This window comes from Mytilus trossulus, chromosome 13 (assembly GCF_036588685.1).
Source record: "Mytilus trossulus isolate FHL-02 chromosome 13, PNRI_Mtr1.1.1.hap1, whole genome shotgun sequence".
NCBI classification, from domain to species: domain Eukaryota; kingdom Metazoa; phylum Mollusca; class Bivalvia; order Mytilida; family Mytilidae; genus Mytilus; species Mytilus trossulus.
In genome coordinates, this window is record NC_086385.1 from 17774619 (window position 1) to 17846707 (window position 72089).

The 72089-nt window shown below is 31.8% G+C and overlaps 2 protein-coding genes across 3 annotated transcripts; both read right to left on the minus strand.

The window, feature by feature from the left end:
* Positions 1-18565: 18565 nt before the first annotated feature.
* Positions 18566-54214, minus strand: LOC134695040 (lymphocyte-specific helicase-like). Of its 2 annotated transcripts, none has more exons than XM_063556212.1 (21): positions 53985-54214; positions 50864-50889; positions 47099-47215; positions 44047-44169; positions 43003-43185; positions 41235-41433; positions 40500-40570; positions 39680-39856; positions 39237-39326; positions 36899-37081; positions 36125-36348; positions 34454-34579; positions 33886-33988; positions 32595-32756; positions 30836-31041; positions 28359-28572; positions 27374-27493; positions 26097-26213; positions 24275-24434; positions 22134-22349; positions 18566-19174 (listed from the first exon to the last, which is right to left on the minus strand). In XM_063556212.1, the coding sequence occupies exons 2-21, from the start codon at positions 50867-50869 to the stop codon at positions 19023-19025; spliced, it is 2949 nt and encodes a 982-aa protein (XP_063412282.1). In that variant the 5' UTR covers positions 50870-50889; positions 53985-54214; the 3' UTR covers positions 18566-19022. The 2 variants fall into 2 exon arrangements, with proteins under 2 accessions (XP_063412282.1, XP_063412280.1); XM_063556210.1 differs by lacking the exon at positions 53985-54214 and adding an exon at positions 53931-53955.
* Positions 54215-59964: 5750 nt separating this feature from the next.
* Positions 59965-65101, minus strand: LOC134695136 (orexin receptor type 2-like). Its single transcript, XM_063556324.1, has 2 exons — positions 64563-65101; positions 59965-60838 (listed from the first exon to the last, which is right to left on the minus strand). Exons 1-2 carry the CDS (start codon positions 64864-64866, stop codon positions 60054-60056), a joined length of 1089 nt encoding a protein of 362 aa, XP_063412394.1. The 5' UTR covers positions 64867-65101; the 3' UTR covers positions 59965-60053.
* Between the last annotated feature and the right edge of the window lie 6988 nt (positions 65102-72089).

Sequence of the window (72089 nt, forward strand, 5' to 3'; positions counted from 1 at the left end):
GATTGGACCTCAACTTTATCAAAAACTATCTTTACCAAAACCTTAAACCTGACGCGGGACAGACGAACGGACGGGCGCACAGACCAAAAAACATAATGCCCATAAATAGGAAATAAAAATAAAGAAAAGAACGCAAACCCCACCAAAAGTAGGGGTTATCTAAGGTATTCCGGAAAGTTACTTAGATACTGGTCCAAACGTTGTGTTGCTCATGTTGCCTTGAAGTCAGTGATTTAACATTGACGAATAGATTGACATTGCTACAGCATGAATCAGGAGCGAATTGAACAAGCCATTTATTGTAAGAGAGCGAATCAAACAAAAGAAACAAAAGATACCATATATCACGAATAAAAAAAAAAAAAAAAAAAAAAAAATAACGTATACATTGATTGATTAGTGTTAGACGTTACGCACGGTATTGGTGCCACTTATCGTTACACGACGTTCCTGATAAAACGACGATTTTGACGTTGTTCCACGGAAAGTTTCAAACGTTGACCTTTTATTCTACTCATGTGAAAATGCCGATTAAAGCACAGAGATTTTCGAAGTTGCTTCTTAATACTAGTATATGGTTTAAATTTTTTAAGCGGGTGCAAATGCAAAATCCCATCTATCTTTGCTAGTAAAATTGTAAATATTTCGTTTCTTGTATCTGTCTCTTTTCCCCAATTACACGTTTATATGTTTTATATGTTTGTTGTAATTTGGAACCCTCAATTTACATTTATGTTCAAATGCTTCTTGATTTGTCTTTGAGGTCATTTTGTGGACTTTAGCGGAAAATTGTTGTAGACTTTAGCGGTGTTGTGGACTTTAGAGGAATTGTGGACTTTAACGGTGCCTCAGAGCTAGCATTTCATCTGATATTTTTTTCCCTAACTGAAGCTTCAAAAAAGGGTCAATACTTTTTTTATAACGTTTAAAATTATAGAATTTGCAAAGTCCGGAAAATTCTTACACAGACCAACACCTTCCTCACAGATAACCAGCAGGTCGAAATGCGATTTTAAATAATACCATTTTGTTTTTATTTGACTAGATGTGTATATTCAAGTAACTGATATATGTGCATGACGATGGTGTTAACATGGATCAGTGTTTTCACAAGCGAACAACTATGGACCAGGAATGCATTTCGTGCACTTTTTAAATTATACATTATTTTTGGTTCAGCGCTTCCATTTTCAACATACAACTGAGTATCGGTTTACACTAAATCTTCTTTGACAATTTTTTTAAAACCGTTTCCAAACTAATTATTTTAATGTTTTCGGTTTTAATCTTTTTGGTTTCGTTTTTACATTGTTTTACAAGAATAACCACAGAAGTGAAGTACTAAACATCGGATGACCGCAAGTTCTTGTGGATGGTCACAAGCACTTTTCTCAGAAAAAAAATCACAATTCTATACCCGAGACTGAGGTTTATGTACAGAGATATATTTTTTTCTGAGACAAGTTCGTGTGTGCATGATGAATTATAAATGACAGGGAATTCAACCTCACTGCTTTACTATCTGTTATACCTGGTTTGTTGTTATATATTATATTAATATTTGTATATAGCAGTTATATGTATGTATAATCGTCATGCAATTGTATATCATTCTATTCTACGATTCTAATAGAAGTAGAGTAAAAGTCAATGGTGGACACTCTTCTATAACATATCGATTTTTTTCAATGGATTGGATTAGAGTAGACATTCATATATTCCCACAAAACGTTTTTGTGATATTCTTCCGCATGCGTTTACACCATTTTTCTGTACGTGTGCATAGATTTTAATGTATATAAATATTTCTAACAACAAAAGTATTAATTGAAGAAATGAATTTATAACAAGTGATAAGAAATGTAATTTTGCACTCGATGATATCCGCGTATTTATACGATCGGTTACCAGTCAAAACCGAAAGTATATTCAAGCTATGTTTTGTGGGGTTCTGCGACGATAAAAAGGTCTACTTTCCACAAACAAAAATAATCTGCATACAGCGGATTGATTGGTTTATTTTTTTTTCTCGGAGAGTTGGGAGTGTCTGTAAAATACTTTGGATCCAGTTGCTACATGTTTGTATGCCATCCATCATATAGTCGGACAACTAGTCTCTATCTCTCTTGCTCTCTTTCGTTCTTCTTAAATTATGGTAAGAGAAAAGTTTCAATTTCAATATACTAGTTTCATCAAATGCCTATGTACCAGGCAATTCTGTTAGAGATTCGAGAAAATAAACTTTCTTTCTGCAACACTACTTCTAAATTAAATAACCTTATTTTTCATACACATATTGCTAAATAGATGACTAGGGATTGTTCTACTCACAGTATTTAAAACAAATGATCGTTAGCTATACTGAAATGTTTATGACATACTTTTATTGTTTTACATTGTCTTATCGGGGCCTTTTATAGCTGACTATGCGGTATGAGCTTTGCTCATTGTTGAAGGCCGTACGGTGACCTATAGTTGTTAATGTGTGTCATTTTGGTCTTTTGTGGATAGTTGTCTCATTGGTAATCATACCACAACTTCTTTTTTATATTTTAGTCTAGTATTTCTCTGATAAAACTTTCTGTTAAATGAGTCGATGCGACAAAAAAAAATGATTGCACGTCTAAGGAGTACTTTTTCTCATAAGATTTTTGTTAGAATTTTCATTCATGTGTATAGCTTCGAATCTTTCAATAGCAACGCTAGGAATTACAGATACTATCTGGCTGAGGAGGATAATTTAGATCTCATTTTGATCGCATTTTCTTTTTTAATGTATCTTGCTTTTATAAAGTGGGAATGTGTTCATTAGTACTAAAAATGTAAGTTATCTCTTTGATATAGCTTCGGGGCCTTGTCTTTATGAAGTATCCGAGTTAAATATTCGACATCTTATATCCTTGAAACAATGCAGATCTATATTTTAATGCATATCAAACGGGAAATTTTTGAAATATAGATCAGACCATTTCATGAAATTATGATATGCCAAATATGCAAGAAAAGTCGATATACAGTTTAACGTTATTATAACGCTAACGTCAAATTACGGCTACGGGGACATGTCATTGGACATCTTAGATCGTTTCGGATTTTTCTACCTGCAATTCAAACAAATGTACATAGTATATCATTTTAAAGGAAATTAAATGTTTTTTTCATTCATATCATTTAACTGTGGTTTAAATTTGAGATAAAGTAGAATTTCGTTTGATAAAAAGCCTCTGAATTATTCTTTGTGTTATTTTGTCCATCGGGACATTTTATTGGACATGGGGAAAATGACGATGTTTTTAAAATAAGACCACAGTTACATAATGATAACTTCAGATAGCTTCTTCTGTACATGTATAATTTATCTGATATTATTAAAATCCATTTTCGTCCGTTATATCTTATGAAAGTGAAGACAGAAAGTTTGTTTACGGGTTGAGCAGCTAATTGGGACATTTTTTCGCTTTTTTATTTAAACTCTTCTGGCGATCTTCCTTCTCTTACAGTTAAAAACGTCTATTACCTCATTTAACGTTAAATGTATACAATACATTTGTAAAATTTTAAACCATTCTACTTACAAATGAATCCGCATTCAGATTTCAAAGACGCACATAAAACAAAATTGTAACAGCGGAACACCCTTGAAATGACGTTATAGGCATCGAAATGAACAAAGTTTGTCATTAAAAAATAAACAAAGCACAAAATCATCTATGTTATTGATTTCTATGGTTAATTTCCTTTCGAATGATATGCATAACATGGATATTAATTGTATAGAATAAGAGCTTGAATTTGAATAACCCGCCATCTAACCCATATTTCCAAAGTGACACCAAGATCGTGCGCAACGTCTGTGTTTGGAAAACAAGGTTTTGATAACACACCTTTAAACGATTCGGGCAAGAATGTTTCTTAAAAGAGGAACTTTAAGAAGACACTGTAACTTTTGTATCGTATCGTAACATGGTATGAGGCGTCGTGTTATCCGATAAAATGTCAATAAATAATTAATTTAGCCGAAAGGAAAAAGCTAGTAATTAATTAAGGCACACCCGGTAATGAGCAGAAGGTATTCCTACTTGTTTCTAATCTCGGACTTTGACTGACTATAAGATAACATTAAACAGTGTAGACTAGCAGGTCTGCAGAAATCATTTGAATAGCACAATTAGCTGCAAAATTGCAGCATTAAAATATGAAACTGACTGTTTTGCCTTATTAAATACTAAACATTACCCTGCATTCATCCTTTTGTAACCCAAAATAAACAAAAGTTGCTAAATATGCACTCACTAATATATCTGTTGTTTATTTGGTCGTGGTCGATTCTAAACAAATAACGCAAACTCGTATTATTAATGATTATCCATGTAAACTACATTTAAGGACAGAAAAATTCTGTATCCTTACGTCAATTATATCATCAACCAAATATAATTAAGCTATTGCTTATAGTATATCAGTAACAGACTTTATAAGGAAAACCTAACATTGACCATTAGCTTATGAACATGAGGTCATGGTCAGATTAAAACTACCAGACAATATGTACATACACAAATGAAATTGACCGACTACTTTATCTGAGAAACCGACAAAACACAAAGAATAAACATTGACCAATGAACCATCAAAATCAATTCAAGTTAAGATGGAAACTGCTAGTCGTACATGTAAGCCTTACAATCGTTCCATACACAAAATATGGTTAACATAGTAATAATAGTACAAAAAAGGGCCCTTATCACGCAACTGTACAAGCGATCGTTGTCCATGAAATGACTTCGATATGGTTTCAGCCATGTCTGACCGACTAAGCAAGAATAATAATACCAAATATGATAACCATTTTACTCATAACAACTGAGAATTTCTCACGACAAGAAAACTATACATTGTTGGACCGTTAAATCGAGGTCGAGGACAAAAATAAAATTGAGAAAGGAAATGGTGAATATGTCAAAGCGACAACCACCCGACCATAGAGCAAACAACAGCCGAAGGCAACCAATGGGTCTTCAATGTAGCGAGAATTCCCGCACCCGTAGGTGTCCTTCAGCTGGCCCCTAAAATATGCATAATAGTACAGTGATAATGGACGTCATACTAAACTCCGAATTATACACAAGAAACTAAAATTTATAATCATACAAGACTAACAAAGGCCAGAGACTCCTGACTTGGGACAGGCGCAAAATTGCGGCGGGGTTAAACATGTTTATAAGATCTCAACCCTCCCCCTATACCTCTAGCCATAAATAAAGATATTTTAAAAAGAGGAAAATTTCTCAACATAAGAAATCAGTATACAAGGTATTCTAACATCTGAAAAATAAAGCTGTCTGCTGAACAGCATTCCTATTTCTCGCATTATAACAAATTGAGAGGACCTCAAATAACATTATCATTATTAGAAAAACAGCAGGATAAACCGAGGGAATATAGTGCCAAATGACACATGTAATATATTAATCTTGACTTGATATGGTATTTTTTTTCAAATTGTACTATTTCAATGCAACAAATTTGTACTTGAATAATACATAAAACTGAACTATTTCATTTTCCACTCTGCTTTACACTCTCAACTATCAAGGTGAGGAAAAAACCCAGATTAACGTTCCTCGTATAATGAAAACTGTAAGATTTTAAACAGCAAACAAGAAGTGGTTACACGCCAGTTGTAAAAAACTACTTACAATCTACAACAATAAGCTGCAGACACATCGACAAAAAAAATGAACGTCACTCTGACGGATGGTCGAGCAAATACTAGTATTGACCTGCTTCCTCCTTATGCAACGTAGGTGAAAATATTTTTGAAACTAAAATTAAACGGATTCCTCGGGGAAACTAATTAGCATATTCCAAATTCTTAGACTATCTTTTTTTCTGTTCACACTACGCCTGACATTCAGATTTGTGTTTTTTATCATCATTAAACAGAGATTTAAGGTGATATATTGCAATTGCCTCCCGTTTAATGAAAGATATGTATCAAACTGTTGACACAGAGAAAAATCTTGCCTGTAAGAAATCAAAGGCATGGCCTCGAAGTGTTAGACTAATGTATTGAAGGTTATGCAACTTTATAGTAAATATTATTGTTCATCATAAACAGTTCATTTAGGTGGAAAGCTTAATTCTGCAAAATTGGTTATTAATCAAATAAATGTCACTAGACCATGCCCTACAGACTTCAGAGTGTAATGTACTAATAGTCATGCGACTTTATATCATTGCTCTATAGTTCCTATTAAATCGACTTGAACACAGAACGTAGCATTGAAAATTGCTAATCTATTCAATGATCTAGGGAACATGGACACAATTTGGTCGAAAATTGAGATTTACTGATAAAAAATCAACTTAGTAAAATACAGCATTAATATATCGCAAGTAGTTTTCTATTAAACTGACATTATTAAAAGTTTCTATCAGAAGTGCCATATGTTTTGTTCTTTTATTCTTTACAGAAATTAAATCAAATTGGTCGAAAAAAAGGGGGGCAAGGACTTTAAGCTCAAAATTTTACTTTTAAACAGGTATATAAAAGGGACCATTTTTCAATGAAATGATAGGGAAAATAGAGGTGTTGACATAATTCTATCGGAGTATCAAAAAACGTTCTTTGACACTTGGTCCAAAACTGTAATATAAAAAGCTGAAAGATAGCTTCAAAGAATGAGCAAATAAAAATAAAAAAAGTCACCGATAAGGAAAAAAATATATTTTGCCTTAAAACCCAAATTTTGGCGGGAAAATGGGTGAAATGTCATTTTGACCCTTTAACAAATACGGATTATAACGAAAATATTCTATTATTCACATAACTACAATGATTTAACATTTCTAATCAATCAAAATGTTTAAAAGAAAATATATCGAATTTATTACAAATACTTTTGTAATTCATGCGTGAAATTATGCGCAGTCGAATAGTCCCGATCCACCTAAAACTGGCTTAAACACAAACAACTAAACATGCAATTATTTAGCATCACCAACGGTGATGACGAAGCATAGGGAATGCAGCACATATGACGCGCATTCAGCCGCAGAATAATAGTCCCAGGTAAAATAAAGAGTATCTAAACAGAATATCACCAATTGAAATTGCTGGTATATTTATACATTATCAGTGTATATAATACTGCCTTTTGTTACGTTGTATCTAGGAAAGTTAAATTGATTGACAATGTAAGAAATCTTGATTTTGAAAACTGTAAGTAGCAGGTGATACTGTGAAATTTATGACTATTTCAAAAATCCTGATTGAAAAATTAACAATGGTTTCAAAAGTAATTATTTCCTTTATCGTTAAAAAATATGAAAAAAAATATAACAACACCTGTAATGAATACGTCATGCATATACTATAAATATTATGGTTATAAGACGTTGTATAGTACTTGGTTTATACAGAACAAAAATAGTAAAAAGTAAGTATATTATATATATTTATGCAGGCGTAATTTTGATTTTTAATTATATTTCAATTTATTTTTATTTTAATGATAAGTTTAGCGTAAGGCCTATCTTTCAACGGGTCTCCGATATGTTTTTGAAATTTGAAAACTTTAAAGGGACACTAGCTGTCAAATTCATGTTCATCGTTTTTACTTAAATTTTCATACACGATTTATACCAATGTAAAACATTTATCAAATTATAAAAAGTATTAAACAAAAATTAAAAAAAAGTATACAGGGCATGGCCTCGAAATTGTGTAGCTTTGTTCCGTGTGTATTTTGTCTAGAATCAATTCAATTAAATATTCTGATCTACGATGACCTTTTTTTGATCAGTGATATAAACATAAATATAGATATAAATAGAGTAATCGTGCATTGGATTTTCCTAGGTCTGTCTTATTTCATATTATAGATTGAATTACATGATGATCATTGTTTTTATCTCGTAAATGAATTATGTTTTGTGAATCGATTCAGTTAATCAAATGATTTACCTTTGTTTCACTTTCAAAATTGACCTTATTTCCTTTAAACAACTTAACACACACGATTTACGCGTTTTTCATTTCTAGCCAAGGGATTCAGTCATAGTTCACATGAATACGGATTCGTTGAGGACGAATTTTTCACTTGCAAATGAACAATTCATCATCAATCTTTCTTATCGTATTTTGACAACATTGAATCATACTGGCCGCTAAAAGCGAATTATTATTTCATCTTTTTATTTTCATTAATGATTGAACAAGCAATCATATTTTAGATTTTTTTATTTATCCCGTAGCTAATGACTATTTAAGACCAAACTGTATAATGTACTAATTTGTTGGAAAGCAATCACGTAAGCCAAAAAATCTCAACCTGAAAAATACTCATCCAATATTTTAAAACTGGACGTTCTGGTCCTCTTTTATCTTTAAATATAATAGAGTTATGTCCTAATGCATAACTCATAGAATCGGATAGTTTTTACCTGACAGGGGTTACCTTTTGCGTATGTATTCAAAACGTACCTCATGGGTAATTTTTTTTTTCAAATGTAAGAAAACCAATAATTTTCCAATTTTTTGCTAATTCTATTGATGAATGATAACAGTAGTCTTGTCTTTTTTTTTTAAATTCCAAAATGTCATTTGTAATGTTAAAGTGACGAAATACACATGTCAATGTTTTTCCCCTGTAAATGCGTGAATTGAATGCCATTAGAAATAATGCTTATACAAGGACAGACAACATTTATTAAAAGCTTTGAATTATAAATTGTTCAGAATGGAATTCATACGTAACAAAAATGTAGATGTAGACATCAAAAGTTTACCCAAATAATGTACAAAATATAACTTATTTTAGCAGTTCGTCTATAAAATGTTCATAATTCAAAAATAAGATGTGTTTAACATTTGGTTTAATGGGCACTAGCTGTCAAATTCAAATTCACATATTTGATTTATAACATACCAAATTACAAAAAGTCTGAAATGGACTGTTAACAGGATAATATAAATCAGAATTCGAGTGTATTTTAGTCTATACATCATCTAACTATCATGATGACCTCCGAATACTACCGACGATCACATATTCAATGTAAACATAAACATAAATAGCCTTCAAATTCATATTTCTTAGCTAGCATCCATTTAATTGCTGACGCATGTTTCAACGAAAGCTTATTTATAAATATTTTGGGAATAAAAAACTAAAAGGCGAGTGTGGTGTTCTTGAATTGTTTCTTGCCGAGTGTGTATGGTTATTTTTTTCGGTGTTGTTTCATTTTATTTTTTATTTAAAATAGACTGTGCATGTTTTAGAAATTGACATGCTGTGTAGTCATTTGTCGATTTTCAAGATATCTTGACAAAAAAAATGGCATTGCATATAAATAAGAAAAAAAATAAAGAAAATATATTTTGAATGGGTAAATGAGACAGGCATAGCAAAGGCTACCATCATCAAATTAAACATAACATGCTGTACAAATGTATTGTGTAGCCAGTAACATCTTACTTTCATACCTCAGTTTTGAATAAGTTTTTGTTCGGTTTTTATTTTTCTATGTTGTGTTTTTCCGACTTGTCTTTTGAATGTCAATTGTTCTTTTTAACATTCGTAATTTACAAGTTGCATCCAAATTTAAACCCTCAATCACAGCTTTCCCCTTAATCCATGTGCAGTGCCTACTTATCAGGTGTACTGTTACCTCATGAATATATTCAAAACAATTGTGACAGAAAACATTAATATTGCTTTTGTAACTTCTGTTTGTTTTCGCAGTGCACTTTAATAAGCAATATTCAGAATCTGATATTCAGTAGTTGTCATTTGTTGATTAGGCTCATAAATATTTCTCGTTTTCCGTTTTTTTTTATATAGATTAGACCGTTGTTTTTCCTGTCTGAATGATTTTACACTAGCAAATTTTTGGGTCCGTTTAAAGCTTGTTGTTCAGCTTCAATAGGAAACAAAACAGACAACCGAAAAATTGAATTGCTATAAAAACAAACGTCAGTATACATAGAAACGGACTATGTGATATCAACTGCAATATTCCTGACTTGGTTCATGACAATTTAATAATCAAAGAGCAGAATGCTCTGAGGGATACGATTGCCATAGTTTTCATTGACACATGTATAGCAGTTCTGCCAAATTTTCATTAAACAAATGCATGAGATTTTGCCCAAATTGAAAAGATCAAAGAGGAAAAAAAATAGATCCATGAATACTGCCGCAAAAAAGCATGAACATGCGTGAGTCTCAAGCATTTTTGGCCAGTAACCCTGGTATAGCTGGATAGTATTATTCTCTAAACTAATTCAACTGCACATGCAAAATGTAACAATCTAAATAGTCACTCAACTTAAAGAATAGCCAATCCCCGTTACAAGTGTATGAGCCATGTACTTATTGTGTTTTATCGAATTATAGTTATCCTGTACCATCGTAAACTCGTACCACTAAAAAAAACTTGTACCAATGCAAACTCGTACCACTGCTAACTCGTACCACTAAAAAAAACTTGTACCAATGCAAACTCGTACCATTGCTAACTCGTACCAACTTATTTAAATGCATTCAATTGCTTTCAAATGATGAATATACATGATATACGTTACTTTCACCCAATACCTCTTAAGTCTCTTAAATGTATATAATTTGAAAGTACAATGACCAATTTGTAGCTAATGTTCCTTGTATATTGGATAGAAAATACTGTGGCAGATGTAGATAATTAAAGTATAAACAGTTTCACCCGAAGAAAATTTTTCATGAATAATTAAATCTTAGCAGTTAGTCAAAATGATTGCCAAAATTATTTTTACTGTCTATAAATAAAAATGAAATGTAACTGATTCCTGTTTAGGGGGTCCGCATTTTCCCCGCAAAAAAAGCACATGGCTTTCAACAATTGTAAACATAGCATTCAATTTGTGATCATGGGTTACAGCTTTGATTAACTTAAATTGGATATATATATTTTCAACATGTTCAATTTTAATAAGGTACAGTTAAAGCAATGATTTAACTTTCCTCTGATTAAGTTCTACAGTGGCGGATCCAGAACTTTTCCTAAGGGGGAGCCCGCTGACTGACCTAAGAGGGGGCCCGCTCCAGTCATGCTTCAATGATTCCCTTAATAATCAACCAAATTTTTTCCACGAAAAAGGGGGGGGGGGCTGATTCCGCCTATGTTCTAGTTAAAACATTAATGCTTTAAAACCTTCTTTATTTTTGTCTAAGTTTTCATTTCACTCCTGTGTAAAATTCAAGTAATTCAACTTTATTTCTATTAAGTTTACAAACAGAAACCCATAAAACATCATATTTTTTAATATATTTTTCTGAATGGTACGACTTCCCAGTAGTACAAGTTAACTTTTTTTGGTTCCAATGCCGTGGTACGAGTTAACTTGCTTCCGTATCTTATCACCGTAATTCTAGGAGGAACCCTAAACTGGACCCCTGTTGTGTTCACTTATCGCTACACGGACCTTCGGTGCGAAGCTATATATAGAACGGCGGACCAGTTTAGGAGGAACCCCATTTCTTACTCTTTAATTATTGAAGTTCCTTTGGGTCAGAGGGCATGACTCCTTTCCGTACACACTCCTCTGTTTACATTGAGATCGTTCTTAATATAATACGACGTTTATCGGCATTAACGAGTTAATTCTTCTTGACGAATACTTCGAAAAGGGAGACAACTCGAAACGATAATATGGAAGATTCCATTTCTGCTGAAGGGGTGTTATAGGTAATTTTTACGATGAAACATTTATTTTAATTTAAATTATGCATATGATTTAAAATTATGCAACAAAAATAGCCCTCCATATGCAGACAGACATAGAAAGAATCCCATGAGGTTCAAATTAATCAATGAAGCGGGGAATCACTCAATCTGATACCCCTTGAAATCAGGTAAACTACACGCATGTGGGGTCTCACTAATTAGCGACAAAAAGCGTCAAGAAGCGACAAGAAGAAAAAAAATTAGTGACAAAAAGCAACAAGAAGCTATTTAGCGACAAGAATACATTTTGTTATCACATACATCAAAATAATTTTTTAGGATTATATTGAAAGATGAAGAAATAAAAAAAATCAATTTGTACAAGCTAGGTTTATATGGGATTAGAGGTAACACCCTAAAATGGATTTCATCATTTTTGTCATCTCGAACTCAAAGAGTGATAGTAGAAGGCTCTACCTCAGAGAAGCTAGATGTTCTGTCTGAAGTTCCTCAAGGCACTTTCCTAGGTCCCCTCTTTTTTCTGGTATACATTAACGACCTGCCTGACACAGTATCATCTTCTGCAGTTCGCCTTTTTGCCGATGACAGCTTGTTATATAAGCACATCAGGAATCAAGCAGATGCAATTAATCTTCAACAAGACCTGACTGCCCTAGAGCAATGGGAACATGTATGGCAGATGAGCTTTCACCCTGCTAAATGCACAGTCATCAGAATAGGCACCAACCGAAAAAACATCTTGGAGACACAGTACCACCTACATGGACACCAACTCGAAGTTGTGGACAGCAGCAAATATCTTGGTGTTACTCTTAGCGAAGACTTAACTTGGAAAAAGCACGCAGAGATAACAGCAGCCAAAGCATCAAGAACTCTAGGATTCTTGCGCCGCAACTTCAGGGACTGTAACAAAACAGTCCGAGAAACAACCTACAGATCCATGGTCCGACCATCATTGGAGTATGCGTCCGCTGTGTGGGACCCATACAAAGTGGAAGACATAAACCGACTAGACAAAGTGCAAAGAAGGGGAGCCCGCTATGTCTGTATTAACTACAGAGACAAAACTCCTGGATGTGTCACCAACATGATTCAGCTTCTGAAATGGGAATCATTACAAGATCGACGTAAGGACCATCGCCTATTGATCATGAACAAGGCCATCAATGGTATGATTTCCATACCAGAAGCCAACAGCATCATCAACAAAAGTGACACCAGAACCAGAGGGGCAAACAGATTGAGGCAGATCTACACCAAAACAGAAGTGTACCGACAATCCTTCATTCCTCTCACTATCCAGAATTGGAACCAGCTACCAACAACGGTGACCAACTCATCCACTCTGGACGAAGTCAAGGCCAGCCTCCATGCAGCGGCGGCCCTGAGGACAACCACATAAACCACCATTTGATGTAGATAGTTTTAACTGTAAATACAAGCTTTTTATTTGTACATATAAAACCTGTGTGGAGAGTGGCTCCCTCAGACCTACGCCTGGTCAATATTTACAGTCGTCTACGACTCCTGACCATTATTGGAAGATGATGATGAGATGAAGAGATTGTGTACTTTTTATTATCATATTGATAGATGAAGAAATTAAACATGTGTAAGAGCAAAGGAAATGTAAACGCTATAAAATGAAAATAAAAACAAAGATTTGTCACCTTCCTTTTGAAGGATTTAATAAAACAAAAACATGAAATATAATTTCCTTCCTAACTATACAATTAATTTTTCCTGATAGGACCAACATTAGCTGTGGCTTCACTCTAAGGTAATACACAATTAAGAGCATCAAATGAGATTAACCAGGTGTGTGTCCTTTGTTTAATTGCTACAATAACATCCATTAACACCTTCATCAATTACACACACCAGAATATACAATTATTGTACCGAATAGTGAACACCTGTTGAAAACTCAAGATTGTCATCAGTTTCCTCTAATCTTCAATCTATATGCATAAACATGATAAATATCGTTAAATGAGACAATGCACTAAATAAAATGATGAACAATATTCACATTTTAATTATGTTTTCCTCTTGTTTGATTTCAGTTCTTAATTTGTATTTCACAATTTGTGTATGTATTTTCTTGACAATTATGCACAAATAGTGCATTTTGCAAGTTAATTATATATTGTACAAAAATAGTTTTAAAAACAAATAAAAAGACAAAATATATTATTGTTCTAAAGCACAAGTAAAAGTAATACCATACCATAAAACGAAAGGGTAAAGGTAATACTTCCTGTGATACCTTATAAAATATCATGTAAATAAATGTAGCAACTGAATTAGATTTACAAGTTTCATTTTTTTCCCTATCAAAATTAACTTTCCTGTCGTTGAAATTGTTTTCTTTTGCATATTTTTTAATATTTATTTCGAATAAGTAATATAAATAAAAAAATGTTTTCTTGTTGCTAATATTATTCTTCTTGTCGCTTCTTGACGCTTTTTGTCTCTACAATTCTTTTTGTCTCTAATTAGTGAGACCACGCATGGGCATTAATACATAAACAAACCGCGACTTGCGATTTGGAACAAGAACGTTTATTAAATGATATGATGAATGGTTCTCCATTTCTTTATGAGAGTACAGTATCAAATATCAGTTTTATAACGGTAAAATATAGAAATACTCCACTTCAGTTCTTGTGACAGAAATATAATTATCGATCGTCTTTCAGAGAACTCTCGCAAGTTATCAAAATTTGGGAATTCCCTCTGACGTGTTTCTAAATTTATAAAAACACTAAATATAAATACTGTTTAATTCTGATTTTCCGTATTGTTAAAAACACGCATATAAGTCAAGGAAAATATCACACATGAAGATTATGAGTAAAACATTACAGGAAAGTTGTTTATGTTCAATTGTTTTGCTTGTTTTTACCTTTTAAAGCAAGACAATCATAAGAATCTGAGATGATGCTGAATGTTTAGAATAAAACGAATGACGTGAGGGAGTGTATCATAGGGTCAACAGTAAAAGTCTACAGATTGCTTGACAGCAATTGTATCCCAAAAATGGTGGGTCGAACCAGAGGATTTTGACATTATTCCGTTTAACTTTTTAATGTTTATTAATCAAAATATGTACACTATTTTCAAGTATACTGATTTTAGTTAGCAAGGAGAGGATTCATGGCAATTCATATATTTAATGCAGTAAAATTTGGTCAATCACGTAGCATTCAAATATTGAGAATATCCAAAGGGCTCCATAATCTTAACTTATAAGGCATTTCTACGATCATTTTGTTTTCTTGAAAAAATAGTGACAATATTTGTTTATTGGAACAAAATATATAATATAAATGTGAATATAATTATAAAAAAAGCAAAATAAAAAAACTACTGAACTCCAAGGAAAATTCAAAAAGGAAAGTCCCTAATAAAATGGCAAAATAAAAAAACTCGTACAACAATGAATTTCGATGTATTTACAGATAATATACTACAAGTAATTCATAAAAGGAGTAGGTCCAGTAAGATCCATTGGTTTGCCCCAAAATATAGCAGTTTTAAAAAATTGTTAAAATGTGAACTTTTAGTTCTTAATTGAACAGTAGAATGCTTCCGCTACATAAATATGGACTGTTTTTGAAAATACAATTCACATATATTGGGTACTAGCACCATTAATTCATGCTAAATTACTGACTCCTTCACAATTCTAGCATTTTAGTTAAATTTTAAAGTGGCCGCATTCGTGTTCATCCTTAAAATTGAAATGTAAGTTGTATTCTATGATAAAACATAACAAAGAAAAAGGTTGGGGATGAACACGGATGCGGCTACTTTCATTTTTGACAAAACCATCTTTGAAGTGACATTTTTTTGGCATATTAGGTAGATTTTCCATATTTGAGCTTAAATCGGATCGTTTTAAATGACTAAATCAGTTAAAACCTTTCACATAAACTAATTGATTCAAATGAAATAGACACTTAAATAAACTCATCATAGATACCAGGACTAAATTTAGTATATACGCCAGACGCGTTTCGTCTACATAAGACTCATCAGTGACGCTCGAATTCAAAAAGGTTAAAAGCCAAATAAAGTACGAAGTTGAAGAGCATTGAGAACCAAAATTCCTAAAAGTGTTGCCAAATAAAGCTAAGGTAATCTATGCCTGAGGTAGAAAAGCCTTAAGTGTTTAAAAAGTGGTAAAAATCTTTCGTCAGATGAACCTGAAATTTTAAGCAAAAATCGGTCCTTACCGAACCTACTCCTTTGTCTTAAAACCAATTAACTGAATCCACGGAAATGACTTTTAATCGTTTTGTTTCATTACATTTGTAGATAATAAAATGAGTATTAACTTCATTGTGGCCATTCTGTTACTGGGAGTATCGCTAGGTAACGTTATACAGAAAGATGATAATCGAAAACTGAGTGAAAACAAAGCGGGCATGGAATGGAACAGAGAGAAAAGACGTTTTTCTGACCAGGATTACAGTATTGGAGGGGGAAGGTTTGGGAAGAGAGACAACACTGGTAAACAGCTGAGACCCATGGTTAACATATCATGGAAGAAAAGTGAGGATACCGTCGATCCAAGTGAAATGGAATTCTATTAGACTACGGAACATGTATTATTCAGCGGACAAAAAAAAAACAAGCATGAAATAAAAATGCGTATTTATTCCAAATATATATTCATGTAAAAAAAACCTTGAAGATGAGTAATAAGTTGGGAATTGCAATAAAATTCTAATAATGCTTATTGTGTTACTAAGTAATAGATTACATTTATAAAAATAAGTATTGGCTACGATAACATTGAAAACGTAACATTTAAGAAAAACATTGTTACATTTCAGACTAATTATTAGAGTGCTATGTCAGACCAATGAAAATATTTACTGGCTATGGTTACTTTGAAAACATTGCAATAACCTTAAACAATAATGTATACTAGTTCAGGGAAATGGACTATACACTAAACTGGTCCGTAACAATTAGGTGGTTAAGTTCGGTTAATCCCTGCCAGACAGACAGGTACAACTTACAATCATTCCATACATGTAATATAGTAGACCTATTGCTTCGAGTTTCTACACTTTACCAGTCAAAATAACATAAACCAATGAACCATGAAATAAGGTCATGGTCAGATGATACAAAAGATACAAACAAGTACACCTTATAATCATTGTGTGCAACAAATATATACATGAAATATTGCTCATAGTATCTAAGATACGGACTTAACCATGAAAACTAAATTTTCACTAATGTACCATGAAAATGAGGTTGTCAGTTGATACATGCAAGACAGAAATGTTGATTTCCTCCTTGTTAACATTCATGTACGTTTCGACAACTAAGTTTATCGACAGGTTGTAGATATTCCTATGGTCACTAATTTCGCCCCTTTAATAGCAGATATGTTTTGTATACAGACTTTTTGTATACCTGTATCGTGGTATTCCACAAATTCATGTTTGTTTTGATTGATATTTTAGTCAATTAACGTTTTATTCGTTCGTCTTTGAACTAGACTTTCCACAAGTTCATGTTTTTCTATGACTTAATGACGTCTGCACACTAAATCCATTGGATTTGTTATGACTAATATTTTAGACAATTAACGTTTTATTAGTTCTAGTCTTTGAACTAGACATAAGCAACTGCAACTACTCTCAAATCTGTACTTAGTATATGTTTGTTGTTGGGATGTACAAGTAAAAAAATATACCCAGCCATGTCCACTCAGTGATTTTGTGCTTGTGTTGTACTTTTACACCACTGTCCTAGCTAGGTTAGGGGGAGGGATGTGATCACACTTACTTGTTTAACCATGCCACATTCTGCATGTATGTGTCTGTCCCAAATTAGGAGCCTCTAATTCATTGGTTGTCCTTTGTTGCTGTGTTACATATTTGTTAATCATTCATTATATAGACCATTAACTTTTCTGTTTAAATTGTTTGACATTTGTCATTTTAATGCCTTTCATAGCTAACTATGTGGTATGAGCTTTGCTCATTGTTGAAGTCTGTACAGTGACATATTGTTAATTTCTGTGTCATTTGGTCTCTTGTCAAGTGTTGTCTCATTGGCAATCATACCACAACTTCTATTTTGAAGTACACCTTATAATTCGATGCACCTTATGCAGATGACCTATTGCTTATAGCATCTTTACCAGCTAAAAACATTAACCAATGAACCATAACAATGAGGTCACAGCCAGATGATATGTATGTGGCCATCATTGGGCCACACAGTCATGCATACATTAAAATCCATCAATAAACCAAATATATAGATATAGTAAGATGTGGACTGAGTGCCTATGAGACAACTCTCCATCAAAATAACAATTTGTAAAAGTAAATCATTATAGATAAATGTGTAATAGAACACTTAAAAAGACTTTCTAAAGTATGTTAGAAGATCAAACCATAGAAGTTTAACATTGATCAATGAACCTAGAAATGAATTCAAGGACAGATGATACCCATCAGAGAGACATTTTCACCTGTTTAATATTCCTTTCACCACATATAGTAGACACAGTAATTTAAAAAAAAATGACCACGACACAAAAAAATTAATATAAATGATAAAAACATAATGAACCACAACAATGAGGTCATTAAACCTGATAAACTGACATGTACACCTTACAATTGTTCCATACATTATTGATTATAGTATTTGAAAAATAGACCTAATCAAATAACTTAAACATTCACTATTGTTCCAAGCAATGAGGTAGAGTCAGATAAATCCTTATGCAGCTACCATATTGTAATCCCTATGTCTCACATTCTGTAACTTGTTAAAGGCGAGAGAAAAAAAGCTATACCAACCAACTGTTCTTTATTGCAGAAAACAGACATATTTCTTTAATTCTTTATTGCAATAGCTCTTGGGCACTAAAATATTCATTTAGATAGACGATGTATACTAAAAATATTATAAACATCATAAAATCAATTGCATCAAAGTTTTTCATTGTTTAAAACTATAACTTGTTATCACAAAAGCTTCAAAAGAATCAACAGGTAGGATGACAAAGATGCATTATTATGGTTTAATGAGCTTTTTACGATTTTTAAGCTGTGTATAATGTATCTCCTGACCACTATAAACATGGGAGACACTATATTATTTTCTCCAAAACAAGTTCTTATTTCATATCAATGAAGTGTTCTTCCCTTTTCTTTTGTGGACTTTTTTCTCCTGAATCTGAATGTTCTTCTGCCTTCATTATTCTCCAGCATCCAAGCATCCAATGATCTTCAGCCATCTTTTAAAGATTATAAGCCAGCCATATCTGATAGTTCTTTAATTTCTTCTTCATTTACAGATTCTTGGTCAAGGTCAATGTCATTGTCTATCACTTTAAATAGTCCTTGAACTCCTTTTTGTGAAGATCCTGTTGTCTTGACCTTCTTTGAGTTCAACTTACCTTAAATTCAGAAAAATAAAACAAAATTAAATAAATTACCTTCATGCTTAAAAAAGATGACAGAATGTTACCGACTAAAGGCTCTTTCTATGGATTCATTTATTTTCATGGGTACTAAAATTTGTGGTTTGAGGAAATACTTGCATATTTGTGGATATTTAATTCAGGGTTTTGGCAAAGTCTGCAAATATACCTTTAGAAAATTTGTTGTTTGTGGTTCCACTGTATCAACAAAATCCAGGAAAATTGGAATCAAATGATTATAAATGAATCCACAGTAATGACATCTGGATTTATGAACATCTCTAACATTAGCCTCTCTCCAACATGACATTCTGGTTGGTCCTGTTCTGTTGATGATTTTAATTGTCAGAGAACAGTTTCATTTTGTCTTATATGAGAAAATATCTTTTTTTGTACAAAAACAAAAAAATATTTTCTGTATCATTATAGAGGACAATTACTGATAAAAGAATATATCAATATATCAAACAAGAACTATCTTTAATCAAAGCCTGAAAGGCTGTAAAAGCAATTGCTGCCATGTTTATGTTTTGGGGACTTTTTTTTCATCCACATATATTTAAGAATTAAACATGACAGGAGTGTTGTCTAGTGAGAATTAAGAAGGTTTTAACTTTATATCAATTAAAGACTTTAGCAGAAAGTCATTTTTAATATGTTTTATATTTCACAAGGAGACAACACGTTTACCAGGCTAAAGTTGGGGTCAAATATACATGTGCTGAAACATATAAACTCCAAGAGAAATTATTATGGATTATCCCCTAGTAGTGTTTGTAACTGGGCAATAATTTCCTTTATTGATGAAATTTTCATAATTAATTTAAATTTAACACTTCAGTTAAAACATTTCAACTTTCCAGACGCAAATGTTGAAAAACGGGAAAGAAACAAAATATTTTACAAGAGATAAAAATGTAAAAAATAAATACATATTTCAGCTGACTAAAAATATTTTCATAATGTTACTTTGTCATCATTTCTTAAAAACTAAGTCCCAAACATTATTGCTCAGTTGATATGTGTCATCCTCATGCGGTACGAGATAACTATAATTCTCATGCAATCCCGAAAAGAGGGGCCATCACAGACAAACATGACATTAAATCGTCATTATACGAACAAGAACAAACAGCTCTAAGTTGCTTTGATATTTATCCAATTTTCAGGAAACATTGTGAAAATGATCTTCAATATTTCGAAAACATGTGAAATAAAATTGCAAACACGGTGGACCGTCGAGGGTCAACAAACGTAGTAGACTCGTCCGTTGGAAAGACGAGGATAATGGTTTCATCATTTGTCATGCATACCCAGTTTTGAATATGATATCCAAAAAGGATGTACTTTTTTTAATCTATGAAACTAGAAAATTCCAAATTGTAAATATCTCTTCATCTGGACTTGGCATCTATCACTTTTGGACGGGTCCATTTCATTAGTAAGGTGATCGATAAATCTTACGGAGTTATGACAAAAAAGGAAAACAAACTTATTGTTATGTGTTTCAACAAGGGTTTCGTTCCTCCAAATTATTTGCGCAAACAAATCAACAAAATAGGTCAGTTAACTTTGTCTATTTTTAGATTACAGGTAATCATTTGACACTACGTATAACCTGATAACCTGTGTAGTGATTTTGATTTTACGATAAATTTATGAATGAACGACAATTTTATGAATGAACAAGAGCACCTGACCTCTTTCTTAAAAAAACACCAATTAAACATATAAAACCGTATATTATGAAAGATAATTCAGTCAAATTTTCAATACTAAATCAACAACTGAAATGATTCCATATTTTGTAGAAACATCGTACGAACGGAAAACGGAATCGCAGGTATAAAAATGCATTTTTTCACTCAGACGTCTATGTTTTTTTGATAGTCAAACGGTTGTCCCCCTAAATACAAAAATACATCTACAAGAACGTATGCTGAACTTTCTTAAATCCACTAACGTTTTTCAAAAGTTTCAAGCTATGTTTTGCATTAGAAAACATACATAGGTGTTTAAGAATGACAGACCAGGAGCCTGTTTAACAAAATACTATGTCTTGATCTGGGCGGAGTCTCTGATCTGGGTCACAAAGATGGCCATACGCGACGGCATGAAAGCAATTGCTTTAAAAAAAGATATCTGAGGTATTTAAATTTGAGTATATGTTTAAAACTATCATTTTGATTTAGCATTTACGTTTTCTCTTTTTGTGTTCAATATTCTTGGTCCTGGTATCTTTCTGTTTACATTCACCAAAACCCCACGGAAATCTTTTGTTGGCTCATGGATTTAAGGAATGCAATAATTTCAAGTAACAAGGACCCGTACATGTGTATGTGCCTTCTAAAAGTTATGAACGTTCGTACAACAAAGTTTACATTGAAAATTATATAATTGTCCTGGATAAACAACTGTCATGAATGCATTGGAGAAGCATTATTTCAATAAAAATATAAATCTTTGTAAGATGTAGTTCAAATATTTATAGTTTTTCACTTGCTTTCCATCACGATAAAATTAACGAGACGTTTTTTCAAACACAACCAAATCACCCACCATGACAGCATTTTGTCCAATCACAGAAAGAATTTTCGAGCATGCGTATTCTGTTGCCATAGTTAAGCGTCCTTAAGTTCAAAGGACACAAACCGAAACTATACTGACTACGTCGGAAAAAGAATTGACTATCAATCACAGCAATACTGATGTACTTCTATCTATATCTACATGACATTTTTAAGATAAGAGGTTAATTAGGCTAACATAAAATTGAACTTGTTGGGTATCATATCAGCTTTGAAGAGTCCTGGTATATTTAGTCAGGTCAGAAGATGTCTACTCTTGCAGACCTTCAGACCCAAGCTAATGAATCCTAAAATCAACAATCTTCTTTAAATTGGTGATCAATTATTTTCACATGTATTGAACTCACCTTTATCACTAGTATCAGCATTCTGAAGATTCCACTTTTCAATCAAGTCTGATCTGTCCAACATAATCCTCAAATCATTATCACTTATACCAGATTTCTCATCTTTCCCTTTCATTTCCATCTGATGATCTCTACTTTTAAGCAAGTCCTGTAATTCATGTGGAGTAAGAGGTTGAAACTTGGTACTAAAGTCTTTTATACCAGTCTTGAACTTTCCTGTAATTGAATAAACAAAAATCATTTGGTGCTTTGTATTAACATCTTGCTCAATATTTTCTTTGCAACAATTTCAATGATGATATACCAAATACAGTTGTCCTGTTACTCATAACTGTAAAAATAATGTGTATACAAAAAAAAATTGTAAGGGTTCTGCGGAACCCAGTGTCTCACCTACTTTTGCTGTTAATCACACACTCAACAAAAATGATCAACGAAATCAATAAAAATGTCTTGATACTATCTTATGATTGTCAGAAGCTTCTGTCCAAGTTTGGTAAAAATCCAGGATAGTTTCAGGATCTTAAAAATGTTTTTAAAACTTTAACTGCAGACTTTAAGTAATGTTAACTTGAAGAAAAACTAAGTCCATTTATAAGTAAAATACAGGAAAAATCGGGTTTTTTGGTTTTTTTTAACAAAATTTACTTCTTGATACTGACTTCTGATTAGAATCATGCTTCTGTCCAAGTTTGGTACAAATCCAGGATAGTTTAAGAAATTTTAAAAACTTTAATCACAAAGTGAATGTTATGTTTCCTGGCAGAAAAACTAAGACCATTTCTAAGTAAACTACAGAAAAATTGGAATTTTATTTTTAAAAAGGAGTAAGTCCAGTAAGGGTCAATTTTGGCCTTAAATTTCAAGTTCATCTAATGAAAGATTTTCAACACTTTTTAAACACTTAAATGTCTATTTCAATTGAATTAATTAGTTATAAAAAAAAATAATAAAAAAAATCGTCATTTTACAGATGGTTTTTGTCAAAAATGAAAGTGGCCACATCCGTGTTCATCCTCAACCTTTATATATGTTATGTATTATCATCAAAAGCGATTAACATTTTAATATTATGAATGAACACAAATGCAGCCACTTTCATTAAAGACGGAAACCGTCTAAAATTTAACTAAAATGCTAAAATTGAGAAGATTTCAGAAATTTAGCATGACTTAATGATATGTGCATTGTATTGTCAAAAACAGCCCGTATTTGTGTAGCAGAAGCATTCTGCGTTCCAATAAGTAGCTAAAGGTTATATTCACACAATTTTGCAAAACTACTATATTTTTGGGCCAAAATGGGGTCTCACTGAACCTACTCCTTTACTTCTGGATACTATCTGATGATCATAAACAAGCTCCTGTCCAGGTTTGGTATAAATCCAGATTAGTTTAAGAAATTTATAACAGATTTAAAAACTTTAACCATAAAGTGAATGTTATGTTTCCTTGCAGAAAAACTAAGTCCGATTATGAGTAAAATATGGAAAAAAACGGAATTTTATTTTTACAAAATTTACTTCTGGATACTATGAACTTAAACAAGCTTCTGTCCAAGTTTGGCAGAAATCCAAGATAGTTCAAGAGAGTTATTAAAATTTCAAAAACTTTAACCACAAAGTGAATATTTGAGGACGCTGCAGACGATGACGAAGCCGACAGAATGTAGGATCCCTATGTCTCGCTTTTTTAAGTCGATGGTTCGACAAAAGCATAATTTTTCTTTCTAACCACTTACAAAACAACGAAAATATGTTAGAGACAACAGACAAATGCCAGATTGAAAATTGACAACATAGGTCATCTAGATCAGTATTCACGATATGAACTATCATGCTCTTCTAGTTTCTTGCCTATGAAGTTTTTGTAAATAGTTACACAGTTTCTACCAGATTAGCATCTAAATGTCTCTTATTCAGTGAAATCTGGTTCTTTTCAATCAAATTGTCCCATTCCTGAAATCCTGTCTTAAAAAACATTGCCTTCCATACAAAACATCGGGCACATAACTTATATATCTTAAAACACACTGATGAAATTTAAGCTTTAAAGAAACAGATCTTCTGCAAGTATAAAACTATGATTGTATCAATCTTCATAGCTGTTCATGTGGTATCCAAACTGATATTTTTAACAAACCTTTGTGAATAACCATCTTTTCTAACTTCCTTTTAGCTGCAGCTCTTTCCACAATTCTCTGATCAATAGTATTAGCTGTAACAAATCTGTACACAACAACGGGTGAAGTTTGTCCTATTCTATGACATCTGTCCTGGGCCTGAAGATCACACTGAGGATTCTAGAAATACAAATATTGTGTTAAATCTAAGACATGTGCAGGGCTCATTTTTGTCTACTAAATGGTGGCCAATGTGGACTAAATTTTTCAATTGGCTACCAAAATTTAAGTTTTGTCGGCCAGGTGGGTCATCTTTTTTTTTTTTAAACAACTGCATATTTAATTCAACTGTTTGACCACTACTATATGGAATTGGCAATGAATTTTTAACACTGGTAGGTAAATTATCCACGTGCACTTGTTTCAAACTGCTATTTTGAGCTCTGAGCTTCAGCATGATCTTAATCATAAAGACTGGACTGTTATTGAAAATTTATCAAACAACAAATGTGATGATTTTTTTATTTTGAAAAATTTAAAAATACATCAAAAAATGTTAAAATATGATTTATTATTATGATTGATAGCTAAAAATGTGTAACAATTTTCATAATTATTTCCACTTGATTGATATTAAGGTGGTATGGGAGTCTAAAATAAAAATGATAGATTTTGTTCTTACTTTGTCAAAATGTAGTATCTATTGATACATGTTCAAAAACATTATAAAAATGATAGGTCACCGTGCATTTTCTCAAGCTACAGGTTGTGACAATAGGACAAATTTTGTATGGATTCTTCAGGAAAAAACAACATTTTGTGAATAGAAACTAAACAAAATGATAGAATTGTAAAATAAATTAGGAAAAGATTGCTTTCAGACAATGCTTTGAGAATATCAAAAGAAAAGATAGGGTCACCGTACGTTTTTTCCGGCTAAAAGACAAACTAGGAAAATTTCATGTAGAGTCCTTCAGAAAATGCACTGTTTTAGAGTTACCTCCCCTTAAATTGCCAATTTCAAAATATTAAAAAAACAACCCAAAATAATCTACACTTGTAAAAATATTAATATTTATAAGTTATTTTCTTATAAATTGGTTCTTTTAAATGAAAATTCACATTAAAAATCTGCATTCCTGCATCAAATTTTGCTAACTTGATAGAAAATATGGACCTTAGAGTCTCTGTTTTTTACAATCCAAGATGGTGAAAGACACCCATACCACCTTAAATACAGCAAAACAAATCTTTCAAAGTTACTATGTGTATTGAAGTATTTTCAGACTATAGTTGATGTAAATATATAAATGATCCAAGAGCAATAACTCAATAATATTAATGTGTTTTGTTCTTATAAACTATTGTACAGGTTTGAATTCAAAACAATTTTCAAAAAAATATTTAATAAACCTGACCTTAAGCTTAAAAATTTCATACAAATATTGCAATAAATGAAACCAATGAGTGAGATTCCAATGCAATTTTCCATAGAATTTATATTTTGAAGGAACATAATGCTGGCAATTTATCACATGAAATGCATTATCAAAACCCCTCATATTTCAGTTTGGTCTTCCTGTTTAGCTGCCAGGTACTAGTAAAAGGAACCTGAAATTCTGCTTTATGGTGACCCCTGCATAAGCTGTTCCTCAAACAATGCTTACTATATAATTAGTGTTCATTATCTGTATCAGAATGAGACATTGGCCCACAATTGACATTAATAATAAAAAAAAAATAATAATCAATAAATCCAGCATATGTCATTCGATTATCATATTTTTTTTACTATAATTCATCACAAATTCCTTTTTAAATTGTAATGTAATAATATCTTACCCAATCACTATCATAGAGGATAACTGTATCAGCTGCAGTTAGATTAATTCCAAGTCCTCCAGCTCTAGTACTCAAAAGGAATATAAACATATCTTTGTCTGCATTAAATGCATCCATCTGAAACATTAAGACAATAAAGGTAATTCAGGGTAATTCTAACTCTAAAATGTCAAAGTATTTTCAATTTAAAACTGAAATAGCACTGTTAAGTAGAATGTTTCCTTAATAAAGAAAAATAGGGACATGTCTATTATGGAAGGTGCTGCACATCAATAGGTTAGTAATCTTTCTATGAAGTTTTGAAGATCAGAGTTATAAATCAAAATATAGTAATTTAACCGGAATTCAACTGTAGGTGGAGATGATAACTCGAAATGGATACCATCTACCCCTTTGGTAAATTTTGCTGAAAATTCACATGTCTGCAAAAATAAGATAAAAATTCCTCAAATAATTTCATATTTAAACAAGATCTGGGTTCAAACTTAATCAGTTGATTACACAAAACTGGTACCATTTGACAGGAATTGTACCAGACAGATGAACAACCAGTATTACTATGTCCCTATTACAATTGCAAACTAAATTATTAACAAGAATGTGTCTATAGTACATGGATGCCCCACTTGCACTATCATTTTAAGTGTTTAGTTGAACGTGAAATTGGGGTAAAGACTCATTTTGGGATTTAAATTAGAAAGATCATATCACAGGGAACATGTGAACTTAGTTTCAAGTTGATTGAACTTCAACTTCATCAAAAACTACCCTGACCAACAACTTTAACCTTAAGCGTGACAAAAAGACAGAAGGACAAACGGACAAATAAAAGAACGGACGCACAGACCAGAAAAAATAATGCCCCTCTACTATTGTAAGTGGGGAATAAAAACAACAATGTGTCACAAGTACACGGTTGCCCAACTTGCACTATCATTTTCCTTGTTCAATGGACAGTGAAATTGGGTAAAAAAGTTAATTTGGCATTAAAATTAGAAAGATCATATCATAAGGAACATGTGCACTAAGTTTTAAGTTGATTGGACTTCAACTTCATCAGGAACTACCTTGACCAAAAACTTTAACCTGAAACGAGACTGATGGATGAATGTACAGACAGACGAACTAACGAACAAATGAACGAAAGGACACACAGACCAGAAAACATAAATGGGGCATCATATATGAAAGATTGTTTATTTCAGTTATTGCCCTTGGGCAGCTGCAGATAATGGAAAGATTGACTGAAAAATGATATCAATATTAGAATAAAATACCTGTTCTTTTCTTTCATCCAGAGAGTATCCACCATCCAGACGACAATAAGAGTAACTCCTCAGATAACAATAATCAGTGAGGATATCTAACATCTTAGTCATCTGGGAAAATATCAGTACCTGAAAAATGAAAAAAAAAGAATTATACATGAAACAACTACTCACTCATAAGTCAAAGCTCTCTTAATTGTAACCTAAAGTCAGGCAGTGATGGTTAAATGATGTTGACATAAAACAATGAGAAACTGCTGTCACTTTTGAATAATTTCACATTTAATTTTTAAAGGACATCAATCTTCCCATAACAGTATCATTTCAAGGTCTTTTATAGCCGACTTTGCTCATTGTTGAAAGCTGTTTGGTGTTTTTAAGTTGTTATTTTTGTGTCTTTTGTCTCTTGTGGAGAATTGTCTCATTGGCAATCATACCACATCTTATAAACTTCTGCTCTTGGTTGAAAGCAGTAAAGTAACCATTTATTTAGTAGACCATGAGCAAGTTTTAGGACAGGAACTTTATACTGAACATAAAGAAAACCCATCAGTCCATGGATCTCTTGAATAGTAAGTGCTTAATTAATTAATTAATAATTAACAATTCTGTTCAATCTGAGTGTACCAGTGTTCAAAATACACTCTTTCTAATTTCACTTGTCATCATAAAGTAGTTGCATGATGCTGCCATTCATTATCAAAATCCCCAATGTCAGGCTATGTCTCATCTTTATTCAAGACAGCAAATCAAAGCTTTAAAGCATTTAAAGATATTTATTTTTTTTAACCCAAGACAGACCAACCCTGTGGACTTAGTTTAGTTTTACAAACATATTTGCTGAAAATAAAGCTAAAAGAAGCTCACAGTTGCCAACAATATCAAACTGAGACACAAATTTTATTCCACATCTGCCTGTGAGGTAAAAGAATCTTACTTTATGTCCTACTTTTTTTTAAGTGATTAATAAAATTGAGAATGCATTCTATCTTACCTTATGTCCTGCTTTTTTTAAGTGATTAAGCATTCTATCTAATAACACCATTTTGCCACAGGATTTTACAAGGTCTTCGTCAATTTTGAATTGTTCATCTGGTGTTAAAGGATACTCCAGGAGGTATGGATGATTACAACACTTCCTCAGCTGCATCATAATGTTCTGTAATCGTACTGTCACCTGAGAGGTTTTAGGGGTGGCAACTGTGTTTCTGTGAAAAATGAAATTCCAATTTACTGTGGATTCATTTATTTTTGTTGGTATCAATTTTTGTAGATTGAGGAAAACTTGCAGTTTCTTGGATATATGATTTCATAGTTTGGCCAATATCTGAATACAAAGCCTATAGAAAAATTGTAATTCGCTGAACTTATGAATTCATGGTTCCACTGTACCCACGAAACCCAGGAAAATTGGTATCTAGAGAACAATAATGAATCCTCAGTACTTTTAAAACCACAATAAAAATCTCAAACTAATGCATCATCATATATATAAACTTGTATCCGCATTATCAAGTCCATTTAAAGATTTACAGGTATGCAACTCAAGGCTTTGTTTGTTACTACATGCATAAGGTGTTAATTGTGCAAATATGTACCTATATACAAGACCAAGGAGTGGAGCAGGATCAGCTTTACTTTACAATAAAGGACCTGAGATCATCCATATTTTTTGTTGGGTTAGGGTTGTTAAATCTTTGCTTTTATGTTGTTTTTGTGAACTTTTTATGCTTATATTGTCTATTGTTTTTTGGCATGGTGTCTGTCAGATCTCTTACGAGTCTTAATTTTTCATTTAACATCTTCCACTTCTTTTAAAAATTAGTTGCACTAAACTAAAAATTATCAGACTTAACAAAGAAATTATGTTTATCAATTTAGGTTATTCATGTCATGAAGTGTAACACAGGCTATAGCTAACACACATTTACCATGCTTTAATTGACTGATTTGTTTTAATTTGAACTGCCAAAGACACTGATTTAGTTTATATGCATCTAAACAGAAATCAATTACAATGTCCAATTCTTGTTCAGTGACTGTCTTAATATAGTTCAGTTTATTTGAAGCACAAAGGTCACTATGAAACAAACATCAACACAGTGAACTTTTAGCAAACGTGACTAATCTTTCTGTGTGATCAACAAAATCCTTGGAATGTGATTTTTTCCAATTGACTAACTTGTGCTGTGAATATAGAATAAACAAGAATGTGTCCATAGTACACAAATGCCCCTCTCGCATAATCATTTTCTATGTTCAGTGGACCGTGAAATTGGGGTCAAAAGTCTAATTTGGCAATTAAATTAGAAAGATCATATCATAGGGAACATGTGTACTAAGTTTAAAGTTGATTGGACTTCAACTTCATCAAAAACTACCTTGACCAAAAACTTTAACCTGAAACTTGCAATATCCTTTTCTATGTTCAGTGGACCGTGAAATTGGGGTCAAAAGTCTAATTTGGCAATTAAATTAGAAAGATCAACCATAGGGAACATGTGTACTAAGTTTGAAGTTGATTGGACTTCAACTTCATCAAAAACTACCTTGACCAAAAACTTTAACCTGAAACTTGCACTATCATTTTCTATGTTCAGTGGACCGTAAAATTGGGGTCAAAAGTCTAATTTGGCAATTAAATTAGAAAGATCATATCATAGGGAACATGTTTACTAAGTTTGAAGTTGATTGGACTTCAACTTAATCAAAAACTACCTCGACCAAAAACTTTAACCTGACATTGGACAGACGGACGGACGAACAGACGGACGGACGAACGGACGCACAGACCAGAAAACATAATGCCCCTACTACTATCGTAGAAGGGGCATAAAAAGAGAATGGCAATAGAAGCCTTGTTTAGTGGTTATTTCTGGGTTTTTTTGTTAAGAGTTTTTATTCTAAAGGATTGTAGCAAGTATGTGTGATTGAAACATGTAATATCAATCATAATTCTGAAAGGGCATTGCAAATGTATCAAAGCTTAAGCTTAGAAACAATTAGCCCATCACAACATATTTCAGATTTTATTAATCAAATTGCTTTATTATTTTTGGATCATATATTAATGGATTTTCACATAGCCTAAATTTGATGTATTCCTGGTTTTATTCATCTTGTGATCTCTATAAATTTTACCTCGAAAACTAAAAAAAAAGTATGAACAAATTAATTTTGTAAAGCTGAAATGCATGGAAAACAGAAAAGTAAATTTCTATTTGTTTAGCCCATAGGTTGTAATTGTTCTTATCCAGTTAACAGTCTGCCCTGTTGGCCATTAGTCTGATGCCCAAGACTACTGAAATGTCGTTCAGAATAGCAAGATTTTATTGTTTTGACACATAAAAAAAATATCGGAAATTTGGTTTTTGGACTAGTTGTTGAAAACAGATTTTGGTTCAGACTGCACATATTAACCTATCAGCCAATCATACTGAACCTTTTATTGTTTCAGAAAATAATTCTTACTTTGCTGCAGCAGACTCCTGACTATCAATGATTGCCTGAACCCAACTTTCCAACTCTTCTTCGTCTTTTTCAATATTTTTTTTCTTTTTCTTTGGTGTTTCATCTAAATCTTTCTCAGAAGCTATCATTAAATCATACTGAACTTTCTTCTTAGATTTCCTCACTAATCGTCCATTTTCATTTACTTCTTGTTTTACTACAGGTGTCTGAAATAAGGCAAATAAAAGTAATATTATTTGTTAGCTATTTTCTTCACACTTTTTTCTGTGTTATATAGAGGAATATATGGAGCCCAGAAAAAATAATTATGCCCTAGCTATGAAGATTTCAATATCTTCATTTTTGGCAACAAACATGTTAAGTAAGGGACAACATCAAAAGTTCTATGTAGGATAAAAAAACTTAATTCACATAGTTTTTTCACTGACCACTACCCACCTTCTTAACTTAATTTCAGAAAAATTGATTGACCAATAGGGATATATATGTAAAAATCGATTTTAGATATATACAAAAATTTGCAGAATCTTAACCCCCACCCCCAAACTATTTGATTTAAGTTTTTTTATCCTACATCAATCTTTTGATGTCATCCCTAAAAGATATCACAAAAGACTTTAATGATTTGGATTTTGTAGATGAATTAGACATCATTCTAGTTGAATGAACATCAATATTATATAACCAGGGCTATAAATGAAGAGTATCGGAGAAACAGGTGTGACATACTAACATCCAAGACATTATAACTGAGATTTTGTGCTAGAAAATATGTATTTTACAACAGTAGAATGTTGTTTGGCATATTGACAATCAATATAAAATGAACCTTGACAAGCCAATGACCAATTTTTTGTATCAATAAATAAAATCGTCCTTCAAACGCTTTGAGTACACACCCGTGGTAAAATATGAATATATTGTTTGGGCTGTTCTGATCCTACACCCACGTCATATGCTTTTTTATGAATGAGCTACCCGACATCAGAGTATAGGCATTTTACGGGAAAATACACGCTTGTGAAACCGAAAATCATCACAAGGAAATTTAAGCAAACGATACGGAAATGTGTTATATAAACCATTTTTGTATACAAATTAGGCATTAAAGTACAATTATCATTAGATTCATCCAAACCTATCTAAATATGTTTTTGTAAATAGTTTAAGCATGTCATTTATTCAGTTTACTCTGTTCTTTTATGTCAATTTAATAGTGCATTTATTTATGGGAATGGCAAATAATGCCTTCACCTAGAGCTCTTCGATCCAAATCAATTGCCATATTTGTCCTATAAGAATCAAAATGATTCATAAGGGCTTGAATATATCAAGATTTTACCAGGAGTTGTCCCTTTATGACGATATTTTAATCCTCGTTATCGCTCAGGGTAAAATATCAGCATAAAGGAACAACAAGTGGTAAAATCATCACTCAGGGTAAAATATTCGCATAACAGGACAACCCATGGTAAAATCATCGATCAGGGTAAAATATCAGAATAAAGGGACAACCTGTGGTAAAATCACAATATAATCAAGCCCCCATTAATTATTTCTTAATTAAGCTATGCCCAAAAAGTCTTTTTCTTCGTTTTTCTTACTTGTTAAAATAAATCTTAGTTTTTGAAAGAGAATTAATCATAAAAATAACATAGTTAAGACAAATGTAAGAGAGAGATGAATACTAAAGTAGCAAAATTATCATTAGTCTACTAAGAAACAAAATCATGACTATAGTCTTTACTTAAATACTTACATTTTTTTCTTCAATCATTTTCAGGACAGTTCTATTAACAGTCGCCTCATAAAACTCAGACTGTACTGCTGACAAAGGAGCATACACTAAGATCTCTTTCTTTGGTGGAATTTTTAAATCAACATCCTGCTTCAGTCTTCTTAACATAAATGGTGTTAAAATCTAGGAAAATAGAATGTGAAATTTGAATCTCTTAAGTGCAAGTACTGTGTGTCAGCTGGTACCTTTAAATGGTATCATCTATAAATGGCACAGTAAACATTTTAAAATCATGATAAGTCCTTTTCCTTGAAGTTCAGTATTTTTGCTATTAAATTTTTCCAACATCATTTAATCCTATCTTTGCTATTCAAGGCTAGGGTTACAATTCATTCCCTTCCTTTCCACCCTTAACAGAATTAGCCATCATTTGTGATAACAATGCTGTGTTATCTACTGGAAGATTGAAGTCATGCCCATTTTGACTACAGCATTTTTTACCAAAGGCAGTTCTTGAACTCTCTTCAGTGAGAAGGTATATAAATTGTCGAGTGTTGTTTTAACAATTTTTAAGCATAAACTGAAAATATAGGTGACATTTCAACATTTGCTCGAGAAACATACCAAGGAACTTTAAAATTTTCACTACATATTGTCCTATATATTTGTGTTTTTGGGGTAAAGACTATGTTACATAATCTGCATGTGGAAATTGTTTATATACATTTTCCACATTTACAGGTGATCGTCTTAAAAGTCTTTATTTGATTGGATGCAACAACTGCAAACAATGGTTATTATTACCTCTTGGATCCTAATTTCTATCTTAACCCGCGAAGGGTGGTTAGGAGTGAACTAGAAATAACCCTTGATTAAGGCAGATTATTTACATGTTAAGCATATATTTATTGCTTTTCTTTTCAAATTTTGTAGTTACATTTAAACTATCCTGGTTATCCCATTTTTAAAACATAATAACTGTACGGTGACCTATAGTAGTTTATTTCTGTGTCATTTGGTCTCTTGTGAAGAAAGGTCTCATTTGGCAATCATATCACATCTTCTTTTTAATAATCAAGCTAATAGCGGTTCAAGATTTTTTTCATTGTAATCAGAATGTAATCATAAAGTAATCAGGATTACAGGGCATTTTGAAAAGTAATTGATTAAATTAAATTACATGTAATCAGATTTTTGGCTGATTAATGATTACAATGATTACTTTGAAAATTGTAATCAATTACAGCTGATTACTTATTACAATTACAATTACCCCAAGTCTGCAAGCTATATGTGATTAGTAGCCCCTTACTTGATGTAACATTGATAGAATATTTTTCTGTTGTTCCTCTTTAACTATCTGTTTGTCAGCATCTTCTCCACCTAGTCTTCCTACATCAAACCAATCTGTAAAACTTAAAAACAAATGTTATCATGGTTATAGTAGAGTACCTCTTTAAACACTCTCCTTAATATCCTGTTTTTATCAATATCTTAACTAGAAGAATTACTGTTCTCTGGTAAATGTTATCTAATTAACTGTGTATTTATTATTATTCTTTGAATACCAATGGATACCAATTTTTCGTGGATTACATGGGTATAGGTGAACCATGAAATTAATTATTCAAGGAGTAACAAATTGTATATATGTTAAATGCAGACTTCGGCAAAACCACAAAATTAAATATCCACAAAGATGGAAGTTTTACTTATTCCACAAAAATTGGTACCCAGGGAAATTAATTCATCCACAGTTCTTCAAAAATTACTAGTCATAAATTCTGGTATGAGATCAGGGTCGAAATACAATGACACAGGTGAACTGAAAAATTCAACTAATTTGTAAGTTGAAAAACACTGAAATATCCTAATCATACCTTCCAAGATCATCAAATATTTCCGGTAACAGGAAGTTAAGCAGGGACCATAACTCTGATAAATTATTCTGAAGTGGAGTTCCAGTTAACAGAAGTCTGTGTGTGTTCTTGTACAAACGAAGTTCTCTGTAATAAATGAATAGTTATTGCCACTGCATAGTTACAATTAAAAGAGTAGACATTACACAAATAGCTACATTAAGGCTTTTATAATTTGACATTGTATGAAAAAATTGCATGTTTAATGGAAGACAGTATGTCATATTCGGCTTAAATATGATGTTCGGTTGCTTTCTCTCCATATATTCCCTTACTCAGACCAATTCTGTAGTCTGAAGCACAAAACAGGAAATAAGATCAGAACAAATATTATTACAAAAGAAAATAAGAAACAACCAATTTCAAATCTAATTTATTCACCAAATCTGATGAGTATCAAAATGCTGCATAAATCCTGATTTGGTCAATGGACCAGTAAACCATACATCTATGCATATTTTCATATTAGAATCATTTAAGGGGGATGAGGACTATTTGACTGCGCACAATTTCACGCATGAATTACCATGCACACAGAAAGTTTGTGTCGTAAATTCACTATTATTTTTTTTAATATTTTGAATGATTTAAAATGTTAAATTATTGTATAGCAATATAATATTTCCCACAGAACGTAACCAAAAGTTAGCGTGCAATAAATTCTAATATTGCACTAGTGCAATAAGTCTTCAATATTCATGACGTCATCAACGACAAAATCTTATCTAAAACCATTTTTTACTTTCAAATATTATATTGCTATACAATAAAAGGGTTATTGCATGAATATTGTCCCTCGTAGAACATATATTGCACTCGCAAGCTCGTGCAATATAAAATTCTACTCGGGACAATATTCCCCAATATTCATGCAATAACCCTATATTATTGTATTTTGGTCCCTAAAATATTATTGTTATGATTTGTATCTGTGAAAGGCTCAAAATGACATTTCACCCAATTTCACCATTTTGCCCCCCAAAATTTTTGATTCAAAAGCCATTTTCCCCCTTATCATTGACCTATATTTTTATTTGCTGATTCTTTGATGCTATATTTCAGCTTTTTTATATTAACAGTGTTGGACCAAGTGTCACAGACAGTTTTTTTTTTTAAATATTCTGATAAAAAGATGTCAACACCTCTATTTTCCCTATCATTTCAATGAAAGATGGTCCCTTTTACATACATGTTTTAAAGTAATATTTTGAGCTAAATGGTCCAGGACCCTCTATTTTTTCCAACCAATTTGATTCACTCTCTGTAAAGATCAAAATAACAAAAAATATGGAACTCCTGACAGAAACTTTGAATAGGCTGCCTCATCCACCTTAATATAATGCACAAATTGAAGAGTAAAAAACATTTAAATTCAAAGAGGAATAACTCTGGAATTCAAATGTTACAAGTTTTATGATCAACTGATATATCATGTTGGAGGAGTCCTGTTTTGATTGTTGATGTTTTTTGTTGGACTGTCTTTCAATTTAAGTAATTCGTGTAACTTATCTATTATTTCATGTTTAGTTTTCTGATCATTTACACATATTTCCCAGCAGTGACAAATCTCATTATTGAGAAAGTTTTCATAAATGGATCCACAGAACAATAATATTGATAAATTTGACCTACCTAATCAGCCTACAATTAGTATTCTTTATTCTATGTCCTTCGTCCACTATCAAATACTTCCACTCATAGTTCTGTAACAATTGTCTGTCTCTGATAGTCATTTCATAAGATGTCAGGACTACTGGTCTAACTTCAATACCTTGTCTTATTGTATAACGTTTAGATATCTTCCTTCTTAATCCATGCCGAACATTTTGGTTTCCATGGTAAAGAACTGTTGGTACCTACAAACCATTTAAAACAAGGAAAATATTACAACTTGCACAATTTGGATGATAATATGGATCGTCCACAAAAAAAATAGGCTAAAAAAAGATCTGAACATTGCTCATTTTAATCTTATCAGCCAAACATTAACCACAACTTACTATGATCTACAATATGTACCTAGGTATACATTGGCTGGCAATTGGTAGTAACCAAAAATGTCAAACAAACAGTATAAACCAGGGTTTTTCTTTCGATATTGCAATTGTAGTGTCGTCAGGATCTTGATTTAATAATTGCATCTTTTTTAGCATTCTAGCTGTTTTAATTACTAAATATGTCCTATCTTTTGTTAACATATTCTTTTACAAGAGTATGTTTTTATTGAGTGTTTTGCTTTTTTCTGTTTGGTTAAACTTTTTAACAAACAATGGTGTCTTAATTTGATGGATATATAGATTTTCTACTAAAATTCTGATATGGAATCACCAATGTATAAACTTTCATTCTAGCAAATATGTCCTATTCTCATTGTCAACTTAAGAGCTTAAAAAAATGTAAAGTTACCTTTGGAGCAAATCTTTGAAACTCTGACTGCCAGTTTGGTAGTGTAGACAAAGGTGTTACAACTAAGAAAGGACCAGGTACTCCCATATTTACTAAATGAGCCATCATTGCTATACACTGTACAGTTTTACCCAGGCCCATTTCATCAGCTAAAATTCCATTAACACCATTCTCATACAAACACTGTAAAAAAGAAAATATCAGTACATATGTCATGTCACAGATATTTTTTTGAAGATTATTCAAGCAACTGTGGTATGTTATATATATTTGACCTAACAAAATTAAAAAAATTAAACCAGTTCTAATATTCTCCATAAGAACATGTGTATACACATTTGTATAGAAAACTCTTTCAAATGTAAAGATTTTTTTTTTAAATTATTTTAAAACCACAAATCTCAAAAACCAGTTCATAGATTTTTTCAAAATTGTTGAATGTTTCCAAATGAAATTTCAGGACAAGAACTTTTTTAAGTGATCTTTGTACTGCATGCATGTCACCCTTTTTCAACATGTTACTTGCCTTAACTCTTTACCGTTCCTATGACATGAATCTGGGTCATAAGCACTTTTTCACGTAAAATATGGATTCAAACCTCAACTTCTTTCATTGGTGACAGTTTTTATTTATTTTAGTGGAGGAAGTTAAAGTGCCCAGAGAAAACCACTGATCTTTTTTTAGGAAACTTAACATCCTAATCAATTAAGATTAGAATTGAGTGCACCCGCACAAGTGGGATTCTAACTCACAATCTCATACCAAAGAAAGAAGTTCAATGCCCAATGATCTTATTTCACTATTAATCCATATGATTTAACTTGCTATAACATATAGTAATTACTTTTAAATCTATTGACATGATAGAGTGGGTGTAAATGAAGAAGGTTTTATAGATAGTTTTAACAGTCTGCACGGTTAGCCACTAGTCCGATGCCCCAGACTAGTAAAATTTCATTCGGACTAGTAAGTTTTTGCAAAACTTTGTTTGGCCAAATAAGAAAAATGTCAGAATATTGGTCTTCGGACTAGTACTTGAAAAAGTTTTTGGTGCAGACTGTTTTAACATACTTTATATACAATTAATTAACATACTTTATATGCAATTAATTGACTATCTTCAAATGTCATTCTTTAATTGAGATTGTGATTTACAGATATAGTCCAGTCAATCTAGCATAAATTTGACCCTAACCTGAAAGTAATTGCAACAGAAGATTTTTAAGTTTTAATCTTTAGCATTATACCCCAAATATACACAGAAAAAAGTCCCATAAAATCTAACTTGAGGAAAACTAAAAAAAATCACCATTTAAAATTCCTATGGAGATTTGCATTGAAAAGGGAAATAACTCTTGCAAAAAAGGCAGAAATATCAATAAAAATTGATTCAAAATTATAACTTTACCGCTTCTATACATCAGAATGTATTGATTCTTGATTTTTTAGCGGTCTTTAGAGTATAAGAAACAACTCTAAAGGTGTTTTCATATATTTTATCAAGCTGTAATCTAGATATTGTAATTTATTAGTTGACCATTTATTGAATTTTTCAACATGTCAATGTAAAGAATCTCAAATTTAATAAAAATAATTAAGCATGTATACTTCTTTTTGTTGTTTAAAGTTTCTTAAGATAAGTAAGTTGCTGAAAAAATATAATATACAGATAGAAACAATACCAAATTTTCACATTATTTTTTCAAAATGGTTACAAAGTTTCAAATTTGCAATTTCTTTAATGAAAAATGTACGAAAAAACTAAAACTACCCATAACACTTGGGTTTTGTACATTTCATGAGCAGAAGATTATATAATTTAGTCAAATACAAACTTATAACCCCATCAAAGTATCATACTATACATAAATTTCAAGAAAAACAACCAAAAACTGACCAAAAAAGACTAATTTTTGCAAGAGTTATCTCCCCTCCCAATGTTAATTTCCATAGGAAATTTAAAATGCTGATTTAAAGTTTTCCTCAAGTATAGATTTTATGGGACTTTTTTCTGTGTATATAAAGGGTATAATACTATAGATTAGAACTAAAACATTTTCTGTTGCAATTAGTTTGAGGTTAAATCTTAGTTTGACTGGACTAATAGAAATGAATATTGTTGAGGCTAAATACAGTATTTTCCTATTTTAACTGTCATTGTTTACTTGCCTAATGTTTGTTTGGCTTATTAGACAACTTTTAATGTCAATCCTGTTCATTCATCTGAAGTTTACCGTGTGGGTTTTAACCTTTCAATTTATTCATTTAATTTATCACCTTTCAGAATTGATTACTATCAAAACATGTATTTTCTGAGTAACCCTACAACAAACCAACCTTGAGCCAGTTGTAACCTTGAGACTGGTAATCCCTTAATTCTCCACCCGTAAACAATTTAGGTACACCAGAATCTTCATCTTCCAATCCCTGAAAAATTTATGAAAATGTTGATAAACTGTTGAAGGTGAAAACAATTGAAAATTTTGTTTTGAAACAGCGCTTTTTTTAAACAAAGTATTTTTCTCATTGTATTCAATCTAAGACTCTACTGATAAGCCATTGATAACAATACTAAACAGATCAAACATTGTGTAAAGCTTTTGATAGAATTGAAATTTACTTACAGTTGATACAAAGTCATCCACTTGGTCATTTTTGATAATTGGTCATTGTGTGTGCTAGACATTTGTCATTTTTCATATGTAATTTATAAAAATAGATGTCTGGTGTACAAATTTATGAGGTCTGTTTAAATTTTCTATTTTGACATAGATACATACTGGTCCATCTTTCTCTACATGAGAATCTACAGAATCAGTTTTCTGAGTTACTCTATCATCAATGCTAATATCCTTGGACAGTTGATTTGGGTTTTCCTCACAGTTTTCTTTATCTTTCTTCTCTTCCTGATTAATGGACTCCTCCCCTTCTGTCTTAATCTCTGCTGTTTTCTGTTTCTAGGAAAGAAATCAATGCATAGATAAATACATAACTTTATAATTTGTAACACACAAAAATAGTAATTAAACAATTAGGGGGCATATCTGGACTGACCTCTATCACTGCCTAATATACATTTGAGTAACATGTTTATTGAAGCATAACAGTAACTGATCATTTCCTTCCACATGCTCCAAAGAAAACTAAGAAAAGTGGTAGGAAATTTGCCTTCTACAATGAGTGTTGAATTCAACATTAACTGTAAATATGCCCACTTATAAAATTATTCCTTTCAATAGAAGCCAAGAAAAGTTGATGAAAGTTTTTAATAAAAAATTGAGCATTTATAATGACAATTGAAATAGTTTATTTCCAATGTAATTTATAGCCATAAAGGTTAAGGCCACCAACATATCCCCACTTAAATATCCTAAATTATATTTATTTATTTTATGATTGTGACAACAAAACATTCTGAACTAGTCTATATTTGTTTAGGGGCCAGCTGAAGGATGCCTCCGGGTGCGGAAATTTCTCGCTACATTGAAGACCTGTTGGTGACCTTCTGCTGTTGTTTTTTTATTTGGTCGGGTTGTTGTCTCTTTGACACATTCCCCATTTCCATTCTCAATTTTATGCATATTTTGTAAAATTATGTACCTTGAAAATTTCTGATATTTTTGGTGAATTTGCTGCAGAATCTGCTTTTCTTTTTCTCCCTCTTTTGTTACCTTAAATCAAACGATATGCTAGAAATACATGTGATGTAAACATCAGGATCATAATAATAACATAAATATATTGAAATTATGAAAAAAAATATTTACAGGGGATAAAATTGTAAAATATATGCTAGTTGGAAGATATAAATTTATGTTGAAACCTGCTGCATTTGTTTTAACCAGTCCTAATGCAGGATCCTTGTTCAGTGGTTGTTGTTTGTTAAAGTGGTTCATAAGTATTGTTTTTATATAGACTAGACCATCAGTTTTCCTGTTTTAATTGTTTTATACCAGTTATACATGTAGTCATTAATAAACACATCTATAAGGGTGTACTTTTAACATATCCTGTTTTGGATGGAGAGTTGTCTTATTGGCAGTCATACCAATCCTGATTTTTTTAAATTAAAAACTTCACACAATCAGAATATAAAGTCAAATTTTTGTTTGTTAAATAACCAATTTTCGTGAATTTTGTGGGTCAAGGTGAAAAAATTTAAATGTTCTACAAATGATAAATTTCCTATAGGCTTACAGCTATGCAAACTTCGGCAAAACCACGAACTTAAATATCTCGGAATATGTAAGTTTTCCTTAAAAATCCACAAAAACAAGTGAATCCACAGTCATGACAGTATAGTATCTTACTGGTAAAAGTTTAAACAAACGTTACCTTGACTACTTGGACTATCCTGGGAGTTTTTAAGTTTACTGCCTCTACCACTCCTCCTTGGACCTGGTGATAAAACCGGATCATCTGCAGTTTCATTTGTTTCCGATTTATCCTTGTTTTCTGGCGACATAGGGGTTGATATGTCTTCAGGCTTGGAAGAGTTGTTATTCTCTGTTACATTTGGTTCACTTTTTACAATCTATATAAATACATAAAAAAAGTCAGTAAAATACATCTTAATGATTGCATAAAAGACATGAAATATTAGCATTTAGGTCAAGAATGCATATACAAATTATACTTTCTCTTCACTATTTTGTTGGCCTAGTAATCCTATTCAAATTTAACTAGGATGTTTAATTTCCATGATATTATATAGCCTCTGCCTTATAAATGGACAAATTGTAATTAACTTTTCAGGCCAAACCAAATTAATGCATTGTTCAATGGAATTACTACCCGGTACTCCAAATTTTCTAACTTTAAAAAAAATATCTCTTCATTTTGCATGTTAGTCTGACAAGAACATTTAGTGTTTATAGTGCTATAGAACTAAGATTTCGAAGTTCACTGCAAACAAATAAAATTCAAAATATTGAGTTTTATTGTCAATTTTGATTTTGGCAAACTATTCAAGTGCCAAAACTATACAATGGCATGTACTTTGTGGGCAAACAACAAATACAACATGTGTTATTTCAATGTCAGACACTCACAAAAATTTGTCTTCAGATTCTTTACAAATTAAAATGCATCGTGCACATCTAGCCTTGGTAGTTTCATCTGAAAAGCCTGGTAAACACTTTTTTTTTTGGTGTGGCCCAAATTGTAATTTATCAAAATCTGGCAGGTGCTAATTACATATGGGTAGGTGTCAGACACACAGGTGGAAAAGGTGTCCAGACATTCTAAATACAGAAATGGAGGAGCACACTCTTCAACACCTGTCAACAACTTATTTTCAAAGAGAAAGAAAAAACAATGAATTCTTAACTTATCATGTACTGATTTCTCTGTCCACTCACCTTAGGAAACAACAAAAAAATATTGAAACCAATAATATTGGCCCATATAGGCATAAAGTGCTTTTCAATAAAGAAATATTGAAAACAATAATTCTTTAGCTTGATGAATAATATCTGAAATTAAAATCTGAATGGAGAGAAGGGAATTGATATTTACACACAAAAATTTTACTTTTTGACTGGAGAATCACAGGTATCTAATAAATTCAAAATATTATAGTGCGGTTTACCTATCTTGAACAAATCTGTAATTCTGGTAAAAGAAAGAAGATTCACACCAAAATTTAAGTACTCACTATGTATTGTAAGATTTTAAAAAAATATATTACAACTATCATTACTAACTGACATATACTATTGTTTATTCTTTGTAATTTACAGACAAAAATTAAACAAGAATATGTTCATAGTAAACAGATGCCCAACTAGCACTATAATTTTCTCGTTTTAGTGGATTGTGAAGTTGGGGTCAAAACTCTAATTTAGAATTTAAATTAGAAAGATCGTATCAAAGGGAACATGTGTGGTTACTAAGTTTCAAGTTGATTGGACTTAAATTCCATTAAAAACTACCTTGACCAAAAACTTTAACCTGAAGCAGGACAGACAAATGAACTTACAAACAGATCTAAACACATAATGCCCATACATGGGGCATAAAAATAAACAGGTATTCCCTTTTCATATCAAAAAGACAAACAATCAATCCTAGAAAATACATATGGTTAATAAATTATTCAAACCTGTTTTTTCTGTAAATCTTCATTTTGTTTTTTCTTGATTCTTTCTGTCTTTTTTGTTTGTTCTTCCCTCTGTTTTTCCATCCTTGAGAGTAAATACTGTGTGTACATATTACTCTTACTAAGGAGAAATTGTAGTCTTTTATACCTTTGTTCTCTGTCCTCTGCATTCAGGTCCTGCCAAGTCTGGTAAATACATATTAAGTATCATTACAAATGACCCCCCTTTCTTTATATTTCTCTTAAAAACTAAATTAATTTTCAAATATTGTAGAAGATTGAAAATAAGATTTTGAATCACTAACCTGGCAAATATTTTTTCATAAATTTATATTCACCTTTTATGAAATTGGTTATATTACATAAATTTAGAAATAATGGCATGCATTCATTCAATTGCAATTTTGTCATTTTAGAGTGATATGATATTTGAATTTTTGCGATATTCAGAAAAATACCATTTGATTCATTATATTAAAAATTTCAAAATGTGGGTTTTAATTATTGTGATTATAACCCTGTTACATTTTTCATAATGATAAAAACATGGCAATAATTTCTGAATTAACAGTTATAAAACTTGTTATGCTGTCACTATCTAATGATAAGTGAATGTAAGCAATTTTACCCAACTGTAGACCTTCAATAACAAGAAAAAAATTACACCATATAGTCTAGTCAGCTTTTAAAGACCCCAACATGAACTAGAGGCTCTAAATAGCCTGTGTCGCTCACCTTGGTCTATGTGAATATTAAACAAAGGACGCAAATGGATTCATGAAAAAATTGTGTTTTGGTGATGGTGATGTGTTTGTACATCTTACTTTACTGAACATTCTTGCTGCTTACAATTATCTCTATTTCTCTTTCGACGCCAAGTGATGAGAAAAACTCACTTGGCCCTATGAGCCAGGTGAGCTAAAAATATGAAACAGCTATCTCTTAAAACACTTAAATTGCTCTCAAAGACAATGAAAGACAGATGAAAATATGAAATTATAATCTTTCTTTTATACAGCACCAACAAATGAACTTTTACGTACGAACCTTGTCATGTTCTTGACGTAACTTTTCTTCTTCCTTTTCCCCCTCTTTTTCCAATGCTTCCTCTTCTTGTACCATCTCCTTTGTAATAACAACTTCCTGTTTTGCCAGATTCCCATCTGGTCCCTGTCAAGATAAAATTTGAGGATTGAAATGGGGAATGTGTCAAAGAGACGACAACCAGACCAAAGAGAGAAAAAAAAACAGCTGAAGGCCACCAAAGAGGGTCTTCAATACAGTGAGAAACAAGAATGTGTCCAAAGTACATGAATGCCCCACTCACAGTATTATTTTTCATGTTCAATGGACCGTGAAATTGGATAAAAAATACAATTAGGCATTAAAATTAGAAAGATAATGTCATAGGGAACATGTGTACTAAGTTTCAAGTTGATTGGACTTCAACTTCATTAAAAACTACCTTGACCAAAAACTTTAACCTCAAAAATGCACTTTCATTTCTATGTTCAGTGGACCGTGAAATTGGGGTCAAAAGTTTAATTTGACTTTAAGGGCATACGATATAGTTTTGATCCTGTATTTACAAGTTCGTGAAAATTTGCATATAGGCTATTTTGTACCTGATTAAATCAAATATGTAATAAAAAATATACCTTCATGTGCTACTTTTTGAGTAAAATGAGGTCGAAATTTTGTATATTTGCTCAAAATTCAGATTTATGGCCGTAATTTCTTTTTCGAAAGAAAGACATAACTTTTTTGTTATAAAAGATAAACACAAATTTTTTTGTGTTAAATAATCGGTAATTTCTGTATTATATAAGTATCCTAAAAAATTATGCATTTTTTATTCAGAAACAAATCATATTTATCAAATGTTCATGAATTGAGGAAAAGACGTCATTTTTTGCTGCATGTTTATCAAAATTAAAAAAAAATCCCCTATTTACAGTTTTATAAAATTTGGGTCACATAATCTCCCTGCAAAATGAAACAAAATGCTGTTTTGAAAAATAGGGGTCCATGAACTCGTTTTCAAAATAATTCAGTTTGAATGATAAAAATTAGTCCAAAAATGCATCTTTTCCAGATATATGTCACAGTTTGACGTCGTGAAAATAACATTTTACGTAAGCAACGTCATTACCTTCCCTGTGACTATATCGTATGCCCTTAAAATTAGAAAGATCATATCATAAGGAACATGTGTACTAAGTTTCAAGTTGATTGGATTGAACTAAGAATGAAGCCTTGCTCTTTATAAGGTTATGGAATATAAAACTATGAATCAGAGATATCTCTCTTTGTTTATAATTGTAGTTTGTTCATTGATTAGATTCATGCATTTAGTCTTCACGACGAACTTTTAAATCTACAGGCCTGGAGCTCAATTTTAATTTTTTTTTAGTTAGGCCTTAAAAAAATAATGTAATGTTTTCTTTCAGAAAAAACGGTCGGTAGGTATACAAATTATTTTTTTTCCCACATCAGCTTTAAAAACTTTTGAGTCGGGGGTCTGAAGGACGGTCGGTCGGGTGACCGGAAACACATCATTTTTTTTTTTAGGCCTTAGATTCTGTTGGCCTGTAGATATGATTTTTACAGGCCCGAGAGCAATTTTACTAGCCTGGGCTGCCACTCAGCTCGAAGACTGTAATAATAAAAAATAATAAGCATCATGATCAATTTAAATATTTTTGCTTGACAAGTATGGTTAGTACATATAAAAATAATAAGATGTGGTATGATTGACAATAAATTAACTCTCCACAGCAATTTCCTGTTAAATGAATAATAGAGTCTAAGAATAAAGGACATAAAATGTATAAGCAATCTGCTAAATATTGATTGATTGTTGGTCTATTTACTTCCAGTGGTAAGTATTTCATGTCTGTTCAAGACATTAATCAAAAAATATAATAATTAAATAATCTTTCAAACCCATGCCTCCATAAATGTATTTTGATTTAAAAAAAAATTCAAAATGCAGTTATAATAGTTATTCTAAAATACTTTTTACACATTTTTACGATAATTTAGTACTTGCGAACCACCTGAGACTATGTATTAATTTTGCCAAGACAACATTTATTTTGCAAATCTATAAATATGACAGAAATAGACAGAGAATGTAGAGAATCAATATTCTTATACTTATATTATACAATGTGTTGCTTCCAAAATGTTCCATCTATGTCAGACTTGTTAATGAGTTGACAAACTAGGATGGTAAATTAAAAAGTTCAATCTTGCTTTTGCATAACAAACTTTCTCTGGTTTCCGACAAACTACTGGGAAATAACCTTATTTATATATATGTTTAAACAAATGGTTCTTAATGTAAATCTACTGTTTGAAATATCCTTTAAATATGTCTCTGCTTTATTTTTTTTTTAATTAATGCAACTCTGAAACTGATGTTGATAGCGGTCTTCATTCTATTCCACATGATTATATATATCAGATGCCAACCAGTAAAGAGATAATGTAGTTGTTTAGAATTTCTATGGCTAGGATGTATAGAATGTTGTACTCAATGCACTATTTTCTTATCCAAAAATTAGTGATCAAATTTGAAAATTGATTAGCATCATGCCAGCCCTGTAACATGTTTAAGTCTTACCCCAAAAAACAGTTCAAAGGAGAAAGTTCTAACAGGTTAATTTCCTTTGATATTTTCCACTAAAAACATAGAGCACATGTCGAAAAACAAAATTCAGTTTGTCAATGCCTGCGCTGGATGTTTGATTGAAATCCAGAATTTTCATCATCTTGAAATAAAAGACGTTTGCACCTGTCCAAAGTCAGGAATCTGATGTCCAGTGGTTGTGGTTCATTAGTGCTTCATACGTGTTTCTTGCTTCTTTTTTTAATATAGATTAGACCATTGGTTTTCCAGTTTGAATGGTTTTACACTAGTAGTTTTCAGGGCCCTTTATAGCTTGCTGTTCCGTGTGAGCCAAGGCTCACTATTGCAGATTGTACCTTGACCTATAATGGTTTAATTTTATAAATTGTGACTTGGATGGAGAGTTGTCTCATTGGCACTCATACCACATCTTCCTATATATATTTTTAATGTTAATTATCCTACTTTGTCAAGTTCTTGTCCTAATGTTTCTTCTTTCTTTCCTCCCTCTTTTTTCAATTCTTCCTCTCTGATATCTTTGGATGTAATTACTTCCCGCTTCACAAGATCGCCATCTGGTTCCTGTTAAATATATGTTAAGTATGTCTAGATATTCCTGTTAAATATGGACCATAATTTGGTATTCAGCCTTTGGTTTCTTTTTGTATCCTTTTTTATAAGTTCTTAAATTTTAACTTTTATTTTGTGGGTTGTGTTGGTGTTAGAATAGTATGAATGGAACAATTGAGTTTTTCGAGAAAAAATTAATACATTATGATTCAGTGTTTACGTGACAGGAAACCAAACAGGAAATCAATCTTTATTTTCTTTATTTTGCACAATATAATTAAAAAGGCATAAATAAACACCATTACTAGTGTTACTTGCTTCAAGTTAATATTTAAAATCTATTTTCAATGTTATATTAAAGTTTTTTTTTAAACGTGACAGGAAACCATAAGAAACCGAAAGCATTTTTTTAGTTTTATTTTATTGCAAAATCTGCTTAAAATAATCTGAACAGTATACTTTTTCTTAAAATCCATCTTAAATGTAACAGTATTATAAAACTCCTAAATATGTGCTTGTTTTGAAAACAATTAGTACAATTTATTCAGAATTTTCCATATTTTCTTCATTGATCATGTTGATACAGGATACCATAATCGTTGTATCTTGATGTTTTGGCCAAAAAAATATATTTATATTTGGTTTAGAAATTCCAGTTATATAAAATTTATTTCAAATCATTGGCAATGTAAAATTCTTTAAATCCAGTAGAGAAAAAAACTTTTAACTTGGAATTAAAATCTTTAAAATAGGCACCATGTGATATTTGTGACCTGTACACCATCTACATGGTTTCCACATTTTAACCTACTTAAGTGGGCTAAAATCAATAAAGTACTTCCTTTCAAGTCATGCCTGGTAAAAGTTTACTTTTCCTTTGACAAGTTTATTGTTTCTGAAAAATGTTTGCAGATCATGAATAAAAAAAAATAATTAAAAATTGTGACAAAGTTACCAACTTTGTACATTCCAAGTGTAACGGTATATTAACATGCATTTTTCATTTAATTATCTTTATTCACCTAAAATATCCAGTAATATTTACTGCTGAAGCAAAATCAATCCAACGAACATCGGCACCATGATAAGAGACGTAATTTCGATTGAATTTTCCAAGGACCCTTTACATCGTTATTGGGAAACGTAGTGTGTTTAAACGTCGGTCAAATCTGAAATCGATTTTGTCAAGTCATTGGGCATTTATTTTCACACAAGATCGTATGTAACATTATGCACATAGGAAAAATAATAGACCCCCGGCGCAATCTCTTTGAAAATTGTATTTTCCTTTTTTAAACAAGTCGAAACAAGTCTACAGATTATGTTTGCTAACATCCCGTTGGAAACAAAAACAATGTTTAGAACAAGTATATCGTATGTCCAGCTGTAAGGGCGTGATCACATGTTAGTCACATGTTTCACGTATGACCGGAAATGATTAGAACTAAAGGACAAAAACAATTTTAATAAATAACTGGACTTCTGTTTCGTGTGAAATGTAACGCATAACGATAACGTCATTTTCTTACTTAATTATTACGAAGATCAAAACAAGAATGTGAATCATCTCTGATTTACCTGTTTGAACATCTCGCGAGAGTTCATATTTGCATATTGTTTTTAAGAATTCTATTACAACAAAGCAGATTACATCATCTAAAATTTGCGTTACGAAATCGGACACAAAAGTCACGCCACTGTTCTTACATCTGCTACATAAATACTTATAGTTCTCTGCATTTTCTTCTCACTATTCTTATTGGTCGATGTTCTTTGTTATTTGAAAGCAAAAGTTACGAATTTCCCGGTGACGATTATCTATAAATCAGTCAGCGTAACATGCTCTTCGGAAGCAAAAAGTAACGTGAGAAACAACACAAAAATACGGTTGTAGAATCTTTGAAATTCGTATATTTCAATTTTTTTTTGGAAGGAGAGTAGCATACACTTGTATGTTGATAAAAATAATGGCATCTTTAGATGTAGTTACAACTTTTCTTACAGTAATTCACATTTTATCACTTTTCTATAGTTATATAGGAAACGGAGCCCAATAGCAAATTATGGTCCATATATGTAAAGTATGTCTAGATATTTAAAGAACAGCAATTCAAAAAGTAAAAGTACATGAAGTAAAAGCCTAAAATATCATGAATATGATAATATTTGATATGATTGATATATGATATGATACGATTGATTTGATTATTATAACGTTACTTTTAACCACTGCTTTAGGGTCATTTCCAGCCATTGGAACCCATTTTTAATGGTGGAGAAGTTGGAGTGCCAGAGAAAACCTCCTGCTGTCGATGGGAAAACTATCAATCCTAGTCAATTAAGATTGAAATCAAGTACACCCGAATAAGTGGGGTTTGAACTCATAACCTCAATGTTGACTGGCTAGTGATTACAGTAGAAGATTTAGACAAAATACTAGAGAGACCCGTAGTAAAAAGCCTCAACATTTGTACAATGGTGATGCCCAAAATATCAAACTTTTTAAGAACAAAACTTTTTTTAGGGTTTTTATCTTAAAGCTCATTCAATGTTTCAAATTTTTTTAATTTATTGTTACCTTGTTACTCATGTTACACACACACACGTTTTCTTTACTATGATTTTAGCTATTAAAACAGTAATTTCAATAATTTGCCTTGGTAAAATATGATACTGAATGTTTAGAACATTGTGTCCTCATACCCGTAGCCAGAGGGGGTTCGGGGGGTTCGGACGAACCCCCCTTTGAAAACAAATAAGCACTGTTTAAGTCAATGTTCTGTTCGAATTGTGACTGTTAAAGTCGAGTTTGTGAGTCCAACGATCCCCCCTTTGGAAATTCCTGGCTACGGGCCTGGTCCTTGTACATGTACTTTGAGATTCTAGTGAATGATTATAGTCCAATAAATAAAGTACATGTATCTATCAGTTTCATATTGATTTTAACACCTGAAGAGCAATTTTTTTTTTACATAAAAGATGTCTCCCATTCTACATGTTCAGAAGTGTAGGAATTAATTGGTCATGCCATAACAACTAGTACAAATATAACGTCTTGCAGGGCTATTTTTTTTAAATCTTTTTCATTTAAGATTTTTAAAGGAGAGTACAGGTAAGTGTTTATCGTGTTTTTTAAAAGAAATCTGTTGTTAATTCCCTGACCTTACCAAATAGTACTATATATGGTGATTTTATATCTCATACATTTGTTAGATTTCTTTGTCATCATCTGTTGTGTTTATCGTGTTTATTAAAAGAAATCTGTTGTTAATTCCCTGACCTTACCAAATAGTACTATATATGGTGATTTTATATCTCATACTTTTGTTACATTTCTTTGTCATCATCTGTTGTGTTTATCGTGTTTATTAAAAGAAATCTGTTGTTAATTCCCTGACCTTACCAAATAGTACTATATATGGTGATTTTATATCTCATACATTTGTTACATTTCTTTGTCATCATCTGTTGTGTTTATCAGCTAATGTGGGGCAGTGATAGTGGGCAGTGTGATAATTTATAAACTTGTAGGTTGCTGACCTTAATTATTCCCACCCTTCCCACACCATTTCTTATGTTTAAAATTAATTACCAAGGCTAGAATAAAACAAAATTAATACTGTTCAAATCTTGTTAAACAGAAAATAAAAATTTACTTACATCCATACTTGCTCTCTCTTTTTGATCTAAAATAAACAACAAACTTGTAAAATTTTGGTATAAACGATAAACAACATACATGAAATATGCTTGTTAATATTTGATATACATGTAAACAATTAAAATCATACTTGCAAATTTTTTATATGAACAATAAACAACACTTTTTTGGAACTTATGATTATAAAGATACACATTTATGACATTGCATCTATAACCTCCAGCAAACCAAATAAACTGAACCTTCTGCCAGTACTAGAGTGCTCTAACTGGATGAGAGATAGAAAAGTACTTCCCTTAATCAACCAAATAACCAAAGCTTTGTATCTATTACTCAAATTTTAAGGGAATCCTGTCAACTCGCGTCATCATACCTTATTTTCACAACTCATGAGTCATCTGGTTGGTTCCAATCAAACAACTGTCGATGTTTCAAAAACAATATTATATATTGCAAAATTTAAACCTTGTAAATGCATGTTGTATATTAAAGTCAGGCGTGTCAAAGTAATTGCTCAGTCTTCAAATTCCTGTTTAATCAATGCATTCTAAACTCTCTTGATTTCAATTCTCTGTTGATTGGAATAAATTCTATAATCCCATCGATGGAAAATTCATGAAAATTGACATAGATCAGGAAGATGTCTTAATATTTGAAAGACAATGGAGATGCCTTGATATTCTAAAGAGAATTTTTAGAAATTCAGACTCGAAGATTAAATTCATACAAGATGTTCATGATGTTTTTCTTAAATCTTATGTACATTTGTAACCTAACCATTTTAAAGAGTGATTAAAGCTGTGTAATACCATAGATGCCAACCCCCTTTTGACACAATCAGTAACAAACTATGAAATTTTCCGTATTTTTGAAAAGTTTTCAGTAATCATTCATACACGTGCACTTAACAATAAAAATTACTGATGAGTGGTTGCAAGGTGATGTGTACTAAAATTTGTCGTTTAAAATGTTGTCTGTAGTATGTATTCCGTTAATTAATTGTTCAGATGTTCTCGACTTGCACATTTTCGTTTTGTCAAGAAGTAGAGAAAGGGGGAAAGCTACTCATAAAATGCAAGTTTGCCTCTTCGGAAGTCAGTTAGTTACTCGACAATAGGTTGATAACTCCCGAGAAACCGGATGCATTACATTGGCGTTTTCTAAATACCGGACCAGGACTAATAGTAATGATAAAAATCCGCGTTTTACAAAATTGAAAGGCGATGATTGGAAATCCGTAACTATTCGATTTGACCGTAATAGCGTAGTTTTTATAGCAAAATCGGAGAAACTACGCCAAAATCGTAATGGTTGGCATCTATGTAATACTAGTTTGAATATAGTTAAAATAACATGATTAAAGTGACCTTCACTGGATGTTTAACCCCTTTGTTTATCCTCCAAGCATTTCTCTTTTTTAAATGTGACAAACCAATTTCTAACCTATATAAAGTGAAACGAATTCAAATGACCCTAGCCAAATAAGCACTATAACATGAATGCTTTGAATTAAAACTCAGTAAAATTTAACAGATCAGATTTTTAGAAGTTAGAACATATATACAATTTATATTATCAGGAAATTAGGGTTTTCCAAATTTTACCGAACTTGATATTTAAACTCTTCAGAAGTGACGTATTTTCGGAAATTCAGGAAACCATTTTTTTGAATCAGTAAATACTTGCACAAAAAAAAGTCAGAGATCTTAAACTTCAAATGTTTGCAACAACTTCTTATCATCAATGAAGATTTAATGCCAAAATTCTCAAAATGTTTATATATCCAGGTGTAATGATAAGTCGTTATACTAAGGCTATTTTTTTCTTATTTTTTCTGTAGACTTAGCTTTCATTTTTTATAACCATGCATTGTCAAGCTTGGTAACTCATAATTATTTGTCAGTAACTAAATGTACGATGCTGTCCCATACTGAACCTTCTGACCTTGTTTGTTTACATTTAAATTTCAATGGCGTCAAAATCATGTGATGTCAATTTGTTTTACCCAATCAAATGGCTCTACTGTCAATTAGGGGATGTTCCATTCTACGACAATTACGTTATTTCTTTGTGGGATATTGCTTCAAAATAGTTTGCAATAATTTTGGGTTTCATTCAACAGGAAAACTCTTTTTTTGCCATCCCTTTTGACATCAATGGAATTCTGAATGAATATTTATCTACAGTCATGATGGTCAGAATACCGATCTTTTTATAATGAATAAAAAGAAAATTCTATAAATAATAAATGGAAATTGTTTTTTATTAACCTACTCTATTCCTGTACAAAATTATGGCATGGGCATCGTTTTTTTTAATTAGTTTTCCTTTCATTTTGGTTGGGCTTTTTTCGCGGGAAAATCGCGAAAAGCGTAAGGAGCATGTCATTATAAAATTCCTAAAAATACGATTTGCTTGACCTGTATTGCCTGCCACAAGATTGATGACGCTGAATGGAATGTACACAAACCAATGGAGGACGGAAGTGGGATTTTGTGAAATTCTAGAATGTTTTTAGACATTCTGAAGTCGGGATTGAAACGGGCATTAGAAAATTGGCATTTATAGCAATAATTGAGAACAACAATGAAAACTTTCCTTCAAAAATGTTTTTTTATTCAAGTGCAGAAAAAAAATGTATTCTGCACTGTTTTTCTATGCCGGGAGTAGCGTAGTGATGTCAAGGCGGAGTTTCCCCGTGTGTTAAGTTCAAACACAAAAACCTAACTAACAGACAAGATGAACGATTTTAGACTACGGTAGGATATGTTACTGTGGCACTGTAAGAACTGATTGTTTGATGACTTTGTTTCCGCTGATTGACCTCAGGTCAACAAGTGTTAAGTCATTCATAAAAACAAATCAAGATTGGTGTATAAGCCTAAAAACTTCTAGGTCTGACCAGAAAATTATACAATTTTTTGAGACGTCCAGAGCAAAATTAGTTCTGATTTGACTACCGGGGAGGGTGTTCGGTCAGCTTATGTGTTTTCGTTCTTCATATGAATTTGTACTATGCATGCTTTCTCATTGTTACAATGTATTCTTTATAGCACGATGGGATACCCTTGTACATGTAGTCTGCATAGTGAAGATCCAGGTCTTACATAACCATCTTACCACGTTAAACTCAAATCATATCCTGAGCTAAGTCTCCAAGAAAAACTTTGAGGTATATAGTGTGTTTTAGTGTGCGTTTGAAACTTGATATAATTCTACCGATCAGCAATTGAAGAAGCAATTGTTAAATATCTACAATCAGCTATTAATTTATGATCTGCTTGTCAACTTTTCCCGCCATCTAGGTAATAATCAGCCTGTATCCCTAACATCGGAAACCAGATTAGAAAATAAGAAAGAAGCCAACTCGCCCCACACATTAAACGTCATGTGATGCTTACCGTAGTGAACTTGGGACCCTGTATTGTAATCTCGATTATGATATAAGGTCCCAGAATGAACTTACAAATATTTCACCCAGTCTGACTAGTAAAATACGTTGAAGAGTGAGTGTATGCTAGCGATAAGTGAACACAACAGAGTTTATAAATTTTATTGTAACTGAAAAAGACGTTTCGGCCATGGACCCAGTTCGGCCTTGGAAAGACAGGTTGATTTGGCCTACGTCGTTTCGGCCATGTACCATTTCGGACATGTAATGATAGAAGTTACAGTTATAACTTTATTCAAGATTACACGAGATTTTGTTGTATAAGACTTTCATTTATATACCTTTTATAACTTCAAAAGATACTGTCAGTAGTACATTGTATTTGAAAGTTTTTTAGCACTGAGTTGATTGCAGCTAAAAAAAAAATCCTTAAATCAAACCGTTGTTCAAGTGTGATAAAAATTCGGGTTTTTTTAATAGATAAATAATTTTGTAGTCAGACGCTTTCTTTGAAATTAAATTGCATTATGGTGCAACATGCAACGTGTAAAATAAAGGTGTATGGTGAGAGAGGCGAGTCGTAAAAGTGCAGAGAACATCAACATAGACTTAAATAGAAATGTACATAAACCTGTAATTGCGATACACGTTCAAAGTTTTAGTTCAGTTAAGTTAGTTAATGATTTTTATCACCACGGTTTATATTGTATATACATAAATGCGGATAGCTGTATGAATACACTTGACGAGATTAAGCCCAGGTTCTTATGCGATGCTACATCACGGTAAGACACCAGACATTATAGCTATTACAGAAGTCGTTCCAAAGAGCATGAGATATACTTTAACAAAGGCAGAATTAAATTTAAATGGATATGAGTTATTTCCAAGTAATTTTCGTGTCAAGGCAAATAGAGGGATTATAGTCTATATAAAAAGTTCTATCAATGCAACAGAGGTAAATATTGACTCAGATTTTGAAGAAAGTGTATGGGTTAAGATTCCATTATTACAATGTATTAGGACATGACAATTTACTGTATGAATGTATATTAAAAGTCCATCATCGGATGAAAGTAAACACAAGGCTTTAGATGAATTATTGAACAACTTGAGCAAGCCTAACCTTTGTCTTAATTTCACTCATAATTTGATAAAAGGGATTTCAATTTTCCAGATATAGAATGGGAGAACTGGACTGCTAGAAATGAAAAAAGTACAAAACTTAAAGAATGTCTTAGAGAGAACTTTTTACATCAGATGGTAGCTAAGCTAACTAGAATTAGGATCAATCTAGAGCTACATGTATCCATACTGGCTTTGATAATTGTAAATGACCTTGATAATATAGCAACTATTGAACACTTGGACCCTTTAGGAGCTAGTGACCATTGCGTTTTAAAATATGATTATATGTGTTACTTTAAATACACAGAATAATTAAAGTACTATAAAGCAGACTATGTTGCTTTGCGACAAGAGCTAAATATAGATTAGGAAAAGAACTAGAACAATAAAAAAAATACAAATGATATGCTCAAAGCTTTTATGGATAAGTTCAACCAGGCTGTGAGTAAGCATGTACCAAAGAGCCGACCTAAAAATTCAAAAGGTAATACAACACTTTGTAAAGAGACTCTAAGTAGCGTAAGACGTAAGCATAGACTGAAAATGATAGTAATATGCCAGCAATAGAAAAGGTAGATATAGCCAACAGTCAATTATTCGATTTCATCTGGGAAACGGTTATTCCATAACGTTCAACCAACTCGTGTGGCATCCGTAAAATGTACGAAGGGATGATTTCAACTTCACCATTTAGAACTCTTGGTTTAATATATATCTTCCCTGTGAGCAGCAACCCTCTATCAAGAAAATTATTATAAGAATACAAGCACGAATCGATGAATGCCCGTATGCAGGTGCTGCTGGAATAATGCCACTTAGAAATGGAAAGCTGGAATCATCTTTTTTGTCGCAAAGTTTTGTTTTCAATCATCCCTCATTGTTAATTTCTAGATGTAAGTAGGAAAAATCAATTATTTTTTTACGGAAACATTTTTGTATCGGCTGTGACAAAACAAAACGGGTACTATGATTTCAGTTATATTTGACCGTCTCCGCATGAGTTAAGGAGGTAAGTGTTTCTAGAGGACAATTTTCCCAATGTATTTCAATCTTTATTTAAATTCATATATACGGTAAAAAAAATAACAGCCTAATACTTAAGGGTTCACAGATCTTCTCATACTATGATGGCTTATTCTACACAAATCACCAAATTGTAAGATCGAGAATCCCTAAATTTTGACGGATTTACACCAAAATTTATAAGAATTGAAGATAAAATTCTGATGTTTTCAATAGTTGTTGCTTATTGATTTGGTTCCTAAGTGTTTCTTGTTTATCGCTTTTGATATAGATTAGACCGTTGGATTGTACCGTTTTAATAGCTTTACATGAGCGTCACTGATGAGTCTTATGAAGATGAAACGTGCGTCTTGCGTACTAAATTATAATCCAGGTACCTTTGATAACTATTTACACTTCTTTGACATTAACTGGTTTACTTATACATATTGTGACTTGGATGGACAGTTGTCCCATTGGAAACCCCATCTTCTTAAATCTATGCACACCAACCTATAGCTAGAGCTGAATAGCATTATTTTTTTAGTTCACAAAACTATTAAAAAACCAAGAATGTTTCCCTAGTACACGGATGACCCATCCACACTATCATTTTCTATGTTCAGTGGACCGTGAAAATGGTATAAAAACTCCAATTTGGCATACAAATTAGACAGATCATAGCATAGGGAACATGTGTTCAAGTTTCAAGTTGATTGGACTTTAACTTCATCAAAAATTACCTCGACCAAAAACTTTAACCTGAAGTGGGACAGACGGACGAACAGACGAACGAACGGACAGACGAACGAACGAACAGACAAATGCCCATAAATTGGGCATAAAAATAATTAAAAAAATGCGTACGATATGGTGTAGGATTGGACAGCTTTTAGATCTATTGTTTAAAAAAAAAAGACATGGTAAATTGGTCCTTTTTTCTTTTTAGGGTCTGCAAATGACAATCGGTAAGATTAGAAAGCTACACAAGGATTTATGAATTTAAAATTCGCCGTGCAGTATGAAAGATCAGTAGGAATAATCTATGTGAATTTAGGTCAATGAATAGATTTCTTGAAACAAGTTATATTGATTTTGGAAGAACTGATATGGTAAAGAAGAAAAGTTTCAAAATTGGTTAGGTCTCTTGTGACGAGTTGTCACATTGGCAATCATACCACACATTCTTTTTATATATAGGTGTTACTAGGAATAGCAAAATCTAATTTCCAATTATCAAAATCAATTAATGCTCTGCAATTTTATCTTTTCATCTGAATTCTCATTGTTCCTATCGTGAAGCTTATTTTTTTTACAATTTGGAATAATATGTATCCAGATTTGCTAAAACATTTACTTATGTAGGTAAAAGACAAAGCTGAGACGCCCGACTCCAAAACCCGACGAAAAGACTCGGAAAAAAAAGAAAAACTTGGTTTTCTTAAACCATCGTTTTCTAAATAAAAAATATAATTTGAAGATCTCTTCTTAAAATTTCTTTGAATACTTCTAGCATCTATTTTGCATATTCAATTGTTTCTGGTATTTATGTTGAATTGACGGTGATGTGACGAAGCCGTATTACGTTAGAACCAGTCTTGCTGTTTTTCGTTGTTGTTTGTTTGTTCTTGGTGGAAACATTTGACCTTTTTTCATGTCGCAACCGTTTAAAGTTACTATATTGTATATGTTTTGAATATTGTTCAAGGTTAAACGGCGACCTATAGTTGTTTACGTCTAGTACGTAATTTGTATCTGGTAGATGATTGTTCAAATGACAAATGGTTAGGTGAGCCGTGGTGTAGTGGTTAGTGCATCGGACTACTAACACAAAGGTTCCTGGTTCGATTCCCGTTTGGGATGAAAATTTCAGGAACTCAATTTTCGGCTCTCCCTTGACACCATTTGCGAGTATGGTCTTGAGGAAACGATGATAGTCCGTCGGACGGGGACGATAAATGGCTGGCACGTGTTAAGAGAGAGCCATATCTCTTGCACGTTAAAGACACCTTGTAGATTTCGAAAAAGAGTAGGCTAATGCCGCTACAAGGCAGCACTCGCACCCGCAAAGTGGAAAGGGATTAATATAAGTTGTAAAACTTGTTTCCCAATCCATTATAAATAAATATGTTTAAACTAAATGACAATCAAACCAAATCTTATAATCTTTATGTTTTTGTTTATATGTTTTGTTTTATCTAGAGAAATCTTTTCGTTGTTATGTAATGTATGTGTCTCATATTAAAGTGGTTCGGATGTCTACCTCCATCTTGGATTTTGAAAAAAGCTGCACAATCTGGAATCTTTAATGAAATGTTCAATTTTCGACAGTAGTGTGTAGTTCATTTTTAAGACTTTTCGTTCATATATAGAAGATTTAAGAAATAATTCATGGGGGCTTGAATATATCGTGATTTTACCACAGGATTGCCCTTTAGGACAAAAAAAACATTCCCGTCCTGTTCACTGAATTCATATTCTCACTTCTATTTCCTTGGTGCCTTCATTTCTTACTGTGTTGCAATGGGGATACAGGCTTTACTTGTTAATTCGTAGTTTTTATAACAAAACCAAAACCATTATTCAAACTGTATTGTGTGTAAAATGATTGTAAGGTGTTCAGGTCTTCCTGTCAGGTTCGGCTTGACTTGAGCTCCGGCATTTTCATGTTTCAAATGTTCGCGTTATGGTTTATTTGACACAGTTGTGCTTTACGTTACTACATGTATATTAAGCAATATGCAGACTGTATTTGGTATAGTGAATATTTTTTTCCTATTAGCGACTTTTGAGTCTGGATTTAATATTTTTCTACATGATATCTTTGTGTTTGGACATCCTGGTGCACGGTCAAGTCAGAGCAACTTAAATTAGTTAATATCTATAAGCTTACAATAGATAAAACAACTTAATGGACAATTAACTGTTTTAGTATTTCTATACACAATAACAGTTAACTTTCTCCACAAATTGCATCGATTATATGTCTGATTTCACTTCTTTTGGTTGCTCTTACCGAGATTTAGGATGCCTTACCACAGATAAGTTAACCTGTCGAAAAATTACATAAACCGGAGTCAAAAGTCCGTAATATGAAAATAGTCTATTGTATAGAATGTTTACTTTTATTGGTATGGTGTGTTTCTAAGAATCTGATCTTTAAAGTGTAATTGATATTCCTGTAGTTCCAGGGGTGCCCCCAGCCTTTGCGAGGGTACTGGTACAGCACCAAGTGATCCGAAGGGACACATGACACAAGGGTAACAGTTGGGTCCTTCCGCCTCTACTTCGAGTCCCTCTCTTATCGCGGAACGAGCAAGGCAAGAGCCTGAGATCTGGGACATGACGAGGTTAACTGGGATTGACACATAGTAGGAAGGCAAGAGCATATCTTGTATCTGCCCATTTGGTAACCGTAGAGCCCAGCGAAACAGGTTTCTTGTCCAATATTCTAAGGTAGGATACAAAGAAGTAGATGTTTTAGTCCTTGGAACATGGTATATAACAGACTATAAATGGAGACAATAATTTTTTTAAATATTTAATTACAAACATAAACAAACAAATATTGGTCACAATTTATAAAAAAGCACTCTGTCTAGAAATTTGACAATGAAATTATTAAGAGAAAACTGAGTCAACTAAATAAACAATAAACAATGCGACCTCTAGCGGTTGTTCTTCAATTTTGCATTGCCTGTTAGTTCTGTTACGTCAGTGTAACAACTTTTCCGTCTCACCATCGAAACATCTGTCAGAGAATACAGTTTATGTTTGATACACAGTATATTTAAAAATGCTTTTCTAAATTTTGTAGAAATGAAGTTATATATGATAGGATTAATCGCACTATTCATATATACTAACACTCTAGGAAAGGTCTTTAAAAGTAGATAGCCTTCCAGCTGTAACGACATAATGTTTGATTTGTCTGCAAATATCAGCCACAGACTAACAGCCCTCTGCGGTAGAAGACAAATAAAGAACATGACTACAACTGCTAGCATCAGTTTAACCATTTGCCGCCTTTCCTTGAGAATTTTTTTGGCATATCTGTCTGCAGATAGATTGATGAACTTCTTGCGTTCCCCTAAAGCCTTACAGATTTTGCCGTAGAAAAATAGAAGCATAATAAACATGAAACAGAAAAACACCGCAAAAATCAAGATAAAATAGACTAACTGCCACATATGATTAATTGGCATTCGACAGACTTGGATTGGTGTTCCATCGTGGAAGTTTGAATCTCGGAAGACAGGGATGAATATCACTGGTATGCACACAAATATTGATACTGCCCAAATTATCAGTAACTGGGTACCAATATTATGCAGTCGTCCTTCGTCATATTTCAGTGGATAGCAAATTCCTTTGTAGCGATCCAAAGTAATTGCAAGAATGGTCAGAACACAGGAAAGAGTTGTCACCTGCTCCAGAAAGGGAACAATCTTGCCTGAAAAATAGAATACAGAAATATAAGTAATCGTTTATTCGAAATTAGAATATTACTTTGCACCTTATTGTTTCTCCAAATCATTCGAAGGATCATGTAAAAAATATGTATCGATCAATTCTTAAATTGTAATCAAACACAACTAAAAGCAACCTGTCAAATCTCAAAAAGATTTTCCATTGAAGTGTCATGTTGTCCTTTAAATGTCTGTAGGTTTTTATCTCATTAACGTGTTTTACTTTATATCTGCTTTTGTACCTTTTATTGCTTTATATGTGGGGAGATGCATTTACGTTCATATGACTAAAACAAAATGAACAAACCAGGAAGGGAATAACAACGCTATGATCAGAATGTGAGGTCTTTAGAACAGGTATTCTTCCTCTTGATATAGTTATGATGATGGTAACAGACAAGGACACTGCTTGAATTTATATGGTGACTCTTCATTAGCAGTCAAGAAAAAGCAATTGAAAACTGCTTCATACGAAAGGTCCAACATCACTTTACTGTACATGATAAACTATAGCATACATATACATCGATCCCTTTTAACACATATGTCTTTAAAGAATTTATAATCTTAATTGAATAAAGTATCAAAACTAGATCAAATAAAAAAATTGTCTACAAGGCTTTTGAGTTCTGAAATATTTTTATGAAGATAAATTTTGGATGGACTAATCAGATAAGGTTTTAAAATATTAAAATAGGTAGTTTTAAGTCAAATCGGTATTTTATAAATGTGTAGAGGTAAATAACAACTACTAGTACTCTGCTCATAGACTGAAAAGATATCAATTGACTGCAAGCGAATTGTCTGACTGAATTGAACTATCCACATTGGAAAAGTCTGAAAATTGACTGAACAAAAAAAATATTTTATTGTTCAGTCTTTTAAGAACTGTTTCAGATCAACATTAAACGTACGTACTATTTTTACAGACGTATATTTAGATATATATATTTGTAATTTTACAAATGAACACTTGTAAGAATTAAATAACATTACTTTCCATTATTGATTTTGAGTTAGGATTTGCAGTTTTTCCTGTAGTCTAAATGACATGTTCAATATCAGTCTAATTTAAGAACTGAAATTGATACTTTCGATTAAGATCATTGATATCAGAAATGCACTATTTTGATTGGCCAACACTATTATCAATTGATCAATTAAGATATTTTAATAGAATACTTTTGTTTCATTCTCGACCTTTTATGATAAAAAGGGAATTAGAATTCAGTAATTCATTAAAGTGAGATATTTAAACAGCTATAACATAAACCTCCCCGTCCTCTCATACCATTCCTGAATGTCTATGATAGTTTCAGCAAAACATATTTTATCGTTTACTTGTTGTTGAATGAATAGAATAATTAGAATTATTTAAAAATTAACAGCTAATATCTCAAAGAGGTGTAAGCATCAATATCCATAAACATAGCAATAAAAAGATAATTGAAAAATGTCCTTCGGTGTGCGAAAGTTAATATAGTGAAAATATTCAATTACGTTGTTCTCATTCTAACCACCTAAATTAACTGATATTTTTTTTTTAGTAATTGGAGAATTTTTCTCATCCCTTAGAGGACTGGGTTCTGTTTTTTCTTGGTTAAGTATGATTAGTTTTAAGGAATATATATAATTTGTTCCACTAGATTTACAAAGTATGTCTTTGGTGATTACTAAAAAGCTCAATTATCAACGGAGTGACGCTTAAATTTGTCTAATGCGTTTTCATTACTTCAGGACCTCTGTTGATTTACAGAAAAAGAAAAATAGTTCAAAGAGTAATGTGCTGATCACAGACTGCGGTTTAGATAATAGGATGGTATATTTTCATATCATCAGGTTGAGCATGCTTGTAGTCACTTCGGGCATTCTTATATATATATACCGTATCATTATGTATTATAGTTCTGTTTGTGTTTTTCGCCGTTATTACAAGGTAAAGTGTTTTTCCTGCATACTTATTATTTTTCAATTTGGCTCATATACATTTTTAGCTGTGGAATCGTCGCTCTTAGGTCCTTTTGATATTTGTTTTTGACCATATGCGGACCATATTTGATCTATCCGCACAAAAGGGAAAATGTCACCAGGACCATTAGAGTTATGGTTCCCCAGCTAATACATTATATGAGTACACTGTCTCAATGATGTATACCCCACACCTCCCTATTTTTTTCACAATTATTGTAAGATTCTGGTGATTTCATTTAACGTTTTCTTAAAGTGATAAATCAAATGTAAGCTTCTTTATCACCCATCCTACCAAATTGTTCTTTTTATCGGCGACCGTGCAAGGGCTGTATAGCTAGTCAAGATCGTTAAAAACGTTTTTGTTTGTTCTTTTAATTCTAAAAATTTGATTTTAAATGTAACGCGTCTTCTGACTGGCTGACAGTTATTTGTCTATTAGCTCATAAACATAATTTTGTCATGTGACCGTGACGTCATCAACGTTTTTCATGATTTACTCTGGCTTAAGATAGAATTTAGAATCAGATCATGATGAAGGAATGACTGTAATACTTTTTCTGCCTATTCGAAATAACTTTGAAAATATGGTGCTCATTTTGAAATAACCAGTTATGCAGTGGGCACAACATTTTTAATGTTATTTCTTCATAGACAATTCAATAGTCATCCCTTAAATAAATAATCTATTCATAAAAAAATGTCTATAGTTCAAATGACAAGAACAACGTATGCATTAATGGGATAAGTTCTCACTAATGAGCAGTTACATATAAGTAATCATAATGCTATGCTTACTCATTAATTGGTGGTTATTTTTAACATCAGAGACTAATTGAACTTGAAACAAAGGATATGTTGGATGACCATATATAATGACGTATTATTGATCATTGTTAATAATTGACATAATAGATAATGAAGATAAAGCTAATTATCTGAAGAGGAAGTTAGAATGAACAGTACTTTTATGATATTAGCTTCTTAACAGTTTATAGGAAAGATCAATTCTATCTATTTTCTCGATTGACAGCAACGTTACATTGTGTAAAACAATATAAGTACAGATATGGAAATATTTAAGACATGCCTAACATATTGTAAAAAATCACAGATATAGTCTTTTTAAAGGCAACAGTGGTGTACCGCTGTTCGAAAGCCATAAATCGATTGAGAGAAATCAAATCCGGGAAACAAACTAAACTAAAACTAAAAGACCAACTTGCAACTGATTTAATAACGAATAATATCCTCTAAATTAAATTCAACTGATATAGATTTAAGCAACTATACGTCACCTACATGCCATAAACAACTTAATCCTATAGTGAGGTGCAAAGGGCCCCGAAATAGGAAAATATTTTAAAAAATCAAACAAACAAAAAAAATCAACAATGCTGTTCAAATTATAGACGGAAGCAAAATGATTGTGCAATATTTCCGAAGTAAATAGTAGTTTCGGGATAAATGCGTTTTATAGTCTGCAAGCTATTTGCAATTAACAAAAACAAGAGTAGGTTTAAAGCAGCTTGTAATATAGATGTATTGGTAATTTATTCTCTTGTGTGGTATGTCAACATATTATTCAACAAACTGTGATCTAAACTATCGTTAAACAAATACAGTAAAACTTTTATTAAACTAAGGAAAAGAATTACATAGCATCTGGTGCAGACAAATTTGGAACAGTTAATGGTATAAACAGATCTCAACTAATTCTAATCTTATTGATAAACTTACACATTGTTTCTCCAAAATACCAGACTTCCTTAGCAAAAAGATCCACAGCTGCAGATGGAATACACACCAATAAAACAAAAAAGTCAGTTATGCTCAAGTTCACAAGAAAATAATTCATCCGCGATCGCATTGTTTTGTATTTGTAGACGATAATAATCACATTTAAGTTACCGAATAGTCCAAGAAAAAATGTAAGTCCATACATTATACTTGCGACAATTACAATATACAGTGGTGGTTCCGGCATTACAGCAGACACATTATAGTAAGATTCTTCGACATATGTAATATTCTCAGTCCCCATGGTTGTTGCAAGTTAATACAGGCTAAGTTATTGCAGTTTGAATTCCTTGAAATTTAAAAAAAATACCATTTATTTTTGCATTCACAGAAAAATCAGATCAACTACATCCCTTGCCAAATGCTGTAAATTTCTTCTTCAAAAGTTATCACTTAAAGAAGTGTTCGTATTTGATGTAGAATTTCTTAATTTTTCGTTTTAGATGGCAACATCTTGATTCACGTCTTAACTCATCAACTTTTCATTGATTTCTGTCACTTACATATTTACATATCATCGCTGTGTGATCGTTGACATGGTCACTTTGTTGATCATTTGCCACTATCATTAGCACACCTCTTCATATCAATTATACTTGTGAACGTGGTCAACTTAAAAGCAATAAGTTGCAGAGTTTTGAAGAACCACGTGTCTTGCCTGCGAATGCAGCTGTCATTTTAAAAGAGTTATATTAAGTGTCAAAACAAATTCGTCAATTTATAAGTAAAATATTAAATTAAAAAAAAAAATGTTATTCAGATGCTAGTTTTACGTTAATTATATCAAAACGAAGGTTTAACAGAAATGTGGATGATAAAACAATTGATTCAAGGTTGGATGTTAATGTAAAACGTAACATTTTAGGTTCCTTTTGTTTAGAAAAATCATAAAAAGATAAAACATTATTTTGATATGTTTTTGCTGCAGACATATTCTCTCAATCACATAGTTGACCTTAGAAAAAAGTTTATAAAATAATGTTTGAAAGGTAATTGTGCTTAAAACTTAATCCCAGACTAATTAATAACTGCAACAAAATATGAGCCCTTTTATCATAAAAATACGGCAAATGGAATTATTGAAAAATATGTAAATTTTCTAAATTTTGAATCGGACAATATCTCGTAACGAAAGAAAAATAAGCTGAACCTGTTGTAAAACTTTTGTCTCTAAGATTTTACTTTTTTGTCCAAACTGATTATAAAAACAAATGTTATCCTCTCTAGTACAAAAACTGTACTCGGCAAGTGATTGGTCGAAGTTTCAATTATGACGTCAGATTTTCTTTATTTTTTTTTTGAATTTCTAATTGTGACTTCATGAGCGAGGCGGCGATGCCTGATGACGTTATATATCAAAAACACAACTTTCTGCAAATCTTTGAAAAGGAAGTATAAACCTATTCAGATATCGTCTTTAAATCTTCAGAAAAACAGATACCACCACTTTATCATCTCGTGTGGTCATATTATACTGTGAAGGTTTGAGAACTTGTGAACGTTGAAAATTTTAAACCCAAGACTGTGCCTAAATGAAATAAATCAAAAGTAACCCTTTTATCAGTCAAACACTAAAACATATAAAATCAAACGATATTTTCAAGTTTGGCTCCGCTCCAATTAAACAATATGTAAAACGTTCAAAACGTGTCGCCGAGACTAATTGCCAATGATACCTTTTGTGAAAATATAATTAAGCATGCCACAAACCAAAAAGCAAAATTTCTTCTGCTATAACTGATGTCATGCTTCACTTATATGCTCTAAAAATATACAGAATATCGTTATTTGGTATATTATAAATCAAGGTTCCATTAATCGTAATCAATCAAAAAAACAGTAGTGTTTATCAATAAATTTAACTTACTATAAGGCCACATTTTTATTTGTAATAATTCTTTTAAATGCCCCCGCAACTAAAAGTTGTGTCACCCAGACACATTACTATCTCAAAGAAAGTCCTACATTGACTTTGTAAGAATACAGTTACTTCAGAGTGGAGTGCGTGAGCATCAGTTGTGTCTCTCACTCCACTCTGAAGTAACTGTATTCTAATAAAGTCAAAGTAGGACTTTCTTTGAGATAATATTGTGTACGGGAGACACAACTGATGCCCCCGCACTCCACTCTAGTTTTTATTTGTTTATTTATAACATGTGCAAATTATAATAAGCACGGACTGTGCTTACACGACATTGTGTTCTATGACGTTTCATTCACACAAATGTTTAACGTGATTACAATATCTTTTATGTATTTATATTTAAGACATATGTGAAATAATAATTTCTACATTATGTTGACAACAAACTTCAAGCCACATTTCTGCAATAAACTGTTAAATGTATATAATAGTCAATTAACAATATTATTACATTGATTTGTCCACTCTTAAACGAACATTGGTTAAAACTGAAATCACAAAAACTAATGAACTCCTAAGAAAATTTAAAACGGAAAGTTCCTAATCAAACAGCAAAATCAAAAGCTCAAACACATAAACAAATGTAAGGGAAATTAAGATTCAGGTTCTCGGAACTACTTGTTTTCATAATATTGGTTTCTATTTTAAACCATTTGATCCAATTTTGAGAACTATTAAATTATGTACTGAATTTCTCTGATTTTTTTGTTGAAGATGAGAAATCTGACAATTTTTTCTGTGTAATCTTGTTGTTTTCTTAATGTTTGGATGACAATTTTTCTTCTACGCGACGATCATATAATTGACAAATAGGAAATATTTATAATTGTTTCAGCATGTTGTCTACATGGTTTTTTTTTCATATTCTCCGCCATCTTTGTAAACATTACAATATTATTTTGTACGTTGTTTCTTTTAGTAAGGTATGTATGTTTTTGTCTTTTTCCACCATGAAATAGGTGTCTTCGTATCTATATTTGTATCCAGATGAGACTGCCTGTTTTATTTAGAAGCATTTTGTTTAAAATTGTTGGTGTTACGCTCATCTACATTTGGGCTTGTGGTTCTATTTCTTTTGTCCAAACTTATAGGCGTACAGACCACATGTCAATGCTATGTGGATGGGGTAGCTATTAACGACAATTTGTACTTACTTATGATAAATTTACACAACTGAATATATTGGTTGTTGTTTAGGTAATTTTGCATTTAAGTATCTTATAAGCTGACGTCATGATGCGAATGCTAATCAATGGAAATTGCGTACTGTAATAATGATCAATGGATTTCCAAAAGCTTGTATTATCACACTTTGACAAAAATATTTCTATGAAATTACAATATATAATCGAGAACCTAAATTCGTCAATGATAACATGTTTATTATTAAGTAAGAAGACGTTCTTCAAATCAGTGGCGCTCAAATAAAAACGGCCAGGAGGCCAAATCAATAATTGTTAAGTTGAAAAGCATTGAGATTCCAAAAATTTAAAAACAAACATGGTGCCATTTATACAAAGAGGAAACAAATAAGATCAAGCAAAAGCTAGCAATATAAAGCACTTAAATATGTAATATTATTTATATATTTATATTCGGTTTCATCTCCCTCCGGACAAGTAAACCTCAGATGGATTTTGCCAATTTATTTCTGTCCTTTTGTTCATATAACTCTTAAACTTCTTCAATTCTAATACATTTTAATTTTCAAATATCTGGCTTCTCGCGATTCTGATGAAGGATATAAAGGTAAATTCAGAACAGCGCATCGAATACATGAGTATTGAGTCGATAAAGCTGATAGTGAACTATTATTCCGTCTGGGTATCATCATCTCAGTAGTCTGTACTATGGTTCTGATATTATTCAAATCGAAGATTTCTTATATTGTCCGGTTATTAAATTTATAAGAAATTAGAACTCTCTCAACCAAAGATGGCTTTTTATGAATTCGGTTACTTTTGTAGGTCCTCTTTGGTCATACATTAAGTGTTGTTTTGATCATTGATTTTGTCACATCAGTTTAATTAAAAGAGTAGAAAGTATCCATGTTTTTGGGTGTTTTTATTTTTTTAGTGATAAAACAACAAACCAATTCTAATATTGCAAAATTGAAATGCCAAACATTTTTTCATACTTATCAAGGACTTCACGAGACACACACACCTCATGGGTATGACATTTAAGAAACAAGTAAAATTCATTCCACAAAACAAAATATACCAAACTGTTAATTAATGATTGGCGGTTATGACGCAGGCATTTACAAAATCATGAATATGAAATGTAGAATTCGAACAGGCCAGGTGTTTTTTTTAATTTTCAAACGATAACAAATAACTACTGGAATAACTAAAATCAACAACACTCAAATCATAACATTCTATATCAATTATTTATAAATTCATTTTAACGCAGGGTTTTAACGAAGAGTGCGATATATCAGTACTTAAATGAAACATTGACAATTTCTCTTTCAAATTATTACAAGAACATGATTGTGTCTGAGAGTATCTTTTTCGAAATTGTAATAAGTTTGTCTTCCCACAACCCCCTAAGAAAACCAGATAGTTGACAAAATATGTGTTTTGCTGGTTTGTGAGATCACAAAAACTTTGAATACACAATTCGAAGAAATAACTACTTTATAAGCATGTAAATTATTTGATACTCTTATAAGACCTATTTTGACATACAACTCTGAGATTTGGTTTATGGATAATTTTCAGTCAGCTTATAAGGCATCTAATAGAGCTGCAGTAAATAATACATTTTGTGATACTCTTGCATTAGCAGAAAAATATCCCTTTGAGAAAGTTCATTCTAAATTTTGTAAAGCAGTATTAGGACTGAAAAAGACAGCCACTAACATAGGTGCTAGATCAGAATTAGGTAGATTTACTTTGGACTCCTATATAAAAACTCAAACACTCATGTATTTTTATAGAATAAATTGTAATGATATTAATCCCCTGGTTAAAGAATCTCTACAAACAAACATAAATTAACATTCAGAAGGAATTTATTCTTGGTACTCATTTGCAGATATTTTTTTTTAAAGAAATGAAAATAAACCCAGAAAATTACTCTAATAATAATGTACCTTTTAAACAATCAAAAAACATGTTAAAATGTAATATAAAAAAGTGTGTTTCAGAGGAATATGAAAAAATACTTTAATTAAACTTTCAAAAATGGATTCCTCATCCAAACTTTGTCTTTATGGGAAATTAAAAAATAATTGTCAGTCTGAGGAATATTTAAATTGCAATAATTTTATACATAGGCAGTTACTCTCAAAATTTAGACTAAGTGATCATTCCCTAGGCATTGAATTAGGAAGGTACAGAAACATTCCAAGAGCACAAAGATTATGTAAAAAATGTGAAGTCCTAGATGATGAATATCATTTCTTTTTGTATTGTGACATTAACATATCTTTGCGTTCTAATCTTTTTGCTTATCTAAAAGACTATTTCCATTATTTCAGCATCTTGATGCATTCAATAAACTTAAACACATTCTAAACCCCATCCCTGAACTTGATTGTCATATTGGGGTCTTCATTAAACAGTCTTTATCTGCTCTATGGTCGGGTGGTTGTCGCTTTGACATATTCACCATTTCCTTTCTCAATTTTATTTAGAACTGAGGGAGTCAGACCCGTGTCAGGCAAGGTTATGATGGTGTTTTTTATATACATTTATAATTGAACTCTAATGTTCTATTATTCCATATATTGTATTGTATTATTTTGTATTTCATTGAATTACATTGTATTTCATTGTATTGCATTGTATAGTATAAAATTACTGTTTCATTGTATTGCTTACATGGGGGTAATTTTGCAATAAAGATATTATATAAAAAGGAGTTGTGGTATATAATAACCAATGAAAGAACTCTCCAACAGAGTTTGAATTACGTAGATATAATCATTCATGATCACAATATAACCTTCGACAAGAAGAAAAAAGGCTTGAAATGAAAAATTTGTGAAACAATTCAAACGAGAAAACTCACAGGCAGATGTATGATACTACGAAAATCAATTATGACAGTCATGAACCAACAACAACCATGGACAGCAACAATCCCTATAAACTTGAACTGTGGTATAAAAGCACAACATAAGTGCAAACCTTACAAAGCAGTTAAAATGACTTAATTTATTAGAGAGGTTTGAGGCACACAAAAAACAACTCACGGTAACCTATAGTAGTTAATTTCTGTGTCATTTTGGTCTATTGTGGAGAGTTGTCTCATGGACATTTATATCACATCTTCTTTTTCTTTATTAGAAAATAGGTCAGAACTTTTTTTCCTCATGAATCAATTTAGTATAGAATCGTTATTTCTTTGCTATGTGTATATTATGGTCTTTGTCTGTCTGTCTGTTAGTTTTTTTTAACATTTTTATTACAATACATATCAATGTTTTCATTTATGGCTAACGCTCTCTTAATGTCAAGAAAGAAATTAATTGCTTTTGAGATTAAGGAAGTTTCTGAAACTAACTCAATATCGGGTACAATATTATTGTATTGTTCCCGTATTTTTCCTTTAGACATATGAATATGATTTCTTGTTATAATCATCTCCCAGTTGCAGATTAGTTTATGTCATACAAATCTGTCCGTCAATATATTAACCTTTCGGACGTGTGAAACTCTCTAAATCACATGATAATATCCTCGTGATTGCGATGAAAAATGAGATTAAATTGATGAAAACCATAAAGAAAATTACCGCAACCAAAGAAATGGGAAAACTAATTCAGCAGGATGTAATTAACCAATGTGCTCATATCTTTTATTCTATGGATTCATTAATGAATGCAATATAAATATTATTGCCGATAGTCCAGCAAGTATAGGAAGTTGCTCTGTCTGCTGCGGGATAGAAAGATCTAAGGGTTGCCTCCTCGGGGTTTGGGGAAATCACATAAAATTAACGGTACCAACGGCACCAGATGCGCATTTTGAAATCACATATTTTACACCTATGGACGTATAGTTAACTTATAAAACTATACGTTAGTATCGTATATACAATAATTATTTAATTTACTAACGAAACGTTAAAAATATACATAAAAGAAGTGGGATTCAAACAGATGTCTTACAAACGCTCTTTCCAAAAATGCACGCAGGTTCTATATAAAAGAAGTTAGGGTGAAGACACAATTACTTATTTCGAGTGATAATGTTGTGAACAATTTTTCTGGAGGAAAAACTTTCTCATTACAGACCATATATGCACTAGTATAATGATGGTACGCTTATTCTGGCATCCAAAATGACACATTATTTGAATGCTTAAAAGGGATTTAGAAAAAATACCAATTGAAAGTAAAATTTGAAAGCTAAAAATTAATTTACATTATTCGAATGTAAAATCAAGTTTAGTTAAACGATAGAATGCATAAAACGGTTACAATATAAAATGTTATTAGTGTACATTATCGGGTATAATTCCTGACTTATTATCATATAGGGCCTTAGTAAATAAACTCATCATAGATACCAGGATTGAAATTCTAT

Coding starts and splice junctions, on each gene's coding strand:
- LOC134695136 (XM_063556324.1), bottom strand. CDS start 64,866: ATGGGGACTGAGAATATTACATATGTCGAAGAATCTTACTATAATGTG. Junction 60,839..64,562: donor GTATTTTGGAGAAACAATGT/GTAAGTTTATCA, acceptor TCTATTTTTCAG/GCAAGATTGTTCCCTTTCTG.
- LOC134695040 (XM_063556210.1), bottom strand. Junction 43,186..44,046: donor TACGTCAAGAACATGACAAG/GTTCGTACGTAA, acceptor TGTATTTACCAG/ACTTGGCAGGACCTGAATGC. Junction 34,580..36,124: donor ACTAATTGTAGGCTGATTAG/GTAGGTCAAATT, acceptor CATTTATTACAG/AGAACTTCGTTTGTACAAGA.